Below are 66927 nucleotides of genomic sequence, written 5' to 3' on the forward strand. Positions count from 1 at the left end.
CGCGAACAATTATTGAAATGGTGTAGGATTGGTCGAATCTGGTTGGTCGTGTGCCGGTAAGGCCGTTTCATGGCTAAAGATGTGATCGTGAAGCGACCATAGATCGGGCCATGAGTAAGCCAGATCTTTGGCCATGATCTTGCTGTTTCGGCTAGATTGAAGGCAAGAAACAGCCAAATCGACGCACGGCTAGCCAGATCCTACCGGTCGTGTGTCGATATGGCGATTGCTGTCGACGGCTAGTGGTGGTCTTAGGTGGTTGGGGGTATTTTGTTAACTTTTAAAATTTTTGTGGGTGGGGGTGTTTTAGCTAAATTCTCAAATGTAAGGGGTTTGGGTAATGGTTATTTGGTAGACATTTGAGGGCAATTGTCTGTGAGATTGTATTTAATTAAGGGCAAAATTTATATAAAAATTAGATTATCTTGGTAATCTTTTAATAACACCTCGTGGCAAGGTAATTTGATTAGCCCTTATATTATCAACAGTAAATACTATTTACAACAAAAGATTACCGCAATATTTTATTACTTGTAAACCAAACAAGGGAATCTTGAAAATTAAACGAAGATTATCAGAGTAATCTTATATGACCCCAAACCGCATTCCCAATAATATAACATCGCCTTAACCAAACACCCCCTAAAACTAAGGAATTTAAGGTATATATATGTTGATACAGAAATCCACAGCAACCAGCGAGATCCGATCAACCTTGCTGGGATCGAAACTGATGTGTGCGTGATTAAGAATAATCAGCAATGTAAGTAAAAAGAATGCAATAAAGTAAAGACAATGAGAGTTTTAAAGTGGTTCAGCGAGGTTAGCTCTAAAGCCTACGTCCACTGTTTTTGTATTTACTGTGAGAGCTTATAATATAGTTCCTATGTGAAATTTGTAACCCCTTCTTGCCTGTTTGAGGGGGTTTATATACAAGATTTGTACAAAAAAGAGAGCGAAATTAAGGGGATTACAATTGATCTGAATCGTAATTATGATATTCTCGCGATTGGGAGCTGTGATTGCACAGTGATCGTGGTTGATCTAGCCATTCCCGTAATATCTGGGATTTAAAATAATCTGGAGGTTGATTGAATGATTTCTTGAACTGTCCATGACTAACTTATGCTAGGTCGAGCTTCAGCTCGATGAGCTTATGCTGGGTTGATTAATCGTTGTTGTCCAGCTCATTCTTGGTCGAGCTATATCCTCGCGTTGGCCTAAGCTTGGCGGAAAAGCCACACACAACATTTGCCCCCTAGCGTTCGATGCTCGCTTCAGGCTTCGAAGACTATTGCTCGATTTGATGCCAAGTTTGGCTTCTATAGTGAATCTCTGAGTGCATGTCCAAACGGGCTCTTATGGTCGACCTTACATTTGGCCGACCTACCTCACGCTTGGATCTCCCATGGTACCTGTCAAAATTTAGAATATGAAAAGTCAGGTTATAAAGATAATTTCCGCTTGGTTGTGTTGCATTAAATGTGGCAGCCTTTGTCAGTTACGTTTCATCAAGTGTGGGCGACGACAGCTGTTCATGCGCGAAGTTGAGGCGACATGCGACGACGGTTGTCATTACTGCAATCTGACAATTCATCGCTCCTCGTGGATGGTCGACATGTGGCCACACCCAAGGGCTAAGATTGCTTGACAAAGGAAGGGTGAGGATCGACTTTAAGTCGACAGCCACGATTAAACCTCGCCCTTTTGTCTCTCATGCAAACCACTGTAAAAGGTGGCAAAAAACCTCCGAATAGTCACTCTAAAAGTTATTTTGACTCTTTCTTGTTGTTGTTCTTGCGTCATTATGATGGTCTTTCTCACGAGTTCTCGGCACTTTGCCTATTCTGATAAGGCTTCTCTCCCTTATTCTCTTTTGTTTCTCTGATTTTTTGCGTCCAAGGGTGGCTACTGTAGTGGCAATATTGGATGTGCTAAGGTTTTAGTAAGGTTTTTTGGGTGCGTCTCCGGCGATCTCAGATTGGTTGCGTATTTTCGTCGCATTGCGCAAGCTATCTCGAGTGCCTGAAATAGAAGCGAGTGTAAAATGGTCGTCGATTTGTTTGAGCTCTAACATATGTTCGCTTCTTTTTTTAGGTACCTAGAGTTGAGTTACAACCATGTCGTCGTCTAGCAGTCGTACAAAAGATCGAATGTTCAATTCGTCGATAGGCTGGTAGCCCTTGGGGATGTGTTCCCTGAGGTTTCTGAGGAATTCGTCGCTCGAAGCTCGGACCCCGATATTGTGGGCTTGTCCGATCGTGCTTCGATTCAACTATCCTAATCTCCGCCGTCTCTAGTCCATAAGCTACGAAGAGAACCACAATCCTCAATTACCTCTCGAACGCATAAGGGCGGTCTACGCGCTACCACTTAACTTGATGGTTCCAAGGGAATAGTCTCGGGAGAATCCCTCACTTGGATGGGTAGCTACCTTTGAGACTTTCCTTAAGTGCGGGGTATCCAATCCCCCGCATTACTTCATCAATAATGTACTGAGGCGATTCGACATTGTTCCTCTTTAATTGACAATCAACTCTTACGTGATCATTATCACGATGTATATCGTGTACATGATCGCTAAATTGGACGAGCCATTAGTTGAAGAGCTCGTCCACTTGTACAAACTCAAAAAAGGGCAAGACCAAACATACTACCTTTCCAAAGTGAGGAGAGTATGTTTTAACGGACTAATCGATGTTCCGAAAAAAGTTCTATAATGGGATTCCCAGTTCTTTTTTTACGAAGCCCAAGATACTGGCGTCTTCGCTGTGGAAGCGAGTAAGGGTCGGGCTTCCCGTGTATGTGCGAGGTTTATTCTCAAGCTATACATTCTAACTGATTGTCCTGTTTTATTTTTGTAGTTAATGTCGAGCAGAGTTATCTTCCATCCGTGAGCTTATAAAGGCTGGAACATTTTAGCTATCTTCCGAACAATCAATGCAACATTAATGAGCTTCTTACATTTCCTCACCTGAAAGCGTACGGCTTTTATCAGGACAAAGCCAATTTCTTAGCACTTCTAGAGAAAGCTAAGTTGTTGCTTGCTCGCACCTGCTTTTCCGCGCAAAATAGATTGCTAATTCTCTTGCCTTTTTTCCTTACAGCAATATGGGCGAAAAAAGAAGAAAGCGGCTGCCAGCAGTTGCTACAAAGACTCTGATTGCTTTGGGGATGAAACAGCTCGTGAAAATTGCTAGTTCGAAGTGCACTGGTGGCGAGCTTGGAGGAGACCCAAGTGCGAAGAAGCCTGCGACTGCCATTAAGGCAGTTGGTAGGAAAAACATCACGGAGCCCTTAAAGGGGCCAGTGAAGAAGGCATCCGAACCAACTGGAGGTTTGGGAAAAAATAAAGCACTTGAGCAACAAATTGGCATGGGCAAAGAGATCGCCACGCAAGCTGATGATCTTCGAAAGGAAACAGCCAAAGGCTTGGCCAAGAAGAAAATCGCTCCTGCTGGCGAGACAGGTGCTTTTAAGACGAACAAACCTGGCTCGACCCAACCAAAGAATAAGGAAGCAAATGAAGCGGCCCAAGCCGCGGTCGATGGGCTGATCGACTAACTTCCCGACCATATTAGTGTTGTGTCCACGGTGGCTAGGGAATGTGTCACCCTAAGAATATTCGCGGTAGCTAGGGACTCATCTCCCTCCCAAATGTTAGCTTTAACCTGCAGCTACACGGCGAATGTACCGATAGTTCGTGTCCCCCCTTCCCCCTCCCCCCTTTTGCAGGTTATTCTCGTTTCTTGCTGATTTCTCGTCTCCTCTTTTTAGGTTGCCATTGCGAGCAAACTTATGTACGAGGAATGCACTGACACTTTAGAGGTGAACCACCAGAAGTGGCAAGCTGCAAAGACGATAAAGGAAGATGTTATGGCTAGGGCCGAGCTTGTAGAGAAAGAGAAAGAAGTCAGACTTGCTGAGCTCGAGCGGTTCAGGGGGGAAGTCGCGACCTTCCAGGTCAAGGAAAGGGAATTCCTTAACAAACTTGAAGCGAGTGAGGTTGCTTAGGCCAAGGTGATGTTAGAGTAGATGCCCTAGAGCCAATCAATTATTGTGGAATTGACTCTTTGTAATAATGTTCATTAATCAATAAAAGGCATTTTATTCTATATCGCGTAAATCATTATTATTGCAATATGTATTGATATATGTCCTTAGAATGGTAGAGCCGTGACGAGGGTATCTTTATCATTACTCTAATAAAATAGGTGTATGTTGTTTATTTATTTTATTTATAAATGGGGTTTTATGGTTTGGGAAATAACAAAAGATACCCAGCGTTAAATGGTCTTTATAATGTTTAGCTCCTGACCATGACATGCCATTGAAATATTAAAGAAGGTATAACTCAATATATTTATGCTATTTATGAATTTTTTTCCTCACTTATCTATATTTAAAATTAACGTTATTGATTCTGATTAAATTGATAAATTATGTAATATACTAATATGTATATATTAATTGGTGATATAACCGATGTAGCATCTTTATCATATTATAAATTTATTGTAATGGAATTATCATTCACTCTATTATGTGTTACGTAGGAACCAATCACATCATGAATTTAAAAAAAGTAGTAATATATATTTTGCAACGTTATATATATATATATATAGAAAATGACAAAATTAATGAGGTAGATAATTAATTACATAATGGAACAAGCATTAGGGTTTTCGTCACTGAACAAGGCAGAAGCGCGGTCATCAATGATACGAGAATAAGGTGCAGGTTGATAATAACCATAACCGTTGGCAGTGTAGCCATGCTCCTTGTAATTGTATGATGAAGTAGAAGGTAGGTGTTGAGATGAACGGTATTGGTAGCCGTAGGAGACAGTTGCAGCAGCTTCAACTTCAACTTGGTTTTGATAGTTGTAGTTTTGGTGTTGGTGGTGTTGTTGATAGTAGTAGTTATGGTATTCTGGGTTATAAGGATATGGCCACAGCTCCGCTCTCCTTCCAGTCTTTCTCACCGTCTTCAGAACCTTCTTTTGCTCTGCCCATCCCATTACTGTTACCTTCTGCGTCGCTATGTCTATATCTATGTCGTCTACTCCTACATATATCCATCAAACATAACCATAATCATGAAAAACACTGTATTACACATGAATTATATATATTTATATATACAAGATTAAGAGAAATACCATCTAGTTTTTGAAGAGCTTTCTTGATCTTACTCTCGCACCCTGCACAGTCCATATGCACCCTCATCTCTACTATCTGCAAGACAAAAACGAAAACAACGATATATAGTGGCACGTTTTTATATTTATACACACCATTATTAAGCGTTATTGATAAATATGACATGAAATCATTCGAATAATAACATGAAATGAATCATAGAAATACGTATAGAAAATGTTTTTCATTTTCTTTAAAAGAAATAGTAATAATCAAACACACCTTCAAATTTAAAAACTATATATGAAATCTTGAGCAGAACCCAAAATGTGAGAATATATATAATAGTTAGATAATAAACGAAGCGCCGCAGCTTATAAATAGAAACAGAGGCAAAGAGTTATATATTTATAAAGAGAAGAGGTCTCACCGTCATGTTGAGATCAAGTTTTAGAGATTTTAAACTTTGGCTTCTAACTTCTCCAACAGTTCTGTTATGAAGAAAGAATGCAAACACGATGTATATATATATAGGGTGAACCCTCCCTTACCCTTATGAGAGAAGGCAATAGGGATAAGATAGAATATTTTAGAACTAAAATGTTATAGTCGCCTACAGGGCTTTTATTTCAACTTGCTTACAAGAAACAAAACTACGAGTAAGATTCCAGGGAAAGTGCATGGCAGCTACTAAGAGATGTTTATGTATTGCAAGCTGCGCAAACCCACCTTTACAAGTAAGACTTCGTCCCCGTTTAAGAATAGTTATATGTGAATGTGAGTAAAACGTATATATAATTACATATGCAACCTCTTAATTAAGTGTTAAGGTAAGAGTATCAAGTTTCTTGGGCAGTAAGACTAAGAAACTTGTAAGCTATATATTAAACTTCTACGTTTTGGTAATTGGGTCAAATCAATAATATATGGCTTAAAGTTTGGATTGTTAGATGATACTATTCAAGAGAAGAATATGTCATGATCAACTGATTAATTATTGATTTATATAATCATTGATGTATAGTAAATTATATGCTTGATAACGACATCGATACCTTCTTTGAAATCGTCTTGTGTGCACAATTTCGTTGTTTTTAATAATAGTGACCGATTAGTTTTATAATTAAGTTGACAAAAACTTTTCTAATGTATTTTCAGTAGGGAATGAGAAAATTACAGATTTCAAACAAAATGGCAACTTGCAGGGTAGGGAAATTTATAAAAAAAAAAAAAAAAAAAAAATTTGGTTACGCTCTCCTAATTTGAAGAGCATTTAGTTATAGCATCAGATGGCGTAATATGATTACATAATCAACGATTATAGTCTATAGAGTGACTACATTGATTTGTTAAGTGGAAAGAACCTTGAAATTACTTGGAATATTCAATTTGCAGTCGTTATATATGTTATCAGATGATTCAACAGAGTAAATAATCTATTTCGATTTGGTGGCTAAGCTACGTCATCTGTAAATTTAATAGCTGTGGCAGATTTAGCATAGTGCCTGTATGGATGCACTAGATTATGGTTGTTATTTGTTATAATTGATATACTATTATTATATTGATCGATATGGCATTACTGAAAAGAATTTCATAATATAATCATTAAATATACAAAATTTAGTTGGGTTAAAACTTTTCTCAGAACATTTTTTTTTGTAATTAGAATTTTAAAGCTTAAGAAATATATGGGCATTTTTATTAGTCATTAGTCCACTAAATATTATCATTTCACTAAAATATTCTTTGAAATAGTGTATAATGTAATATTTAAGATACTAATCTAGTGGTAAGGTAATTATGATTTGATACCATCACCAAATGGGAAATGGCAGTCAACCACAAGTTTTATCTTGTTTACCAAAAAAAGTGTTAAGTAATTGCACGTTGCTAATATTGTTATTTGATTGGAAGGTCAATGAGCTCACAACTATAAATGGTAACTGCTAAGTTTACAGAAGGACATACAAGACAAACTGAAATCATGTGTTAGTCTAGTGACCCCAAAAGTAAAAAGGTTCTTTTTATTACCGAAAAGAGATTCAATGCAACGGAGATATGTATCGAAGAATATTGTTGCTTTTCCCAGTTTTGGAAAAAAGTCTTTCATTTTTTTCAACACAAAATATCAATGTTCTGAAAACCAGACCGGACTGGCTGGGAACGGGTAGCCTCTATGATCCGATTCAGGTTCTAGGGGTTTTTTGTTATATTTTAAACCTATAGGGGCTAACTTGTAATTTTTTAGGGGTGCTTTTGCAGTATTTCAAAACCTTAAGGACACATCAATTTTTACGGGCACTTTTTGAAATATATTAATTTTTTATGGACTCATTTGCAATTTTTAGGGATATTTTCAATATACTAAAATTTAAGGGACTAATTTATAATTTAAAAAAAAATTGGGTGCTGATATTACGGGTCAGACCGAGCAAACCATGAACCAGGCCCTTAACCAAGTCAAGGCTTGCAAAATATTATGATCTTAAATGGCAATGTTCTGATGGGCTCCGTTTGGTTCATTATTGGGTAGTTTTTAAAATAATCTTTTGAAGAAAGTTAAATTGGATGGGTATAGAATTTTAAAAATTAACATAAATACCCCTATGTTTATTTATTTACTAAACACCCCTATAATAAAATATTCAAAGTTAACAAAAACACCCCCAATCCACTCATAAATACGGACAACCGACCACCACTGTTGGAGGGTGGCCGGAGTTGCCTTATCAACGTATGACCGGCTTGATCTTGGCGATCGTGTGCTAATATGGCCTTTTCCGGCCAGATCCACCGTGGATCTAGCCGAAAAAGGCCATATCTGGCCGCATTTGGTAGTCAACGACGGCTAAAGATCTAGCCGTTGACGGCCAGATCTTTGGCCATAGATCTGGCTTTTTCCTGCTAGATCCAATATGGATTTGGCCGGAAAAGGCTAGATCGGCGTACTACCGGCCAGATTCAGCAAGTAGTACGTCATTACACCAGATTCTGGCCAGCTTCCGACAGTGGTTGCCGGAATCTGGTAAATTTGGGTTACTGGGGTGTTTTTGTCAATTTAAAAAAAAAAATTGGGGGTTGTTTAGTTAAATTAATAAATTTAGGGGGATTAAGGAAATTGAATAATTTAGAAAACTATTATGAAAATAGGTGAAATAAAGTTAACTTTTTTGGGAAAACTAGAATAGTTTTCCCAATATGTGAACCAAACGGAGCCATGATGTTTGATGATTTTAATAATAAATATAAGTACACAACATATTTTATTTTGTAACAGTGTTAATAGTAACAACCTTGTAAGCGAAAATATTCTAAAAAATTTGACTGGAAATGGTCAGATCGATGCACAGCTAACGAGATCTGATTAGTCGTACGCCGTTTCAGCATCAGCAGTCGGCGATGGTGGCCATATTCCATATTTGGCTACCAGTCTTGGGTAATTTTTTAAGTTCAAGGGTATTTATGTTCTAAAATTTTCGTATATAATGATAAAATAGTCCATAAATATTTTTATAAATTGTATTTAAAACAAGGGCATTATTTTCCAAAAATTTTAATAGTAAGGGATAAAATTGTAACAAAATTTATGTTACTAAGTAATCCTCAAATACCTAAGAAAATGATTGTATTTAAATTACCACCTATATAACTAACCGCAAAAACTATTGACTTTAGAAGATTACTGAAATCTTATATTACTTAACAATCAAACATGATAATATGGGGCCGCTTGGATCGGGGGTAAATAAATAACGGAGCTAATCTTCGTTTATTTTGTAAAATTCCTATGTTTGGTTTGTAAGTAACAAAATATTATGAGAATCTTTTATTGCAAATAGTGGTTACTGTTGGTAATGTAGGGGGTAATCTTATTACCTTGCTAGGGGGTGTTATTAAAATATTACTGGGGTAATATGATTTTTCTACCAATTTTGTCCTTAATTAAAAATCATTTCGGACATAATTGCTCTTAAATGTCTACCAAATAACAATTAGCTCAACCCTCTACATTTGAGAAATTAGCTAAAACAACCCAACCATGAAAAAGTTTAAGAGTTAACAAAATACCCTCAGTCACCCAAGATCATCGCCAGTCGTGACTCATCATCGCCAACCACCGGCGTTAATCGCTGTAATAGTGCACGACTAGCGGGATCTGGGCATCTGGCCAGTTGTGCGCCAGTAACGCCTTTTCCGGAGATCCATGGTCGGAAACGACTAGATTTGGTGTTTCTATGGCCGTTTCACGACTAAAGATGTGGTCGTGAAATGACATGACCACATCTTTGGCCGTGAAATAACCATAGATCTAGCCCTTTTTTTGCCATAGATTTGTGATCCATGGGCATTTCCGGCTTTGTTGGTGCACGGTCGGCCATATATGGTCAGTCGTGTGCCATTTCATCGAATGCCGGTGGTGGTGGCTGGATGTCGGCAATGGCTTGGGGTGGGTGGGGGTGATTTTACTATAAAATAAAGTTTTATATGGCTGGGGTGTTTTTGCAAAATTTCAAATGTAGGGGGTTAAAAATAATAATAAAAAATACTATTATATTAATATTTAAAACGGAAGGCAATTGAGTAATCTATATAACATACCCACCCATTTATCCTTTCAACCAAACATACTACTCACCAATTTATTTGAACCAACCAAACATATTTTTTAAAAATTCTTAGTAATCTTCAAAGTGATCTTTTTTTTCGTTAATATAATATACCTATATAATAAAACATTATATGATCCAAATGGCCCCTATAAATAATATAAGATGTCATTACCTTAATAATGTGTATAACCCAAACTAAGCAACCCCTAAGAGTAGAGGTGGACAGGGACCGGTCCCAAGTAGGCCCAGGCCTGGGCACGTTTGGGACTGGTCCCATTTAAGTAGAGGTGGACAGGGACCGGTCCCAAGTAGGCCCAGGCCTGGGCACGTTTGGGACTGGTCCCAAATGGGACCAGTCCCAGGCCCATGAGAAAAATTAGGACCTGGACCAGGCCTTAGGCCTAATAGGGACTGGTCCTATGGGCCCAGGACCGGTCCTAGGACCAGTCCCATGGGGCTTGGATAATTAATTTTTCCCCTCTCAATTTTTTTTTTTTTATATTTTGGGGGCAAAATAAAATTTTATGGGGGGATTTTAGTATTTTTTAGGGGTAAAATTTATAAATTTTATAAATTTTTTACACCTGGAAGATTTTTTTTTTTTTTTAAATTTTGTAAACTGTCATTTTAGCCCTCTTAATTTATATTTATTTTCAAATTAACAGGGGGTTTTATGTAATTTGACAAGGAACTATATTGAAAAAATACAAATTTTTTTGGGCCCAGGCCTGGGACCTTGGAGGAGGGCCCAATGGAGGGCCCGAGCCCTCTTCCTTAGGCCTGGTCCCGTTTTGGGACCAGACCTCCTAGGCCCGGTCCTCTCGAAGACCAGTCCTAGGACCAGGTTTTCGCGGCCCAAAAGCCCAGCTCTACCTAAGAGCTTGTTTGATTGAAAGTAATCTCCCATTACGGTAATGTCATCTTATATATCCAATTTACTAATAAAATCATCTATTGGTTCAAGAACTGGGCTATGTTACTTAAAAGTTACTTATTATGTTGTATATGTACAAACATGTTATAAAATAATTTTTAGCTAATAATAAGGTAGTACAGTCAGTACTCAATGTTTAATCAACACGAATAAACAAGGATATGTACTTAAAAATGCAGATAGTTGATCAAAAACTCAAAGTTCTTCATTCTACGGAAATGTTATATGGATAATAAATCAAATAAGATAAAAGAAAAATGAAAGAACACGTACGATTGATGTGATAAGACTCTGATTAATTAGTTGCTATAAGTCTAAATGAAGTGAGATTACAAACATTCACGAATAAACACTCCGCTAACAGACACCATAAATACGATTAATCACTAGGCAAATCGGTCATTCAGTGAGGCTTTAATTTAGAAAGGCAGTTGATCAGCCCCGCCAGACACAGAGCTAGAAGCAGCGACACTATTGCGCTCAGCATGACAAAGTTGACGCAGCTTCGTGGGCACGTACCAAATGGCCAGACGAGGATGCGCATTGAAAATGGCATCAATATCCCAGCCTTGCCGTGCTGCAATGCCCACAAGTGGCTTATAACAAGCCTGTCTCCAAGCCCCCACGTTCTCTCCTCTTTCCTTGAAAACCCTCCTCAGTGCATCTGATGCCTCCTCGTCCAGGCAGTGCAACGCATAGCAGTGCACATAGTGTCTCATCTTTGGCTTGTTAATGTAGCTTGCACCAGCCTTCTTTGCATACCTAAACACCTGATTTGTCACCTGCAAATTTCACATGCCCAACTTACACATTTCAATTCAAAAGAGTTGACTAAAAGATTATTATGCGTGAGCATCAGACATAATAATTGAAATGAGCTTGTTTTGTCGCTTCTTTTTATCTGGATGAGATTAAATGCTCTGTTCCTTCAGCCTAGAGGCTCTTGGCGCAAAGTGGCAAACAAGGTTTAGGGATGCTATCTTGAGGATGCATGCAAGTGTCCTCTGTACAATGAGATGAAATTTTCTTTTAACCAGAAGATACAGCATAACCCTGACTAAATCTTGCAAATATAATCATCCGATTACGTATGATCGTGATCACAACCACCAGGACATGCCACCTCACTATTTGATTTGTAAAAGGACACCAAATTATTTAAGAATCCTTCTGCAACCTGCAATTTTCTGCCCACAATTCACAGGCCCCGTACTGCGACTTGTCATATTTGCATGGAACAGCTTGTCACTAAAGTACCTCACCGGGGGGCCAAATCCCGGCCAAATTCTAATAGCTCCAGCTCATAGGCTGAGTCAAGTCACGAGTCAATGCATATGTATAATGGTCAGGATTGTGGATTCTGGACCGTCCTAGTGATGAAATGGACGGTCTAGATTATAGAGCAGTTACCTTGGTTGGGCATTTTTCGCCACGCTCCTTGGCGATGTTCTGGACTTGGATCAAGAAATCACGGCATTGCTCATAGAGATGGAACAGGTAATCAAGGCCGTTTTTTTTGCCACGTGCCACTTCACCCGGCTCCNTGGTTAGGGTTTAGGGTTGGGGGTAAGTTTTCGGGAATATTATTACCTAAATAGTTGAGCATTTGGTCTAAACTAGCCTTATATCTCAATTCACTCATGTAGACCTTTTTGTCCCCACTTTTTAAATTTTATGGACGACATTGCCCTTGTTATTGTCACTATTTACATAAATGTCATTGTACCCAAAACTAACCACCACTACCAGCCGCCATCGACTGCCGAAAGTCACCATAATGGCATAAGACTAGCCATATATGGTTGGTTGTGTACCGATGAGGCCTTTTCCGGCCATGGATCACATATCCATGGTCGTTTCACAGTGAGATCTGGCCGTGAAATGACCAGATCTATGACACTACCGCTGGTCGTCGGCAGTGGCTGGCTGTCAACAGTGGCTTGGGGTGAGTAGGGGTGTTTTTGTTAAGTTTAAAACGTCTTTGGTTGCTACGTGTTTTTGCTAAATCTGAAAAGTAGGGGGTTAAAAGAATCATTCAAAAAATAATAATAAAAAATAATATTATATTAATATTTAAAAAGGAGGACAATTTAGTAATCTATATAACATACCCACCTATTTATCCTCTCAACTAAACATATTGTTCACTAATTTATTTGAATCAACCAAACACATTTTCTAAACATTCGTGATAATCTTAAAGGTGATCTTTCTTTCCGTTAATATAATATCCCTCTATAATTAAACATTGTATGATCCAAACGCCTTCTGGACGTTAAAAAAATTACCCAAGGGTGGTGGCTAGATCTAGCCACCACCATTAGTGCCAAAACGGCGCACAATAGGCCCGGATCTGGCCGACCGTGTGTCGATTTAGTTGTTTCGGCCATATCTCTAGTCGAAAACTTCCAGATCATCATAGATCCGGTCATTTCCAGCCATATCTATTTGGCTGTTGTTGACTACCAAAACATTAGCTGTCAATGATGGCTAGATCTCTGGCCTTTGACGACAGCCAGATCTCTGGCCATCAACAACTAGAACTCTGCCCGTTAACGATAACCAAATCTCTGGCTGTTAATGACGGCCATTTCTACCCACCAAATTTATTCCTCCCAACCAAACATATTAATATAATATATCCACCAATTTATTCCAACGAACCAAACACATTTTCTTAAACATTCCCAGTAATCTTCAATGTAATCTATATTTCCATTAATATAACATTCCCAGTAATACAACATTCCTGGAACCAAACATACCTTTTAGGTCTATGCTACATAGAGTATGAATTCACTAAATTTTAAATGACACCTCAATTTAGGGTTAATTTTGTCAATTCTCCTTATTTATATGTTAATTGAAGTGTAATACTGCACAATATAGAGGTCAGGTAATACAACTGTGTAACATAACCAAAACAGCACTGATAAATTCCCAAAGTGGACATTTGAAGTGACAAAATTACCCTCTATCACAATGGTTTTATGTTATTTTGCTAGACCAATATAATATTTGAAAAATATAACACCCACAACTTTTTCTCACAAACTTCCTCTCACAACTTTTACGTGACAGCTCGCAATTGATTAGTTCATAATGAGTCTCACCTGATAAATTACGATTGACCAATTGCGAACTGTCAAGTCAGGATTGTGAAAAACTGTTGTGAGTGTATAATTACTCATAATATATTTGCACGTTTGTTTATGAAATCATTTTTCTATTTTTAATGTGTTTTTCCATCTTGTAAATTGTAAAATGTGTAACAAAGTGTTAATATATATATATATATATATGTTTTATTTTCATAAAACAGAGAATTTAGGAGAGAGGAGATAGAAAAAATCCAATAAAAAATGAATTTTTTTCCTTTCTCTCTTTTATCTTCTTCCTCCTTTGTAGTAAAACGCATACTTTTTCTTTCAAATCAATATTTTTAACATAAAATTGCAAATGGGAATAAAAAATTGATATATTTGAGAAACCCTTGGAAATGAACAAAATAAATAATAATTTGAAGGGGTTTTATTTGTTGCGTAGGTGATAAATTTAATAACTTTTTCTCTCTCTTTTTTTTTTTTTTTTTTTTTTGTTTCTGGTGTTTTCAAGCTATCATATTGATCATAGAGTAAACGGTATGTTCCCACCAAAGGTTTAACGAAATGACAAGTTCATACTATTGGTTTCATAAATTTTAAATTTACACTCTTAAAATAATGCCGTTAGTGACTATTAGGTTTTAATACAAATGCGGAGATGTTATCACCGAATTGTACTTTTGTCTTCTTCTTCTTTATCTCCTTTCCTCTGGTTTTACCAAATTACCTTCCCACCTTTTACGCGGACTCTTTGCCTCTAGCAAATGTGCGACCAATGGTAAGGTAATGTTACCGCACCCACAAGACAATTCCCTATCATTTATATATTTAAAATTAAACTAAAAAAATAAATTTTAATTTTCAATAGATAATTACATTAAACATATAAAATTTTCATTCTACGTAGTATGATAAATGGAAAAAAAAGTTAAAAAGATTTTAAAATTTTCAGTATCCCAATTTTCTTTTTAAATTAAAAAATAAAATAAATTAGACCACAGTTTTAAAATCTTTTTTAATTAAAAAAATCTATTTTTATGAGTGAACAATTTCTATAATTTATCTACATTAGCTTCAGTTCGGCTTTATTTATTATTATCAATATCATTTAGTATTGTATAAAATATTTACAAGAAAAGTCATTAATTTAAAGAAATTAATCCCTCCGTTTTATTATATTGTGTTTATACTTAGAGCATCTCTAATGTGCTCTTTATTTTGAAGAACATCTTTTATATAAATAAAAAGCATCTTCATTAATTTTTAAATATAAATAACACAATTTTTATTCAAATCCAATACTCTTTAAATTTAATAAAGATGTTCTTTATTTTTAAGAAAGAGACTTAATGAGAGAGAGAATTGATAAATAAAATGCATAAAAACTTATAGTTTTTTAATTAAAATTAGGATAGAGAGTGAAATTTGACTCTCTAAAGGTGGAGAGTCAAACTCACTCTCTAATTTATATTTTAAAGATAAAAGTCTATTGGACCCTTGTTAATTGATAGACTCTTTATAATTAAGAGTTTGGATCATATAAAGAATCCTTAAAGATACTCTTAAACAATACCATAGATCTAAGTTATATTATTATTTATTGTAAAAAAAAAAAAAGAGATTTAGCCAAATTTAATTCTATTCTAATCATTGGGAGATTTCCGTGTCGTCCCAAAAATAATATCGTTGACTTTTAGTTAACCCTTATTGTAAATAATAATAATTTGTGTAAATTAAGATGGCAATTTCTCATTTACAATTTTGTACTGGTCCATAGGACCATAGCTAGAGTTTGGAATTAGGCAGACTTTATTATCAGAGAATTAATTATGTCAAATATTAATTTTTAATTAATAATACCATTTATTTGCTACGTCTAATAATTTATATAACATTCATCTTTTCTCGTCAAGTTAAAAAGATATAAAATATTATTTACAACTTGTTATCTTCTCTACACTGAATATAAGAAGAGACGAGACCCATTGTATTGTATCATGTTGTATACAAAAAAAAAAAAAAAAAAAAAGTTTCAAACAACTTTTGAAAGGAATTTTTTTTTTTTTTTTTGCTGCAAAATTCAAATTAATATATATATAAACACCTTTAATGTTATTTTATTATATGTTTCGTAAAAAATTGACGTTCCTAATTTTTGTTTAACTTCTTTTCTCCCTAGTAAGTTTCCCCATTATTCAACGCTTTGCATGATAAGACAAATGAGGGTATTGTTGAGATTTCGTTATTCGGCTAATGGCGTAAACCTATTTTCCCTAGTGTCAGTTTTGGAATTTGATGGACAAATTTTTTTAAGTAATATTACATTCACAACTTAATCTCATAACCTTCTTTTACAACTGCAACGTGATAGTTGAGTTGGAAATATAAGATTTACATCACACAACGTAAAGTTAAAAACTGATTTTGTATTAAATTAGTATTAATGGTCCATGCTTTGCTTCAGTTTCAAACATTTTTTTTTTTTTCAGTTTTTGTAACCATTATAACAGGAGTTATGACAGTCATTAAATTTGACTATTAAAGTTTGATGGGAGCTTTGCCTATAAATTGAGATTTTGGTCTCTAGGCTCACTCACTCAACTCAAACAAAATATACAATCATATTGAGTATTCGGAGAGCTTAGAAGAGCCAAATGCAAGAGAGATAATAGTCAGTGTGTGATTGAGAGCATCAATGGCTGAAGGTAAGTTCCTTGTTTTTCCTTTAGTTATTTTTATCCCTTTAGTTTGTCAATTCTGCATCTAGGATCAAAGATTGTCCAACATTTGGTATCAGAGCTATATAATACATTTGCCTTGATGTTTTGCAAAAAAAAAATTTGAGCTCTCTATTCATGGCCGTTTGAAAAAAAAAAAAATTTCAAAATCAAAGTTTGTTCTTTAGTTGTTTTTAATGCAAATAAATGTTAGAAATCATTAGAAAATTGGATTTCTATCATTTTTGGGCTTTGAAACAATGATTCTAGCGTTTAAATGGTGGATTTCTAGTCGGGTTTGGCTACTGGGTTTGCAGGTATGAACCGAGAAGATGAAGAATTTTGTTTTTTAAGGAAATATGTCTAATTTTGCTCATTTTAATTATGCATATTAAATTCATTTTGGTTTAATCATATGCAATTTGGATAAGTTAAACTAAATTAATTATGCTCATATTTATTTTTCCATGAATTGATTTATTTATTTTTTTCTAAATTAATACATGCAATTATATATGGATAAAAGCATGAAATTAAATGTTATGCCTAATATTATAACTTTAAATTAGGCAATATTTTATGCTTTAAGTTATGAGAATATTTTGTGCATAATAATATGTTAGTTATAGTTAAAATTAGGCAATTTATTATTCTTATATTGAGATTTTCTTATGCTATATATAAATTTTCTCATGAAACTTAATTTTATAATGTCTTGTGATCCATATAATTTTAATTAATTAAAGATTAGCCACAACATCTTTAGTTAAATAAAATTATATATTATGATAGTTTATGTTGATGCAAGAATTACACCAACTAGAGTAATCTGATTGACCTTAGTGGAACCAGAACCGATGTGTGCATGATTAAAGATAACTAGCAATGTAATGAATGTGAAAACAGTAATGCAAAGAACACAAAAGGTTTTTAAAGTGGTTCAACAAGTTTGAATCTGGAGCCTACGTCCACTGTTTTTCTTACTTGCTTAGAAAGCTTACAAGAAAGTGATATAATGGCTAGAACAATTTGCTAACCCCTTTTCCGTCGTTGGAAAGGGTTTATATACAAGTTTTTTTACAAAGGAAATAGCGAAATTAAAGGAATTACAATCAAGATAAAAGTGCAATTTCGATATTCTTGCTAAGATCGCTCGAAGATCGTGCTAAGATCGCGCTATCACTGTTGTTGATCTAATCTCTTCCGAAATATCCGGGATCTGAGCTTATCTGTGATTTGCTTGAACAACTGTCAAAATTGATCGCGACTAGCTTATGTTGGGTCAACCTATGTCTCTACAAGCTTATACTAGTTCGGACAAGTGTTGAGTCGAGCTGATTATGGGTCAAACTACAACCTGGCGGAACTTCGACTTCTTTGAGCTTAATGGAAAAATCACACACAACATTTGCCCCTAGTGTTTGGTGGTCGTTTCAAGCTTCAAAGACTAATTGCTCGATTTGATATTAAGCTCAAACTTCACAAGTTGTATGTTGAATGCAGATTTGGCCGAGATTCAAGAGTCAAACTTAATCTCAGTCGACGTGAACAAGACTTAGACTTTTCTTTGCTATGACATTCACGATAGACCTAGAATTTGAAATGAGGGGCATCCGAGTAATTTCCACGAGGTCATGTTGCATTACATGTAGCTGACTTTTGTAGTTACTTTTTGTCGCGCATGGGTGACTACAACTATCCACGAACGAAGTTGAGGCGACGTGCGACGATAGTTATGATTGTAGAAGTCCGACGATTGATCGCCCCTTGTAGATGATCAACACGTGGCCACGTCGAGTGGTAAAAATTGCTCGACAAACAGAATGCTGAGATTCATCAAAGATCAACGGTCGAGGTCGAATCTCGCCTCTTCGTCTCCCATGCTCAACACTATACAAGCGGGCATCCTTCGTTAGAAATTCACACTTGCAAAATTTTAGAGTTTAGTTGTTGCTTTTGCTCTGTCGTTGCTCTCTCAACTTCACGACGATTTTCCGATGAACCCCCACCGCATTCCATACTTCGATAAGGCTCTTTTCTTCTCCCTTATGCATTTTAAATTGTCTTTGCTATTGAGGGTGGCCATTGTCGTGGCCACATTAGCTTTTTTTAAGGGATTTTTTAGTAGTTCCACTGGTTTGGGTTTTAGAAGGGTTTAGGGAGGTGGCTGCCAGAATCCTGGTAACTCGCTTGTATCTGTTGATCAATGCGAGCTACATTGGGTGCCTGAACTGAAAGCAAAGTGTGGATAGGTTGCCACATTTTTTAGCTCTAACACTTGTTCGCTTCTATTTCAGGTATGTAGAGGTGTGCTTCCACCATGTCTTTGTCTAGCAGCCACAACATAGATTGGCTTTTTGACTCCCCGATGACCTCGACTGTTCGCGGGGAAGTTGTCTCGGAGGTTTTTGAGGACCTCGTTGTAAGGAGCTCAGATAGTGATGTTGAGGGCTCCTCGAACCATGCTTTTACGGAGACTTTTCCACCAAGGAGGTCTCCAGTTCACAAGCCTTAAAAGGAACCAAGTTCCTCAATCGGGGCCGAGGATATTGAGTGCATAAAAGGCGTTTATGCGACTTAACTCCCATTGAGGGCTTCGAGAGATATCTCTTTGAAAAATCCCCCTGCAGGTTAGGCGGCGATTTCGGATACCCTCTTAAGGTGTGGGATGTCCATTCCCCCTCATTATTTCATTGCCAGCATTTTAAATAGGTTTGGCATTGCTCCTTTCCAATTGATGGGGAACTCGTATATAATTATTATAAGTATGTACATAGCGTACATGATAGCTGAGTTGGGCGAGCTATCTGTGGAAAAGTTTGTCCACCTATATAGGTTGAAGAAGTGTTAGGACCAAATGTTTAACCTCTTTGAGGTGAGGAAAATACACTTTAATGGTTTGGTAGGAGTCCTGAAGAAGATTTCGAATTAAGACTCCCAATATTTTTTTCTATGAGGTTGGGAAGACAGGTAGTTTTGCCTCAGAAGCTAGTAAGACTCTGATCTTTGTGCGAATAAAGAGGGTTTCCTAGTCCGGCAAGCGAACTAACTCTACATTCTTTTTGTTTTGCAGTAAACATCAAGCAAAACTTCCTTCTTGAAGTGAGCTTAGAGCGGCTTCAACGTTTTAGCAATCTTCCCAATAGTGAGCGTGGCGATACCGAGCTCATCACGCTCTTTGGCTTGGTGGTGTATCACTTCTGTAGTGACTCTGCAAAGTTCTGCACCATTTTTGAGAAAGTTAAGTGCTCGGTAGCCTGCTGTTTATGTTCTTGTCTCAATAGGCCGCAAACAACGTACCCTTCTTTGTAGATATGTGGGTTGAGAAGCCGAAAGGCTTGAAGAAGAAAGTACCAACCCGTGGGGCTACCAAGAAGCCGTCGATCATCCCGGAGAAGAAGCATCCCATAGATACTGTTGGGGCGGCCGTGCAAGGTGCCTCGCGGTCGACCCTCAAACACAGTGGTAGCGAACTTAGGGAGAGCCCAAGTGCAAAGAAGCTCGCAATGGCCTCTAAGGCAGTCGAGTAGAAGGGGGTGCCCCCAAGCTCCCCAAAGGTTCGGCGAAGAGAATCCCCAAGCAAGCTGGAAGCTTGGGGAAAAAAAAAGGTGTCCGAGCAACAGGAAGGCTCAAGCAAGAAGAAATCGACCAAGTGGTAAAGAGGCTTAGGAAAACAAAAAATCACCGAGCAGTAGGGAGGCTCGGGCAAAATGATTATCGGGCATCCTGGTGGCCCGAAGGATATCTTGGCCAAAAGCACAGCCAATAAGAAGTTGTTCCGGCGGCCGAGGTCGTCATCCCAGTTGAAAGCAAGTCGAGCTTGCCTCTACAATGTGGCAGAAGGAAAATGGATGAGGCAGCTTAGGCTATGCTTTATGAACTGATTAATGGGCTCGTTGAGCATATAGGCATTAGAGCCTCGGCGACCAGGGATGCCATTTCGTTGTAGACCTACAAGAAGCTCAAGGCTGCCCCTCCTCACGAACAGCTTGCTCACGACTGTAGTTATGTCACCAAGGTAATGGTAGTTTGCCTTTCTCGCATTGTTAAGAGGCTTTTTCGTTTACTTCTTGCTAATTGTTTCTTCCTTTTTAAGCGTACATGACAACCAAACTCCTCCTTGATGAGAGTTATCTCACCTTGGTGGGTAATCACATAGGATGGTAAGAAGCAAAGAAGTTGAAGGAGGACGCCTTGGTGAGGGCCGGTGTGGCGGAGAAGGAAAGGGCACAGCAGCGGGGTGCCAACAACAAGTTGAAATTTGAACTTGTTGCGACTTAAAAGGCCACATCAAAATGGGAATCCAAGTATGTGAGCACCTTGGGCCAACTCTTCCAAGACAACGAGGATCGCAAGGAGGCCAAGTCAGTGGCCGTCCGGCTCAAAATAAATGATAAGGAGATCCACTAGAACTAAGAGGTCAGTCATTCCTAGTGGTTATATAATGTACCTACAAGAATCTGACTATAATATTGGAGTTGAGAGTGATCTTGAGTTATTTTCACAGGCCATGAGTTGCAAAGAGTCAAAATTATGGTACAATGCATGAAGGAAGAGATGAGTTCCATGAAGAGTAATGAAGTTTGAAATCTTGTTGAGTTACCTGATGGTGCAAAAGCCATTGGATGTAAATGATTCTTTAAGACAAAGAAAGGCTCATTTGGAAACATAGAGAGATACAAGGCGCGACTCGTTGTTAAAGGATTTACTCAAAAGGAAGGAATTGATTACACGAAGACCTTTTCTCCTGTATCTAAGAAGATTCCTTGCACATCATTTTGGCATTAGTGGCTTATTTTGACCTTAAGTTGTGACAAAAGGATGTGAAAATGACATTTCTTAATGGAGACCTAGATGAGGAGGTTTATATGAAACAACCTAAAGGATTTCCCTCTAGTGATGGTGAGCACTTGGTCTGTAAGCTCAAGAAATCCATATACGGTCTAAAACAAGCGTCCCACTAATGGTAATTTAAATTCCATGGAGTAATTTCTTTATTCAGATTTGTTGAAAACCCTATGGATCAATGTATATACCAGAAAGTTAGTGGGAGTAAGATATGTTTTCTTGTTTTGTACGTGGATGACATTTTGCTTGCACCAATGATAAGGGTTTGCCACATGAGGTAAAACAATTCCTCTCTGAAAATTTTGATATGAAGGATATGGGTAGAGACAGATTACGAGGTATCTTGGGTCTGTCTCAAAAAACCTATATCAAAAGGTTTTAGAGAGATTTCGGATGAAAGATTGTTCACCAAATGTTCCTCCCGTTGTGAAAGGTGATAAGTTCAATTGGACCAATGCTCAAAGAACGATTTTGAAAGGGAACAAATGAAGAATATTCCATATGCTTATATTGTCAGAAGCTTGATGTGTGCTCAGGTTTGTACAAGGCCTGACATGACATTTGTTGTTGGAATGTTGTGACGATATTAGAGTAATCCAAGTATGGACCACTGGAGAGCTATAAAGAAAGTGATGAGGTACCTTTAAGGAACCAAAAACTACATGTTTATGTATAGACGGACGGACAGTCTGGAAGTAATCGACTATTCAGATTCAGACTTTGCTAGCTATGTTGATTCACGCAAATCAACATCAGGATATGTTCTCATAATGGTTGGTAGAGTTGTATCTTGGACATGTGTCAAGCAGCCCTTGACTACTACTTCCACTATCGAAGCTGAGTTCGTTTCCTGTTTTGAGGATACTTTAAATGGTGTATGGTTGAAGAGTTTCATATCTGAGCTTAAAGTTATGGATTCCATTTCTAGACCATTGAGAATGTACTGCGACAATTCAGTTGTTGTCTTTATGGCTAAGAACAACAAAATTGGGTCGAAGTAAACACATTGACTTTAAGTACTTAGCCATAAAAGAACATGTTAAAGAGAAGAAAATGGTCATTGAGCACATAAGTACTGAATTGATGATCGCTGATCCTTTGACAGAGAGCATGCCACCATTGAAATTCAAGGATCATGTATAGAAAATGAGACTTGATTCCACTATGTAGTTGTATATACAATGTTTGAATGAAACTTTTATTTATTGTGATGTTTTCTCATATTCATGTGCACCTTAATTTTATTTTAGAAAATTCAACTGTAGGACTAAGAATAAACATAAGGTTTATTCATTAAGTGAAGTCGCCATATATATAGTGAACTTGAGAAATTAAATCCATTGTAATACATGGAAGATAATACTCATTTTCAGAGGACTTGTCGCTGTGATTCATGTATTTGTTTCTTAAGAAAATAATGGTTTAGACGTGTGGACCAAGTGGGAGAATGTAAGATTTATGTTACACAACATAAAGTTAAAAATTGATTTTGTATTAAATCAATATGAATGGTCCATGTTTTGCTTCAGTTTCAAACGTTCTTTTTTTCAGTTTTTGTAACCATTATAACCAGAGTTATGGCAGTAATTAAGTTTGGCCATTAAAGCTTGATGGGAGCTTTGGCTACAAATTGAGATTTTGGTCCCTGGGCTCACTCACTGAACTCAAACAAAATACACCATCATATTGAGTGTTCTGAGAGCTTAGAAGAGCCAAAACGCGAGAGAGATAATAGCGACTGTGTGATTGAGAGCATCATTGGCTAGAGGTAAGGTTCTTGTTTTTCCTTTGAGTAATACTATACTGACAAAGAAATTTTACGAAGATCTCCATACAAAGTGATGTGTCAAAAATGAATAGAATAGTGAATTTAATAAATTTGACTTTTTGTTTCACTTTTCCATTCATTTTTTGCCACATCAATTTGTATAGAAATCTTTGTAAGATTTCTTTGTAAGTATAGTATTATTGTTTTCCTTTAGTTATTTTTATCCCTTTTATTTGTCAATTTCGCATCTAGGATCCAAGATTATCCAACAAGAAATTGTCACGTCAGCTCCCATCACACCCAAAACACTAAATGACTTTGACTAGACACGAACGATCGTTTCTTAGGAACGAACGATCGTTCCTTCATAAGGAACAACTGTTCCTTCATAAGAAATGGTTGTTCCGTATGAAGGAAAAACCATTTCTTCATGAGGAATGTTCATTCCTTAAGGAGGAACAACCATTCCTTCATAAGGAGTGGTTGTTCCTTATAAATGGAACAATCGTCCCTTCATAAAAAATGAATGTTTCTTATAAATGGAATAATCGTTCCTTATGAATGGAATAATCGTTCCTTATGAATGAATGATCGTTCATCTCTAAAGTCTTCAGTTGATGTGATAGTGTCAACTCTGCTGCCACGTTAGGTTTGTAAGAGAAGATTTTGAAATTGGGTTGTAAACGTAGTATTTTTGAAATTTTTATAAGTTTCCCATTTTTTTCTCATTCAACTCTTATTCTTCCTAATAATAGAAACGAAGGTATTATCAGGATTTAGTACTTAGGCAATGGCAAAAACTAACTTCCCTTGACAGTTGTTAACTAATAATGTCCCAAAAGATTAGGTTTCCACACCACTACTTTCAGCAATTCACCAAATTGAAACCTATTTTATAACTTCAAATAATTGTTTTGAACCTAATATAGTGCTATAAATTGAGTCCTTTTTAATAAGCTCTTTGGATTTAAGCACATTAATGATAATGTTTAAAAAGAAAAAAAGAAAAAATGGAGAAAAACTAGCCGACGGATTCGCCTGATGGCAGCTGACAGATGTACCGGAAGGCAGATGACGACGGTAGCCGAAATCCATCACCAACCGACAATTTACACAATTGTGCTTGTTGTTTGTCAAATATGGCGGCTTTCTACGGATTAATGCCACCAAATTTTGACAAACCGTCGATACCATTACGTAGATCGCCGATCGGTGATTTCAATGGTCTTGGTGGTGTAATATCACTTGATGGCCAATAATGTATTTTGGGTTTTTAATTATATTATTAATACAATTTTAAAATTTATTTATACATAATTATAATTTATATTTAATAAAATTATAATTTATGTTTATTCTTAAGATATTTTGGTAATTGATTTTCTAAAAGCTAGAAATGCCTACTTTGGAATCATTCAATAAAATTAATTATAGAAGAAATAAATTGTTCCATAATTATTTTAAAAATATATTTATAAAATAAATTTTGAATTATTATTTAAGAAAGAAGTTATTATAGAACTAGTTTATCAACCCCAGCCTCACTTGCAATAGCTCAGAAGTAATGGCATCATGTAATTAGTCGAACGTGAATTGGCTTTTATAATACAAACTTTTAAAATAAGAAACAGTCCACGTGTCTAATATAGAGGGCATGGACTGAATGGGAGAATCCCAAATCATAAAGTACGTGTTATCCACTGGTGAGTCATGGTCAAGGCTACCATGGTTGACTCCAGTAAATCGTCAATGTTTTAGTCTATACATTATTCCAAATTCGAATCAATCCTTTTGGAAACATCATCTGAATTCTGAACACTTGATATTTATCATGATATATAAGGATTTTCTTTCATTATAATATTCTATATTTGCAATTTAAAATATAAATACATTTACCCAATGAAGGTGAATATCTATGTTATATTACAACCCAGATATATTTGTCATAACCTTTCAAAACTTAAATATATAAAATAACATATTAAAGATTTTATACTTTCATATGCAAAATATAATTCATTTAAATAACATAAAATAAAATTAAAAATTATTATTAAGAATTCAGCCCAAGCAATGCGATAAAAGTTAAAGCACTTTATTTCATTAACAGATAACTACTATCAGTCATGAACCCATTATATAGAAGAAGTAAAACCCCTAATAAATTAACAGAAATATGAACTATATAAAATTTCTGATTCTAATTTTTTTTGCCAAACCTTTGATACTTAATCTGATTAATAATTCTTCTTAATTCTATGGGAATTTTTTAAGCAAGAAAAGTTTCTTCAAAATCTTCATGACCACTACGATACTAGTACTACTGCTGCTAGGCCTTCCCGAACTGGACATCTTCAAAGCTTGAGTACAACAAAGCTCAACCATCGTTTCACTTGAACGGGGTCCATGCCCGCTTGATAATTTTACCGCCTCTTTCTTCTTCTCCTGCTCCTCCTTCATCGATGAATTCGAAACGACCCTTTCGATTTCTTCGTTGAAGTCCTCCCACAACATGTCCATCTTCTCCTCGCCGCACTCTTTCTTGGATAATTTAACTTCATTTAGATAGCAAACAGAGAAGCTCCTCCTTGAAACATCTACTTCTTCTCTCGCATCGCCGGCGTTGTGAGAATCCGGATAAACTAGAGAAGAGACTCGCCACAACGATGGAGAGATTGCAAAATTAGGAAGAGGGTAGTTGATCTTTGGAAAACTGAAATCTTCTGATGACACCATTATTTTTCGAACTACTTTGTTTGAACAGGTTTTCAAAAACAAAAAGTGGTATTGAGGATCATTTATTTTGTTGAAGTGGGCAAGTAATGGAATTGTGTAAGATTTTTTTTCCTTTTGGAAACATATATATATGCGGGTGTCGAAATGTAGATACTATATACAAGTGGTGGACATTAATGAGAGGATGGTCATCCCAGCAAGCGCCGGATTATTCGGAGGGCTAAAGAGAGAGAAAGAAATTTAGCGTTTAAACACATTATGTGAAAGGGATGGTTAACCCCCAACTTAATAGATGAGTCGGCTGAGGAGAGAATCAAAGTGGTTGGCCGGTTCGTCCACATTAATAATCACACTTAAGTAAGCTGGATGAGTGTTCAAATTTTTAATTAAAATTAATAAAGTGACACACATATAATGCTGAAAATATCTTCTTCATAAAGCTCAAGATTTGGATATTTTCAGGGCTAAAATATGCATGACTAATGGTTATGTATATCAAATTGGTTGTTTTAATGTGTGCTTTTCGGATATATGTGTAGACGGTAAAATCTACGGTTACAAATACAAGGGTCAAATCTTGTGTTGCGAGCTACTAACAATCTGATGGACTTGCGGGGAAGGCAATGAAGGCTATTAGGGTTGAGGTAGCACTAGGAAGACGTCAGAATATTTCGGCTGCTTGAGAGCTAGAATGCGAGAACTGGTAGGTGATTTCTGAAAACCTGATAAGAGGGTTTGCCTCTCCTTATATAGTGAACCCATGGGGATGGTATCTTAGTTGGATTCTGAATCCTATTCAGTAGAGGAGTTCCAATTTGGGAAGAAGATCAGATTCGTTCGCTTTATTAGTTGAGGCTTTCCAATTTTGGATAGGATACGAGATCCTACAATAAGAGGAAATTGAGTGGGATTCTGATCCTTTGTGGACTGTTGTGGGCAAATGGGCTGTACCCAATTTAGCTTAACTCGTAGGGTAGTCCAACTCATAGAGTAGGCAGTTCACAAGGTGAATTTAAGCATAGGCCCAATTGGAATTGGGCTAAGGCCTTTGGGCCATGACATTGTTATTTTGTTATTGGACCTCGTAAGGTCCAATATGATTTTTGGCCTATACAGTTTGTCCCCCACTCTTTAAGTTAAAGGGTATTTAGCTTAAAGATTAGATTCATTTACTCATATTTGGGATACATATAGGTCAGTATTCCTAGGAGGAAGACCTGGCCGTCATGGGTGTCCCTGAGACACGGTCAACTCGGTTCGATCTTAATAATCAAACCGAACAGAAAAAAGATTGCGAGGATCTCGTCTGAGGTAGTTCCAATTAATCACGTTTATGTTCACTTGGTTTGGCGGTACTTTGCGAGAGAATTGCATCAATCGAGTGGAGCGGGATGAGGCTTTGGTTAAATCCCAAAAATGGGACTGTCCGGCGCTGCTTGGGCTGTGGAGAGACCATGGGTCATAAAAATGGAAAACTGTGGAACACCAATATGGCTTGGAGATTGTCACACTATGATGGTTCGGGTGAGTAATTGAAGACCCTTGTCGTTCCATCTCGGGTGTTATAGGGTAGTCAAATGGAGAATCTATGGATCGGAGCTGAGTCGATTGGAGGCGTTATGTGACCTTTGGAGTTGCGCGTCAAGTGGTTGGTGAAGCTATCAAGAATCCGTGTATGTTGCATGAAGTGGCCGAATGGGGTTAAACAAAGTAATAAAAATGTAAACTTCAAGCCTCTAAAAGATTTGACCCGCAACAGACATCTAAGTTGTGCCTTATCAAGGTGACATGAGAGTCTCAGAAGCGAAATAACGAGGATAGACACGTGTCCTATTTCGTGTCAGTCGCCCGTGTGAGGTGCAAGAGGCAGGAAATTAAAAGTTTTTCCCTCTTGAGTCCCAATGCGGGCCTACCATGTGTCCTCTAGTGATAGGACCTGCCTTTAATATGAGGTCTCTTCGTTTCTGGGTTTATTTCAAATCACAAGACTTGACTTCAAGAGAGAGAAAACAAAAAGTCATAGAGTTTTTCTTTCAAAGGTTAGGTTTTTTCCAGCCAATCTCACAGTAAATTCTCGTTTTCCTTTCGGTTTTTTACTTGTTATTTGCTCCTTTTGTGTTCGTGAGTAAGTTTTGAGTATTTAGGCGTTGTTTTGAGGTAGTTTGAGGCTAAGTTGAATCTAGAGTTTGGGTTTTTGTGAGAAGAATGGTTTTTTTCTCAAGTTTTTGGGTGGTTTTCGAGTGGAAAGTGGTTTTTGGTTTTGGTCTGAAAGAGGGAGAAGAGGGGCAAATCTATCTTTTGAGAGGAATCCAACTAGGGTTGGTTTGGTCAAGCCGACTCACAGGTGACTAGTGATTGTTTCGATTTGTAATCTTGGCAGTGCCGAGTCATGAGGAAGTTGTGGATACTGGAAGTGGTGAATTCTAGGGCTAAGCAGTGCGGTGTCTCTTGTTAAAAAATTGTGTGGCTTTACATGTGGAGAGTGCATCGGCTGACTATTTGCCTAGTCGAGTGATGAAAACATGTCCGATGGAGATGATTATGGTAACGCTCCTACGAGCATCGTGCTTTCTGAAGGTGAAAAGCAAGCCTCAATTGGGGGTGTGAACATAGCGTTTCATGTGGGGCGCGCATCAAGGAATCTAAATGCAAAACCGAGCTAGAGTGGTTCCAGCGGTGGCAATTCGGATGACGATACTAGAACCGAGAGTGACTCTGACGTTGAGTCAGTTGGAAGGGAGGAGGTTTCGTCGACTAGTGACGATCATGGGGACGAGCCAAGCCACCACAGGGGTAGTATGCTGAATGACAATCCTCTTTCCAAGCTTGTCCTAGGGGACGCGTCGAGACTTAGGTATCTCTATAAGATACCCGAGTCGATAGAGATCAGGGTCCTTGCTTGGCATGAGAGGGTTGATTGGTCAGTGCCGGGTTAGATCAGCATATATGAGCAGACTCTGATTGTGGATTTAAGATTCCCGATACTGAGACTGACGCGGGAGGTGCTGAACCATTACGTGATTGCCCCTAGTCATTTAATGCCAAATGGATGGAGATTATTGGTTACCTTGGAGTATTTATGCACGAGTTGAAGATAGGGTTTGGAGTGGTGGATTTGCTCTTTGCTTATCATATTAAGAAGCATGGCAAAGAAAGGGATCGATACCTTTTTATGCTGTAGCATGACCGCAGACATTTAGTGATAGGGCTCAAGACCTATGATAAGAAGTGGAAAGATTTATACTTCTTTGTGAAGAGAGAACTTGTTTTTGGGGAGAACAGAGCCGGGGTGATCCCCTACTTCTAGCAGGCAACGGGTGAGTAATTTTAGAATCTTTAATTTTTGTTGGAGTACTGAATCTCATTGTTCCTTTTTTTGCAAACTTGTCTTACAACCACACGTTGCTGGGGTTACTTGTTGAGGAGAGGAGCCATGGCATACTTGCTGTTGAAATGTAAAATAGGAAATAGAATTATTCTCTTTGTAATATAGGAAATAGAATTATAATAGGAATAGGAAATAGAATTATAATATGAATGTAACAATTTACTTCTTTTATTAGTTTTTTGTTTTTGCTATAAATTCATTGTACATTTCATTATGAATACACAAGAAAATATTTCTCCACATGGTATCAGAGCCAAGTGTTTGAAATTTCAAATTTTTTTTTCTTCTCTCTTTCTTAGAATTTTTTTTTCGACGACTGTTCTCTGGCAACGATCAGAATCTGGTCTAATCACACCAGACTGATCGTCTTCCCATCGTCGTCAGAACTCGAGTGATTTCGTCGCCAGCCGTCGTTGCACACGCCTTCACGCGCCGCTCGTTTTTCCGGCAGCCCCTCCTCTGATCTACTTTTCCGACGAGCGTGAGTTCTCACCGCCACCAGAATCTTGTTCCTTTCCACCTTGTCGGCAAATCCCTTCAAGGTGTTTCCGTCAGCTTCTGCTTCGATCTAGTTTTTTGGCAAGTGTTCTGTTTTTTCGACAAGTATTCTGTTTTTCTGGCGAGTATTCTGTTTTTTCGGTGCATGTAAGTTTCTGCTTTTCTTTCAGCTTCAAGACACTCTGACCTTCTCATGGATTCCTCAAAATCAACCTCTCAGTCACATACAAGTGGTTTTTCTTTTTTTATCTCTCCCTCCCATCACCACTGAGCGATTAATTGAGACTGCTAAATATTCATCATGGGCTGCCTCTGTTGAATTATGGTGTATGGGTCAAGGTCTGGAGGATCACTTGACCACCAAAGCTGCTGATATTACGTCAGATAAGTCTTCCTGGACTAAAATTGATGTTATGCTGTGTAGTATGTTATGGCAAACTATTGATCCCCCTCTTCACCCTATTTACAAATCTTATTGCTCTTGTGTTGATATTTGGAGTCAGGCTAAACTTCTCTATACAAATGACATTCAGCGTTTATATTCTGTTATGTCCAAGTTAGTTCATCTTAAACAACATGATATGAATATGTCGGACTTCCTTGGTAAGATGGCCTCCCTTAAGACAGAATTTAATCTGCTGTTACCTGCTGGTAAATCTGCGGCAGAAGATTTGGCTCAACGGGACAAGTTCTTTATGGTCTTGACACTTGCAGCTCTCGGTCCAAATCTTACACCTGTTCGAGATCAAATTCTTTCTGGATCCACCGTGCCTTCCCTTGATGAAGTGTTTGCCAGATTACTTCGGGTTTCCTCCCCTACTACGGTGCATTCCCTAGGTGACTCTTCGGTCCTTGTTTCTCAGTCCCACACTTTTCGAGAACAAGGCGATCGAAGTGGCAGAGGAAATCGGCCCAAGTGTAGTTATTGTCATCAGTAGGGGCATACCAGAGAGAAATGTTTTAAGTTACATGGTTGACCTACCCGAGCTGCTAATATTGCTTAGGTTGATCACTCTGATCTTCATTCCGAGTCCTCTACAGTGCCAGCTTAGCCCTCCTTAACTCTCATAGGTACTGATTATGATGAATACTTACAGTATCAGGCCAGTAAGCAGTCTTCTTCATCCATTGCCTTCGTCGTTCAAACGGTTAATTCAGTTGCTTGCCTTTCTCAGTCTTCCGCTTTAGGAACTTGGGTCCTAGATTCAGGTGCCTCGGATCATATTTTTGGTAACCGTCGTTTACTTACTCATATTACAAATACTATATATTTACTTCCTGTTACTTTAGCCAATGGGTCTAAAGCCGATGTTCAAGCTATTTGATGTGCAAAACCCCTCCCCTCCTTAGCATTAGACTCTGTGCTTTATATTCCCAAATGTCCATTTAATCTCGTGTCTGTTAGTAAACTTACCCGCTCCTTAAATTGCTCTATTCGTTTTGATACTAACTCTGTTGTTATACAGGATTGCGACACGGGACGGATGATTGGCATAGGACGTGAGTCACAGGGTCTCTATCATCTCCATATCCCATCTACAGCATGCATTGTCTCCGAGTCTCCGGATCTCCTTCATAATCGTTTGGGCCATCCTAGTCTTTCCAAACTTCGAAAAATGATCCCAAGTCTATCTAAATTATCATCCTTGAGTTGTGAGTCGTGTCAGCTTGGAAAGCATACTCGTAGTTCTTTTCCAAAGCGTGTCAATAAACGGGCTGCGTCTCCCTTTGAGTTAGTGCATTTAGATGTGTGGGGTCCTTGTCGTGTTAACTCTACTTTGGGATTTAAATATTTTGTTATATTTATTGATGACTATTCTCGTTGCACTTGGTTATTTCTTATGCGCTCTCATTCTGAATTATTTTCCATATTTTCATCATTTTGTGCTGAAATTAAGACTCAACACAATACTACCATTCATATATTACGAAGTGATAATGCTCGTGAATATTTCTCTGATTCCTTTACTAAATTCATGACATCTCAGGGAATTCTTAATCAGTCTTCTTGTGCTTATAGTCCCCAACAGAATGGCATTGCTGAGCGTAAAAATAGATACCTCATTGAAACTGCTCGCACTCTTCTTTTACATAGCCATGTCCCTTTCTAGTTTTGGGCTGACGCGATTCTAACCGCCTGTTACTTAATAAATTGCATGCCTTCTTCTGTCTTACATGACCAGGTTCCCCACTCCATATTATTCCCTGATACTCTATTATTTTCTCTTCCCTCGCGTGTCTTTGGGAGCACCTGTTTTGTTCACATTTTTCCTCCTAGTCAGGATAAACTGTTAGCCAAGTCTACGAAATGTATTTTCTTAGGGTATTCACATCTTTAGAAGGGCTACAAGTGTTATTCTCCTGCCACACATCGCTACTTCATCTTTACTGATGTTACGTTCTTTGAGTCTTCTCCATTTTTTCCTCATCCTCCAGTGGAGTCTGATTTAGTAGTGGATGTTCTACCAATTCCATACGTTGCTTTCCCACCTTCGTCTATTTTGATACCTCTACTAATACCACTCTTCCTATCGACAATAGTCTTGTTCCTTTTACAGGTGATCTTGACGTTCCCGCTGCCGTTCCTGAGATCCTTGTTACTATAGGTCCTGTGCCCAATTCCTCCAATGCCACGGTCCTGTGTCCAGCTGATCAGTTTCCCATTGCTATTCGTAAAGGTATGTAGTCTACACGCAACCCTCATCCCATCTACAATTTTTTGAGTTATCATCGTTTATATCCTTTATATTATGCCTTTGTCTCCACCCTTTCTTCTGTTTCTGTTCCTTACAATGTTCATGAGGCACTTTCTCACCTCGGGTGGTGTCAGGCAATGGTTGAAGAAATGTCTGCTGTGCATCATAATCATACTTGGGAGTTAGTTTCCTTACCTCTGGGCCATTCGACTGTTGGTTGTCGATGGATTTACACTGTAAAGGTTGGTCCAGATGTTAAGGTTGATCGGCTGAAAGCCCGTTTGGTGGCCAAGGGATACACTCAGATCTATGGGATAGATTATTTTGACACTTTTTCTCCTGTTGCTAAGATGTCTTCCGTCCGGTTGTTCTTTGCTATGGCTGCCATTCGGAACTGGCCTATGCATCAATTGGGTTGTTTTCTATATGGTCTAAAACAGTCTCCTCGTGCTTGGTTTGGACGATTTAGCACAGTTATCCAAGAGTTTGGTATGATTCGATGTGAGTCTAATCACTCTGTTTTCTATAGACATACATCATCAGGGCAGTGTATCTATCTGGCTGTCTATGTCGATGATATTGTTATTACAAGAATTGATCAAGATGGCATTGGACAGTTGAAGCAACACTTGTTCAAACACTTTCAGGCGAAGGACTTAGGGCTACTCAGATACTTTCTTGGCATAGAAGTCGCTCAGTCTAAATTTGGTATTGTTATTTATCAAAGGAAGTATGTACTGGATATTCTAGAGGAAACAGGGATGTCAGATTGCAGACCAATAGACTCTCCTATGGATCCTAATTTAAAACTTTCACCTGGACAGGGGGAGCCTCTTACTGATCCTGGAAGGTATCGAAGACTTGTTGGAAAACTTAACTATCTTACTATCACACAACCGGATATTTCCTTTTCTGTCAGTGTTGTGAGTCAGTTCCTTCAAACTCCGTGTGATAGTCATTGGGATGCAGTTGTCCGGATTTTGAGGTATATCAAGGGAGCACCAGGTAGAGGCTTACTGTATGAAAATAAGGGTCATTCGCATATTGTCGGATATTTAGATGCTGATTGGGCAGGTTCTCCATCTGATAGACGTTCTACCTCAGGATTTTGTGTTCTTGTTGGAGGAAACCTAGTTTCATGGAAAAGTAAGAAACAAGCGGTTGTTACAAGGTCAAGTGCTGAAGCAGAGTATCGTGCAATGGCCTTAGCCACTTGTGAGCTGGTTTGGTTAAAACAACTAATTCAAGAGTTGAGATTTGTCGAAGTATCACAAATGAAGTTACTCTGTGATAATCAGGCTGCCCTTCATATTGCTTCAAATCTAGTGTTTCATGAGAGGACTAAACACATAGAAATTGATTGTCACTTTGTTCAAGAGAAAGTTCTATCAGGGTGTATTGCAACTAGTTATGTCAGTTCCAACGACCAGTTAGCAAACATCCTCACTAAGTCTCTCAAAGGCTCTCGTGTTGACTTTATTTGTAACAAGCTTGGTGCATATGACTTATATGCTCCAGCTTGAGAGGGAGTGTTGAAATGTAAAATAGGAAATAGAATTATTCTCTTTGTAATATAGGAAATAGAATTATTCTCTTTGTAATATAGGAAATAGAATTATAATAGGAATAGGAAATAGAATTATAATAGGAATGTAACAATTTACTTCCTAGATTAGTTTTTTGTTTTTGCTATAAATTCATTGTACATTTCATTATGAATACACAAGAAAATATTTCTCCACACTTGGGATTCCAGACGAGGATAGGAATTACAGCTTTGTACTGGTGGAGTCAAACCTTAGGTAAAGTCATTTGTGGAGACACATTTTGGAAATAATTCAAGGTATCTCGTTTCTACCCTGGAGGTTGCTGTTGTACGTTTTGTTGGTTCGGTAATGCAACTTCCTTATCTTTGGTAAGTCAAATCTACACCCTCTAACCCCACAAGAACTCTCCGTTGTAGAAGAAAGAATGAAAAGACATTTCCAAGTCCCCAGTGTCAAAGACCTTCGCGAGAAAAGCCGAACCGAGTCGGCCAAAAAGAATAGGAGAACTGAAACAAGTGATACCTCCATTCCTGTTGGGCTTGTTCCACCTAATCCCATCTAGAAGACTGTGCAGCCTACTGATCCGGCTCTGCAGGTGGAGGTTCCTAACAATGAGGTCGTGAAAATTTCCATCCCTTTCTTTGCTTTGACGTATTACGACACTACATTTGTCAAGACCGTGGTGGAATCTCACTCGCTCCTTGAAGATGAACAGCTTTTGGCACGGATAGACGCTATTTCGCTGGCCGAGTGGACGACCACCCAAATGTTTTAAGTAACTATTTTCGTAGAGTTACGTTCTAAGTTTTTGGTTTATTGTCACTAATGCTTTGTTTCGTTGTTTGTAGGCTTTGTCTAGAGGAAATCATCTTCAGAAGTTGGTATCCACTCAAGAAAAGCGGAACAAAGACTTGGCGGAGACTAACTCTTAGTTGAGGAGCCAATTGGTGGCTGTGGAGGGGAGGGAGAAGGAGTTGCGGGTCAGCCAGAAGGATCTTCATTCCCAACTCTTAAAGGCTCAGTTGGAGTTGGACTCTGACCGAGCCGAATGAGAAGCAGAGAAGGTCGAGCTCGTGAAGAGGCTCGAGTCGGTGGCCATGAAGGCGGTTATCAAAACTCGCTCAGAGCTGATGGAAGAATTTAAGGCTAGCAAGCAGGGTGGACGGGAGTCGGATGAGAATATTGACATGTATAGATTTTTCCTTGTCGAACTGGAAGGAGGAGCTGAGCTAGTTGTTGATGACCCCGAGCTAGCAGAGCCAAAGAAGGACTTGGTTGTCCCAGAAAATGGCAGTGTCAAGCAGAGAAAGGTTGATGGTCTTGATATTGAGGGGAAGAGAACCTTGGCCCTTACTGAGGAGATTGCGCTAATTGAAGAAGCAGTCGTGCTGGATGAACATGGAAGAACTGAGGAGTAGGCCCAGCCTTAGCTTTGTTTTCTTTTTTGTTATCTTTTTGTAAAGTGTCTTGTGCACTGAATGTTGATTTTAGCCCTTAGAGCTTATTTTTAATGATGAGGGTTAGACCTTTTTTTTTTTTTTGTTTACAAAGTTCTTTTAACTTTAAATGTTTGCATGTCTCTTCGATTTATGTGATTTAACCATATGTGGCATCAATCATGTGTGAAAGGCATAGCCCTTATAGCCCATGGGGCGTATTTCATAAACAAAAACTAAACATTTAACTTGCTAAATAATACCTCACTTTTATTAATGAATAAAAGAACATAGATCCGCCCTAGAGCGGAATTTACTTGGAATGATTTCGGGGGGAGTGGACAGGCCTACCCTATCCACCATTGCATAATAGAGTGGAGTCGAACGTCGTCAGAAGTGATAGGCCTTTAGGTGGATCATGTTCCAGCTGTTAGTGCTATTCTTCCCCTCCGGTGTTTGTAGTTGGTAGGCTAGCGCTCATTTTCCCACAACCTTGGTGATCTTGTAGGGCCCTTCCCATGTTAAGCCAAGTTTGTTGGCTCCTAGTTCCCTAGTGTTTTGGAACACTTGGCATATAACTCAGTCTCCTACTTTGAAGACTCCAGCTCGGACGTTCTTGTTGTAATGTCGAGCCATTTTTTGCTAGTAAATAGCATTGCGGATGAGCGCCTGATCACTCAGCTTATCGACAGTGTCAAGGTTGTAGTACAATTGTCGCCCATTAGAGTCTTTGTCCGTCTATTGGAGCCAAGTCAAGGAAATTGACACTTCTGCTAGAATTACTGCTTCTGAACCATAGGCCAAGGAAAAAGGTGTTTCTCCCATAAAAGACCTAGCCATGGTGCGGTAAGACCATAGTACCCTCGGGAGTTCATCAGCCCAAGCTTTCTTCGCTTTCTGGAGCCTCTTTTTCATGGTTTAGAGGATAGTCTTATTAGATGATTCGATAGCCCGTTCGCTTGGGGGTAGCGTGACTTGGAGAAGTTGAGCTTGATCCCCCACATTTTGTAGAAGTCTTGGAAGCCGATGCTTATAAACTAAAAGCGTTGTTGGTGACTATTTCCTTTGGTAATTCGAACTAGCAGATGATGTTCTTCCATATAAAGCTTTTCATTTCACGGTCCTTGACTTGGGCGAAAGCTTCTGTTTTTATCCATTTGGAAAAGTAGTCAGTGAGCACCAGCATATAGACTCGTTGCCCTGGTGCTGTTAGGAGCTTCCCTACGATGTTCATCCTCCACTTCATGAATGGCCAAGGGGTGAGGATGAAGCTGAGCCGTTCCGAGGGGGAATGTGATATCTTCGCAAAACACTGGCAACTTTCGCAACTTTTGAATTACTTGGTTGAATTGGATCGCATGGTGGGCTAGTAGTAACCTGCCGTAAGTGCCCTATTGGCGAGGTTGCGTCCCCTGGAGTGGTTACCACACTCGCCTTTGTGGAGTTCTGCAAGCACATGATTTGCTTCCTCAAGGGTAATGCATTTGAGGTATGGTCCTAAAAATGACCTTCTTAGCACGTGGCCCTCATGGATGATGAGTCATGTCGCTTTAGCTTTCAACCTCCTTGTCTCATTCTTGTCATTTGTTAGTTTGTCGTTTTTCATTTAATGGAGGATGGGAGTCATCCATGATTTATTTGGGCCAACTGGTGCGACTTCGGTCGAGTTGGTTGTAATTGTCGATGCTTGTAGGTGTACTAGGGGGATCGTTATTGGGTACTAGGTCTCCAGAGTCGAACCAAGATTTGTGAGAGCGTCTGCATGGGATTTTTCGGTCCTTGGGACCTAGGCAATCATGATCTCTTCCAATGATGATTAGAGCTCTTTGGCCAGTTTTAGATACAAAGTCATCTTAGTGTCCCGTGCTTGATAGGAGCCTTGGAGTTGGTTCACCACTAGTTGTGAGTCGAATTTGACTTTTAATTTTTTTATCCCCATTTTCTTGGCAAGTAAGAGTCCAGCGATCAGCGCCTCGTATTTGACCTTATTATTGATTGCTGTGAAGCTGCACCGTATGCCTTGTTGGAAATTATCTCCTTTTGGGGAGATGGGGACTAGTCCCGCTGCCGTTGATGTTGCTTAAGCCATCCACTGATAGAATCCACTTGGACGGTGCATGATCTGTCAAACATAGGAGTTCCTTCTCCGCCTAAATAGAAGTGCTAGGTGTTAAGTCGGCAATAAAGTCAGCTAGCACTTGAGACTTGATTATCGTACGGGGTTGAAAGGAGACATCAAACTCGCTTAATTCTACTGCCCATTGAATGAGCCGACCCGAGTGGAGTATCTTCATCAAGGGATAGGAAGTCAAGACTATGATTGGGTGGCATTGAAAGTATGGCCGCAACTTCCGTGTGATTGTGATTAGGGTGAGTGCTAGTTTTTCAAGTTGGCTATACCGTGTCTCTGCGTTGAGCAAGGACTTGCTGGTGTAGTAGACTAGCAACTATTTTCCTTCTTCCTCTCGGATCAACACGACAGATATGGCGAATTTAGACACCGCCAGATAAGTGAAGAGTTGTTCCCCTGTCTTTGGCATGGAAAGTAGTGGAGGTGAGTTAAGTACCGTTTCAGATGAATCAATGCCTTTTCACATGCTGGAGTCCATTCAAACTTCTTTGATTTCCTGAAGGAGGCGAAGAAGAGGGGGCATTTCTACGCCAACTTGGAGATAAACTGGCTCAATGAGACTATTCTCCATGTGAGGCGCTCCACGTCTTTTATGCAAGTGGGGGATGAGATGCCCAGGATTGCCTGATCTGATCTGGATTGGCCTCAATGTCGTGCTGTGTTACCATGTACCTTAGAAATTTTTCGAATGAGACATCGAATGAGCATTTGGCTAGATTTAGGTTCATATTGTATTTTTCGTAGCACCTCGAAAGCCTGTTGAAGGTGGTCGAGGTGTTGCTCAGCGATTAGGGACTTTACCAGCATGTTGTCGATGTATACTTTCATGGAGTCTCTTGGTAGATTGGCGAACATCTTGTTCACTAGGCACCGATAAGTGGCACCAGCTTTCTTTAAGCTGAACGGCAACACTTTGTAACAATAGATGCCTTGTTCGGTGATAAAAGTAGTCTTTTCTTGGTCATCTGGGTGCATCAGTATTTGGTTATATCCCGAGAAGGCGTCCATGAAGCTCAGTAGTTGATGTCTGGCTGTAGCGTCCACTAGCATATCTATATAGGGTAGAGGGAAGGAGTCTTTGGGGCAAGCTTTGTTTAAATCGATGAAGTAAATGAAAACTCTCCACTTCCAATTCTTTTTCTTCGCTACCACCACGTTTGCTAGCCAATCTAGGTAATGAACTTCTCAGATAGAGCCGTTGCTCATGAGTTTCTCTACCTCTTCGTTGATTACTTTGTTCCTTTTGGGAGCAAACTTTCTTCTCTTCTGTCTTACAGGGGGGTAGTCCAAGTCGGCATTTAGTTGGTGCGTTATAGCCTCGGGGTTGATCCCGATCATGTCGGATGGGATTGTACAAAATAGTATTGGTTCTCTTTCAAGAAGTCTACGAGTCTTGTTCGAATATTAGGTGTGAGCTAGGCTCCCACTCGTGTTTTTTGGTCTGGGTGATCCGGATGTAGTTGCACTTGGTCCAACTCCTCCATAGCTTGTTGTTTCGGCTCTACTCCTCCAGCTAGATAGGATTATAATTGCTGCATTGTGCCTCGTTTAAGTTTGAAGACGTTGTGATAGTAGTCTCTAAAAGCCTTCTAGTCCCCCTTGATCTCTTTGATTCCTCACTTGGTTGGGAAACAGATAGTCTGGTAGAAAGTGGAAGCGATAGCCCGCATGTCGTGAATCCACAATCGGCCCATGGTGTACTTTTGCTCTGAGCTGAATCCTACGAGGAGAGTTGAGCAACGGTTGATGTTGGACTCATTTAGTCTCATGACCTTGAATGCTTCAACGAACATGATGTTAGCTGAAGAGCCGAGGTCTTCAAGGATTCGCCTGACGATGATGTTGGCGATTTGGAGAGTAATCACAAGTGCGTCGTGATGGGGATTTAGTAGAGTCGCTGCTTCATTGTCAACGAACTCTATAGTCAAGTTGGTAGCTTTTTGTAGTGACGGTCTAGAATGTTGGAGTTGTGTGTTGGTTGTGGCTCGGGCGTGGCGCTTTGCTAATGAGTATCCCACCCCACTTACTTTTGATCCGCCTAAAATAACGTCATACATTCCATCTGTCGGTGGGGCTTTTGGAGGGGGAATGACTTAGCAATCCTTGTTTGCCATGATGCTTTTTCCTTTGTCAGATAAGAATTTCCGGAGGTGAACTCTTTTTAACAACTCAACTGCTTCAAGGTGTAGGACGATGCAATCTGCGGTGATGTGGCCATGGTCCCTATGGTACTCATACCATTTGGAGGTGTCTCTTTTTGCTCTGGCATGCTTCAATTTGGCCAACCATCTGACTACCTTACGTCATAAGACATTGGAATATTTTGGCGGCTTGAGAGCTAGAATGTGAGAGCTGGTAGGTGATTTTTGAATACTTGATGAGAGGGTTTGCCTCTCCTTATATAGTGAATGCATGGGGCTGGTATCCTAGTAGAATCATGAATCCTATTCAGTAGAGGAGTTCCAATTTGGGCAGAAGATCAGATTCGTTGCCTTTATCAATTGAGGCTTCCTAATTTGGATAGGATACGAGATCCTACAAGAAGAGGAAATTGAGTGGGATTCTGATCTCTTTATGGACTGTTGTGGGCGAATGGGCTGAACCTAGTTTGGCTTAACTCGTAGGGTAATCCAACTCATAGAGTGGGCAGTTCACAAAGTGAATTTAAGTGTAAGTCCAATCGGAATTGGGCTAAGGCCTTTGGGCCGTGACATTGTTATTTTATTATTGGACCTCGTCAAGTTCAATATGGTTTTTGGCCCATACAAGATGTTAAGAATATTAAAAGATAAAAAAATTTGCTTATGCATATTACGTATAAAAAGATAAAATATATATATATATTTTTTTTTTAATGCTTCAAAATATTAAATTTTTGGTCTTCAGCTGTCTTAGGACACACAACTCATTTCAAATTACAATTTGATATAGGATGATATAATATTTATGATTTACTATAAACTGTTTTTTTTTTTTTTTAATTTTTTTTAGCACTTTAGAGCACGACTAAGTATAAAGTTAAATTATTATGTGTGCGTTAATACATGAATTACAGTCCTTTCAAAAATATGTTTTTATCAAAGAGGATGGAAAGAATTACATGCTCGATTGAACATAAATGGTTATTGATGTCTTACAATAAGGTAAAATATTTATAACATACCAAATTATTATTATTATTATTATTATAAGAAAAATAATAAAAGGAAATTCAATTAAATCGCGAGTAAAACTAATTATATAATCAATCATATTGTGATTTATTTAGGCTGAATTGACATGTAATAAACATGAATTTATGTTCAGAAAAGTTTATTAATTTCACCAATAATGCTCGATCTGTGTATTAACATTGAATACTCAAGAGAAAAAACAAAAGAAAAAAACTCAAAATCTATATAGAATAGAAGAGATGCTATCCATTATTAGGGGTGTTCAAAATTTAATCTCGTCCAATCAAACCAACCAATCCAATCCAAACCAGTCCAATTTTGATCTGTTTTGGTAATTTAATTGAATCGGATCGGATCTCAATTTGAGAATCCAATTGATTTGGATCTGTTATTGGATTTGCTAAGTAAATTTATTTATACCAATCCAATTATGCCTTTTAATTTATAAACTTTATTGTGACAATAAATTTTTAGTTTTAATACTTAATAGATTTATTTTATTGGGATTATTTTCATTTTTTATTTATCTTTGTAATTGACACCTAACTTATGTTCTCTATAATATAATTATTTGTTTAAAATTTGAATATAATCATTTTTTAATGTTTAAATAATATAATAGTTCTCTAAGACTAAATTATTAATTATGAAATAATAAAACTTTGACAAAAGTTCAATAGGGTGTATAATTGAAGTAAAATCAATTAATTCAAATAGTATTTTAATTTTTAATTTTGTAATGTATCAATAAAAAAGGCTTGAATAATCATTTTGTAAATACTACGATCCATATTATAAGATCAAACTCATAAAAGATAATTATTAAGGATATAATAGGTTTTTTTTTTATATATTTTGACTAATTTTTTTAGTAAATAATATCTATACAAATAAGTGTCATTTTTTGGTCTTTTAGAACGTTTGTGTTTCATTAGTGTTCATAAACCTCCATCCTCATTTTGATTTTCTCCATATTCCACATCTTACACTTAATCTGTATATTCAAAATAGATACATTATCATTCAATAAACATTTAAAAAAAACTCACGAGTTTCATTATCTTAAAAAAATTAAACTTAAATTCAACTATTTAATTATAAAACGATATAATACTCCTAAATTAAAAAAAAAAAAAAATAAATAACAGTTGGAAAAAACTGCATTATTATAATTTTTCTTTTGTTCATATATAATCAAATCCTTATTTCCTTTTTCTATTTCTTATTTGGATACTTTAAATATAGTTTGGCCCTATAACCTGCTGATAAAGTTAACTTTTAAATCCATTCTGTAATTATGGGTCTGATTATTATTATATATTAATATATTTAATAAGTTATATATAATACCATAACTGATTATAAAAATATAATTAACATGTAATGTACAACTTGTATAAACGTGGGCTCCGTTGGTGTGCCAATTGGGAATACTCTTTTAGTATTCCCAAAAAAGTTAAACAGAAATATCCAAAAACTTTGATTTTTGGGAATACTACTCCCAATATATTCAACTTTTTAAAACCCTTAAATTGATAATTTAATTAAATAACCCTAAATATTTTTAAAAAATTACAAAAAAACCCCAGTAATTCATATTTACCATAATCCGGCGGTGGTGCGCGCTGTCCGTATTGACATTGGGTTGGGGGTGTTTTTGTTAACTTTTAAGATTTTATTTAGGGGGTGTTTTGTAAATAAACAAATATATGGGGTATTTATTAATTATAAATCTACATCGTAATATCCGCCCAATTCAATTTTTTTAACTTTTTTCAGAAAACTTTTCCCAAAAACACCCAATTATGAACCAAACGAAGCCGTGATTTTTATAAAAAGACATCAAACTTGTATCAGTACGTAAACAAATTTGCGTTTGTTTACACCCGATATTAATTTAAAACAAAAAAAATTGGTTGGAACACGAAAGATAAATTAGAATTCATATTCTTATATAAGATATCATTAATACTCAAACAAAATCATCCTTCACCACAAGAAAATGGCTTCCTCCTACGCAAATCCTTGACGCGAGAGCTGACGCTAGAGTTGCCATAATATAACGACACTATTTTCGTTGACGATTTATTTAATATCTCGACACAATGAGTATTGATATACGGTGTGTACTCGGTTCAATGCATTTTTCGCGTCAGAGTATTTGTAATAGAGAATACTATGTTACTCACGATCTTACTAACCATCTTATTATCCTTTGTGAAAATGGTTCCTCCTACGCAAATCCTTGACGCTGAGAGCTGACGCTAGAGTTGCACATATATAACGACACTATTTTCATGTTGACGATTTATTTTAATATCTCGACACAGAGTATGAATACGGTGTGTACTCGTTCAAGGCCATGTCTTGCGTCAGAGTATTTGTAATAGAGTAATACTATGCTTACTCACGATCTTACTAACCATCTTATTATCCTTTGTAAATATAACGCATAGTACGGGTATCATACTCATAGTACGGGTACCATATGTAATTTTAACAAAGATAATAAGACTGTTAATAAGCCCGTGAATAAACATAACATTATTGTTTGCAATAAATTACATTCTCGACAACATTTCTCAATGCAATTTTCTGATGTCAGCCTACTGGTTGACTACCAACACGAAGTTGCGTCATGGCATGATCACCACGTGATAACATGGTTGGCCCAACGCTAGTTCAACGTATCAAAGTAATTGTAATCATGTTCCGTCGAAATGTGGCATATGTAATCACTGTAAATAAGCTGACCATGCACATCCTAATTAATTATACCACTTCAAACACTTGTCTTAGTTATTTCCACTTGAATTTTTTTTTTTCAGAATTAATATATAATAATATTGAAGTGTATGTTTCTATATATTTTAATTATTAAAAAGAATGAATTGTTGTTGTTACTGTTTTGTACATCCTTCAAATTAAGCTAATAAAAGTGTTCATTAATTAGTAATATGAAGGTTTAGTGGTGGTGCTGGTGGTGACTGGCAGATATATTTAATTTTCAAGTGTATTAATGTTAAAGCCAATCCTCAATTAGAGCTGTCTATTTCCATTTGCAGATTACAAAGGGAATACGAATTACTAAATCAATCAATTTATTATTCCTTCTTTTTATACTTTGACTACTCTCTATAATATGACATTCGCAATCAACACCTTTGATGTTCAGTACTAACTAATCAATCAGAATTTAATATGTTCTGAAAAATTTACACATCAAATACCAATTACAAGAATATATATATATATATATATATATATATATACCAATTTGATTTTAATTAATTTATACCTATAATTTAAAGCTTCACATTGCAAGTTATAAAAATGAAATTAGCTGAAAGGCCTGTTGACACGAGGGTTTCCTTTTTTTCTATAAAAAATGAAAATTTTAAAAATTTGCAGAATCTTTACCAATCTAGTCAAGAAATTAATATGGATAGAGTGAAATACATTTCATAACCATTTTTGGGTGGTTGAGCGGTTTGATAAAGACTTTCAAGTATATTAGTCAAAGGGTCATAAATTCGAATCTCTCTTCAAGTACTAATAGAGTAATTACTGGAGCTCTTTCCTAACTAGTAGTTCCAAGGTGGTCCAGAGTGAGTAGCTGAATTAAGGCAAAAACTCTGGAATTGGCAGAATAAGGGATTTTGTTTTTATTCAACGAAGAGGAAGAACATACCCAAAGTTAGAGAGAAATGATGAATTTTTGTTTTGAATTGATCAAATATAATAGTTAATTAACAAAGAGAATTTAGTTAAAGAGGATGACAAATTTCTTATCCAAAATAAATGTAGTTGATACTGTAAACAAAGCAAAGAAAACATAATAAAATTGCAAACTGGGTAACCGAAATTGCATGTTTTTATGCACCTTTTTAACAAATAAAATAAAAATGGCTTGAAATGGGTTACTTTCTCTTTGTCCTAATTGGCAACCTTAGTTGTTATTTAACTCCCCTCTTTCTCCTTTGTTTTATTTGTACATGCATCCTCTCTTCACATTGCTTTTATTGATTAATATCAGAGGGCCTCTTTTAGGTATGTTTTTGCAATCTTTTCTTTCTCATTCTTTCATTTTAGTAGGGTCAACATTTCATTCTAGGGTTTATTTTATTTTCCCCATGAGAGATCACTTAGTATTGAAAGCATTAAAAACACTCTTTTTTTTCATAATATTCAAAAGGGATGTTTGATATTTTTTAAAGGGGATTTTAATTTTTTTTTTGAGGGGGTTTTTGATCATTATAGCGGGAAAAATGAAATAAACCCCTTTCATTCTATTGTATTTTTAATTTCAAGATTAAGAAAATTCTGAAGATGCAGTAGAAATGAACCCATTTGGCCACCTTCCATGTGTTTGCTTATTTTTTAGTTTATTTTATGGGGCAATTGAAAGGGAGTGTGGTGGGATAAAAAGGCTAAAGAGCCTAACCAAGCCTAATCTTGTTGGACTGAAAATCAAAATCTCATCTGAATCAAAGCTTAAAGGTAAAAGCAATTGACTTTTAAACTAGCTTTTTGACAGGTAGGGTCAAAAATGACTGCAACACCAGTAAATAATGAACAAAATACCTCTGTTTCCAGCTTCAATAGAGGCAAAATTAGTGCCATTTGTTATGTCACCCAATCTCTTATTTAGATACTAGAATGCATTAAATCACGAAAATAGTACAACACATGCTACACGATATGCTAGTTTCTAACTGCAAATATGGGAGACGTAATCCATTGAGAACCTTAAAGACCATGAATTCATAACTTTCATACAAGTTGCTTAGGCAGTTAGGATAAGAAATCACAGCAAACATCTCTAATTTTTTTTTTTTTCTGTGATATAGAAGATGAAACCATTAAAATACATGTTTCATCGTCTTGACTGAAATTATGATAAGTTAGAAATACGTACATTACATGTTTAGTTTCGCTAAAGATAAGAGCTCAACCATCACGATTTTATTTCCTGCAACAAAATTCTTTACTTTCACTTTTCTAACAAGACTTCTTATACCTATTTCTACCTTTTCTTTGGACTAAGTTAGTTATGGTCAAGCAAATAGCAACTTATCCAAAGCATGTTTAATTCCATAAAATTGCCAGTTTCGTGGAAAGCAAAACTCTAGAAAGTACTAAATTACCATTTCGCAGCTGAAAAGTTGTTGCAGGTTAGGGCCTATCTGATTGGTACAGAGCTTGTCTAACGAGATAATAATAATCCATGGAAACTCCAGCAAGCCAAGGTGTAGCCGGTGGCAAACCGTTAACAACATTTGTGCAAACAGACTCCAATACTTTCAGAGAAGTCGTGCAGCACTTAAAAGGTCCATCAGAGAGTGAAGCAGGTACACAAGAAGGAGCAGCTGCAAAGATAGCAGGCACAAAGCGGCAGACTTCTAAACTCCATGAGAGAAGGCACTACACAAGGCCCAAGCTCGAAATAGTCAAATCTCCAATCAATTTCAGACCTGGTTCATCTCCATCAAGATCAGGAAACTCCAGTATTCTTCCAAGTCCTGTGGGTACCCCATCTACAATTTTTTCAAAGCTGTCCATAGGAGAAGAGGAAAACAAAGAAGAACAAGCAAAGAGTGAATTGAATAGCCACGAAGAAGAGAAAGCCATCAAAGAGAGGAGGTTTTATTTGCACCCATCACCACGGTCTAAACCAGAACATACTGAACCAGAATTGCTTACCTTGTTCCCTCTAACATCTCCCAGGACAAGTAAGACACCTTGAATTTGATAGAGCATCGCCTCCAATTACAACTTCGTTTATTTCCAATAAAATACATATATAGAGTACATAGGCAAAGCAACTTGATTTTGTAACAAACCTCATCTGCTTTTCAGCAATTGAGTGTCTTGTACCAGATTATAATGCAATTTAGCAGCAGGTTGTGATGATGTATATTTTTTCCTCACCACTGACATTATAGATGATGTATGTGAATAAAAGAAAAGGAAGGACAGAGCAAGGTTGCTGAAAACGAACAAAGGAGAAAAAGTCTAGTGCTAAAATGGAAAATTTTGAGGCATCTATCTAACTATAGATCAATTCATCAAGGTATGCTCAATTGTACATATTACGGAATTTATACTCCTTGAATATTCTTGTCCAATAGCCTTTCTAGGAGCTAAATTTATTTGTTTACAAAAGCTGTCCACATCAACAAAGTCAGAAGGGACTTGTGTGATATAAAAGCCAAAAATTTCATCCAATAGGAGGACTAGTCTCCAAATCTTTAGCATATATCCTTCTTCTAAGTAGGTCTTAAGTCTTTGTTTTTCTCAGAAATCTACACTCATATGTTATATGACCAAAGTTTACCATAATATGCATAAATTGTGTTTTTATCTCGCTGTTCCTCTAGAGCACGAATTGGTAATGGTTAACAGAATATACCTTTGGTTTTATCATAAAACAAATTATTTCTAGCTAATTAGATTACGTATATTATTGAGTCATATTTTTTCTTTCTCATTAATTGATTTAGCGTTTTGCTCACTTGCATATAATGGAGCACTGGAGCTTTTGATCTAAATTAATTATACATGTCACCAAAGGCTGTAAAGTTTGTTGATATTACAGTGAATGAATTAAAGAGAAAGTGAGGAAAAGTGAGAAAATTTAGCCAAACACCCAAAATTTAGACAATTCATTCAACCCTATTCATCCAACCCTGAATCCCTCTCTAAACTGCCATATCTTCAAGGAGCAGTGCTTATAAGAAGATTCAGTCACTGAACCACAACTAATACATAAAAGTATGAGAATTGTCATACCCTAGTTTAAATTGTTGAATAACATTGCCAAGATAAAAATGATAGCAAATAGATAAAATATTAGACAAACAGTGAAACTTCTAGACTGTTATAATAGTAAAGGGAAAAAAATAAGTTTCCCCAATTCTCATTGCATAAGATTATAAGCATAACATGAAATAGACAACCAAAGAGAGAAGCAGCATAAAACAAAATCATTGAAAAACAAGTCATGCAGAATCTCTTGGCAAGAATGAAGTGATACAGAAGAGTGTTACCTCTGCTGGAAAATTGATTTCCAACCATAGGTAAATATATGGTGCAAACTTGAAAAATCAGGCTCTGCACCCCAGTGCACAACTTTTAAAAGCATTCCATGTTGCTTCAAGAGATAGAAGAAGGGGTAATCCCTGTCCATCTGAGGCAAGAAGACAATGAATATTCTAAGTTGACAATGCTTAATCAGCTGGCAAACAATTATTACACACTAATAGTACCACATAAGAACAAAATATCACATGTGAGCCTTCAAATCAGTGGTTAATTCAACTTTCTCAAGTTCTTAATATTGACGTGTCTAGCACTTCTTTTTTCTCCTGAATAATGTTTGAAATAGAAATTTTAAATAAATGCCAAAGAAAAATGAAAAATAGAAACAAAATTACAGATATGAAATGCTCAACTGAGACAAACAAAAAATCCATCTCAATCCATGTGCCTTATTAAGTTATACCAGCAATGGGATAAAGCCAAGAAACTTTGGCAGATTGGCATGAAATCATCCATTTCACTCACTCAATCATTACAGCAGATGGCATCACATCAATTTCGGGCATATTCGATGAATGGTCCAATCAAAACCAATTTTGACCTCGACCCTTTGAACTAGAAAAGCATACCATGACTTTTGAAATTTACCTACAAAAGGAAATAGAGGACAAAAGTTAAGTATCATTAATTGAAACTCTAATTATTCATCTTAAGCTAACATTTTCTATACCATAAGCAACAAGGCATCCAATGCATTAAACTGAAAAGTCAGTCAACATTTTAAAGAAGACCAGGATTGACTGTTGAGAAAGTGGCTAGACTAAATGTCAACAAAATAAATTCGTTCAAGTAGAATGTCTAACCTGAAGGCCATTGGGCAGAAAGGATTCCATTTTTCAAGATTAAGTGCAATCAAGATTAAGTGCAATATAATCCAAAATTATCTGCACTGCCATTGGACTTCGCTTGTGCCACACCATATATCATATGTCTAAGAGGTGATGTAGGAAAACTGAAATGGATATTTAATTTGACGATTCAACAATCTTAATATACAGTAAATCATGTCCCGTTGAGGGTGGGAACAGTCACCAGCTATAAACACATTCTTCCTTCTCTCCACTTCAATCCAGCTACATCCTGCTGGCTTTTTCAAATCTCTCGTTTTCATCAGTTTTCTTATCTCCATGACTCCATCCCATCTAGCATTTGCTGCATATAGGTTTGACATCACCACATAGTTACCAATATTGTTCGCTTCAATTTCAAACAAGCGATTTGCCACAACACCACCCAATTCCACCTCATGATGGGTCCTGCAGGCACCCAACAATGTACCCCATATGTTTGCATTTGCTTCTATAGGCATACTAGTTACAAAAGAATATGCTTCATTTATCCGTCCTACTCGAGCAAGGAGATCCACCACACAAGCATACTGTTCTGTGGTCGGTTTGATCCCATAAACCTTCTCTATTGAGTGAAATATCTTGAGTCCTTCATCTACAAGGCCAGTATGACTGCAAGCAAATAATACAGCAGTAATGACAACATGGTCCGGCTTTACACCCAATTCAAGAATTTGAGAAAAAACTTTAAGTGCTTCCTCTCCCATCCCATGCATCGCATAGCCACCAACCATAGCAGTAAACATAACCAGATCTTTTTGTATGCTTGACTGGAAAATCTTATAGGCACTGCCTATGCTGCCACATTTCGCATATAAATCTACAAGAGATCCTTCCAAACGGACATCATTGAAACAAGCTCTTATTACATACCCATGGCACTGCCTCAATAAGTGGACTGAGGCCATCTGAGAACATACCGGAAGAAGGCTCATAATAGTCATGGCATCAGGCTTCAATCCTTGAACTTGTAACTGAAGGAATAGGCTAAGAGCTTGATCAGGACAATTACTGTCAGCATAAGCTCGAATCATTAGATTCCAAGTGGTGATATCCATTGTAGACATCCGCTTAAATATCATATATGCTTCATCATACGATCCACAATTCACATAACCTGAGATCATTGAATTTAATGTGACCAAATTTTGCTTCTCCGCCAAACTGTGAAAAATACTGAGCGCATAATCCATGTTACCACATTTTGCATATGCATCAAGTATTGCATTTCCCACATTAGGCTCAATATCACCTGATAAAAGACCTGCCTTAATTGAATAGCCATGTGTTTCCTTAACCATATTTACACTCAAAACAATAGCACAAAAATGAACTATGGTTAAGATAGTAATGGAGTCGGGTCTAATTCCTTCCCAATGCATACTGTGTAAAAGGTTAAGAAACTGAATATCATATCCACTCTCTGAAAAGGCATCGAGTATAGAATTCCACGATATCAAGTCTTTCCTAGAAATCAACAAAAATGTCTGATATGCTGCTTCTATTTCATTACATTTTGCATAGAAATTAACTAAAGCATTCCCCACAGTTGCATCCTCATCTAGGTAAGGATGACGGAGATAGTACCCATGAATCTCTTTTCCAACCTTCAAGTTCAGTAAGTATGCACAGGCAGGAAGAATGTTGACAAAAGTCACAGAATCTGGCCTTATCATCTCTACAGAGATTAATTCACAAAAAAAATTCAATGCTTTTAACCACTCACCATTTGATGCATATCCAGCAATAATGGCATTCCACGAAACCAGATCTCTTGATTTCATCCTCCGAAACAACAATTCCGCTTCTTCCATCTGTCCAACTCTCAAGTAAAAGCTCAACAAAGCATTGCAGACTGAAACATTTGATATTAGTTCAGCCCGGCGCAACACATAACAATGAGTCTCTCTCCCAATGCAGTAGCCCATACTCTTATCCAAGGAAGCACATATAGGTAGAATATTCACAATTGTTGCATAATTCGGTTCTACTGATCCTCTCAGCATCCAGCTGAACAATCTCAATGCATTAGTAATCAATTTATTTTCAGAAAAACCTGAAATGATTGCATTCCAAGAAACCACATCTTTGTCCTTAATGCTGCCAAATACAGAGTACGCATCCTTGTGGACTAACCCACATTTTGCATACATAGATACAAGAGCATTTCCTACTAATGTTTGTGCTTCAAGTCCAGATTTAATCACAAACGCATGAACACTCTTCCCTCCACGTATATTTCCTAACCGTGCACACACGGGAAGGACAATAGCAACAGTCACAGAGTTAGGCTTAGGTTGGTTACTAAAATGCATATTATAGAACAACCTCATCACTTGATCATCATAACCACGAGAACTTGCAAACCCAGATAATACAATGTTCCAAACAACAGGATCAAGGGTACCCATCTGTCCAAACAGTTTCTTGCAATCATCAACAAGTGCACATTTTGCATACATATTAAGTAAGGCTTTGGACACAACCTGGCAAGAAATATGGCCCAGTTTTATGGCATAACTGTGAAGAGCTTTGCCTAGTTTGGTGTTAAAACCAGCAGCACAAGATTTGAAAATGTCTGCGAATAGTTGGTAATTGTGCCTTGGTGAAGACTGTATCTTATGAGCCAAAAGAAAAGGAGTTTCTTTTGTGAATTCCATCGCCAAGAAAATTACTGATTATATGTTGCATGATCTGGCATTTGGTTTAAACATATCTGCAAACACTAGTTGCCCATTTTATATCGTTAAAGCAGCCAAAACACAAAAGAGAATATACAAGAATTAATATATTGCTCAAAATGGAAGATTCTAACACTATAAGGATAAATTCCCACGCGGCTTAAAAGAACAAGGGTATAAAAAGAGAACACAAGCGTACCTATCTTGAGATATGTAAGCAAAAATTTCCAACCTTGGATTTTGTAGCAAACCATGACCTGCGCACAAAAAAAAAAAAAGTGTAAATCTATAGATAGAAAACTTACACAGAAGACGGCGAAAGCAAGCTACAGAAATATGATATGGAAGCAATTTTCACTGTGAAGGGCAAAGATGATGGTCCATGCTCTGCCTTCTCAGTAAGACAGAGAGTGTGAAAGAAAGAAGAAGGAATATTATATAGATAAGGGTATTTTCCATAATAGCCGAAAATAATTAACTCATATACCACCATATTTACAAGAAACTTGAATCAACACAAAGGTTTGGGTTCTACCTTACGAAAATTTTCCCTCCATTTTTCTCTCAATAGTGAAATTTTAAAGCATCAAAAAGGATAAATTGATCACATTCCATCAAGAAGCGAGAAGATGCTGTAAAGAAATTTAAGAAACACAAAAAACAAAAATCTCATACGAGGGCCTGCCCAAGAACTTTCTTCTTTTTACCTTTAATTTATCAAACCCACCTTAAATTTTAACTGGGCAAATGAATTTGCGGTTGTTTATCATATATTGAAAATCAAATATGGCCGTTCAATATCTACAACTAAAGAAGAGGACACTACTTGTCGCAATTACTTTCTTAAGATACCATTTCTAATCGAGTAATCGAAACTCACGTGCTGATTAGGAAGCAAGAGTGGAGGCAGTTGATGACGTATTGACGTTTCTAGTTGAGGTAATAACATTTCAATCCTGAGGTAAAGGTTTGGATAAAGTATCACTTTGGCCCGTGTCAGATGACTGCCGTTAGAGATTTTGGTATCTGATAATGCTTGAGTCATGGAATACCCATAAAACCCTGCTACAGAGCATAAAATCAAGACTTTAGAAATGAAAAAAAAAAATACTAAAATTAAATTAATATGAATATAATATAAACAATTAAGGGGCGTTTGGTTAGGGGTTATATGGGATTACTGGGATAATGTCATTTTATATTACTTGATTACTATGTTTAGTTATCAAATAATATAAGATACCGGTAATTAGGGGTGTTCGGTTTCGGGTACCCTGTACTTTTTGAAGGAACCGAAACTGACGATTCCTTGAAATTTGGAACCAGAACCGGAATCGACGGTTCCGGTTCTGAGTACCCTGTAAAACTTTATGAGCCCCCAAATTTTGAAAAAAGTGGCAAAAAAACCCTTAAAAACTTACCAGTACCCCCCCCCCCCCCCCCAACCTGGCACTTATTAACAAAAATAAAATTACAAACTCCATTACTTTGTAAAGGTAGATTCTCAAAATTCAAACCAACTTACTTTAAATGTTATGAAATATAAATGTATTCACATTACTTTTTCTACAAAAAGTTTTTATTAACCCCCATAATCTTTAATTTTATTTTATGTTAGTCTCAGTTCCTGGTTCCTGGTTCCGGTTCCTAACTATAGGAATTGAAACCGCACAGCAACGGTTCCAATCGAAACCTATTCATTGACAATTGGTTCTGGGTAGGAACCGGAACCGAAACCAAACCCAGGATACCCGCCGGTTCCGGTTTCAACCGGTTCTTTTGAACACCCCTATCGGTAATATTCAAATACCAATAGTGGTTACTATTGATAATATGGGAGGTAATCTGATTACCTCAATTTTCTTAGGTATTCTGAGATTACCAGGGTTATCATTTTTTGTTACAATTTTATCCCTTAGTAATAAAATTTTTGGACAATAATACCCCTACTTTAAAACAAATTTACATTAATATCCTATTTCAATTTTACCCTTGTTTAATTAAAATTTTGGACAATAATGCCCTTATATTTAAAATAATTTACAGACCACCACTGCCACCCAACCACCACCACCACTGCCACCCAATCACCACTGCCGACAGCGAGCCAACCACCATGGGCCGCCGCTGGAAAATCACCAGAGTCCCCAAAAAAGAACGAGATTCAGTGGGAGACTCCAAGAGGCTTTGATATGGCTGTTTCCGACCAAATTGATGGCCAAAAACGGCCATATTGGGCCAGATTGATGGAACTAGCTGTTAACGGTCAGATCCCTGGCCATTAACAGCCAGGTATGGGCGAGATCTGGCCAGAATAGATCTGGCCGTTAACGGCCATGTCCGTGGCCGTTAACGGCCAGATCTTGCCCAGACCTGGCCGATAATGGCCAAGGATCTGGTATGGCCAGAAACGGCCATATCGGAGCCTCTTCGTCACGGTGAGGTACTCACGGGTACTTTCGGAGATTTCCGACGGTGGTTTGCGGTGGCGGCGACAGGAGGTGTGGGTGGTTTCGTCATAAATTAAAGTTTTATATAAGCGGGGGTGTTTTAGCTAAATCTGAAATATTGGGGGTTAAAAGAAATTATTCAAAAATTAATAATAAAAATAATTTTATATTAATATTTAAAAGGGGGACAATTTAGTAATTTAAATAACATACCCACCAATTTATTCCCCATAACCAAACATATTAATATAACATACCCGCCAACTAACCAAACACATTTTTNGTCCCACATATTATATGGAATGGACGCCCGTCCTGCTAATTTGGACGGGCGTCCATTTATGTCTGTTTTCAATCGGTCCAACGTGGCGGCTTCCACGTGTTTCGGTGCAACTTTTTGGTGGATATAGCATTTTTGTTCTAAGCAAGGCGTTTGTCCGATTTTCTTTCTGAGGTTATTTTCGTCAATATATTTATTTATTTACTGATTAATATCATATTATTTACTTTTTAAAAGAATCCATTGCAGCGGATGTTAAATATTAAGTAAAATCCTTAAGTGACTTGATGATAATCGAGCATAGAGTAAAAGAAAATTTCATAAACTTTTGAGATTAAATTTCTCAAACACTAATAAAGGTGATTATTAAAGTTTTTATCCAGCCAATAATTTTAAAATTTTAAAAAATTAGTTGAGATGTAGACAAATTGGTCCAAATACCCTTGTTATATAAAAAAAAAAAAAAAAACCAAACCACCTCCAAAATCCAAACCATCGAACAAACAAATAATGTGGTCCCTTAAATATACATGCTTCCTATATACAATCCTTAAAAATAAAACAAAAAAAAATCACAAACCAAAAAACCGCTGCCACAGAAGAAGAATGGCCACACATCTGGAGGCGTGGCAATACCGCTGTGATATGGCTTTAGGGCAAGGCCACGCCGAAAAGATCAGGGCAAGACCGGCGACGACAGGCTAAGTTGGGTTGTTCCGGGCTGGGGCGAGTTATGGCGGTAAGGGTGAGGGTTTGGAGTGACGGTTGATGAGTGTCTTCTTTTATAATTTTGTTAATTTTATTTTACATTCTTAGAATCTTTATTTATCTAAAGACAACAGTGCCCTTACAATGTCTAACACACCCTAACGGCAGTCATCTAACAAGGGCTGCAGTGACTCTTTCAAATTTCCCTGGACCACATTGTTTTCTCCAACAGTCCAACGTCACGGATATAGGTGGAAAAAATAGGCCGAGTTAGGCGGGTCAATCCTAACCCGACCCACCTCAACCCGGGAATAACCTGGCCCAGCTTAAGGGCGGGCCAGGTTGAACCCGGCTCTGGTATCCCCCGTCGGGCGGGGTGGGCCTTCATAGGCCAACGTGGCCACCCGACGAGTTATTTTATTTTATTTTTTTAAATAACCCTTCCAACCCATCGGGTTAACCGGTGGGTCAGGCGAAAAAATAAAAAAATTATTTTTTTTTGCAAAAACTCTTTTTACTCTTCAAATATAACCGTCTTATAGCAGTTGGAGGGGTCTTTTTGGTCATTTTCTTTTTCCATTTTTCTCTATTAATAGGACATAAACTTCTCATATTTCCTCACATCTCAAATTCTCTCATTTTCTCTATAAAAATCTCTTAAATCTCTTTGTTGTCAATTTATTCTCATTTTGCTCTCATTTTAATTTTTATCAGTTTTTGCAATTTTCAATCATATTTTCAAATTTCAATTCTCCTTCTTCAATTCTTTTATATCAATTTTTTTTTTTTTTTTAACTAGAATGGATAGATATTTCCATCCCACCATCAATTTCGAAAATGAAGAAAATTATCCTAATTTACTAACATAAATACAGTAGATTCAAACAGTCACGCTTTCCCATTCTCAGAATCTGATACACCTCACAATATTTCCCCTTCCTCCCCATGCTGCTACAACTCTCGGTAGTTCTAGAGGTCGTTCTCGTAATCGTCGTCCTTGTCCAACTCCATCTAAAGTAGAAGCGGGTTCATCAACTGCAGTCGGAACCGACGACAAGCACACATCAGACGTTTGGGTGCATTTCGAAAAGTTTTACTAGACAAAAAATGGCGTTCAAGTGAAGAAAACAAGATGCAAGTATTGTGGAAATATTTATAAAGCTGATACAGGTAATGATACTAGTACTTTAAAAAGTGATGCTAGTAAACATATAAATAATCATGAAATAGAGAAACCAATCAAACTCAAATAACTAGTATGAGTAATACTTGGCGTTATAATTTTGATGTATATAGGGAACAATTAGCTTTATATATTGTTGCAATTAATCAACTTATTAATATGGATGAAGATAAATATTTTCAAAGATTTATTAAAAAATCATTTTTTTCAAGAATTTAAAACTTATTTTAAAACTTCAACTAGAAATGATTTAATAAAATTGTTTGGGAAAATGAAATTAGAATTAAGAAATAAAATACATAGTTATCATGTTAGTGTGACTCTAACTGCCAATATTTGGAGTGGTAGAGCTAACCAAGATTATATTTGTGTGATTAGTCATTATTTTGATAACGAATGTAAATTTAATAAATCTTTATTGGGATTTAAATTAATGGATGTGGATCATAGTGGTCAACAAATTTATAATAAAATTGTTGAAGTTTTAGAAGATTATGATATTGTTCACAAAGTGGTAAGTTTAACTTTAGATAATGCACGTGCTAACAGTAGAGCTATAGATTTTTTTAAAATAATTTTTTCTTTTTATGACAATTTGAAGTTTTTTCACTAACATTGTGCATGTCATATTATTAATTTAATTGTAAAAAAATGGTATAAAAAGAATTAGAAATAATATTGATAAAATTAGAGATTATTTAACTTAGATTACTAGTAATAATAGAAGAAATGCTGAATTTCTAAATGCTTATAAAAAGTCAAATTTGTCTCCTAAAACTTTTGCATTGACATGTTTGTTAGGTGGAATAATATTTATTTAATGTTTAATTCATGTTTACCTTATGCAAATTTAATTAGTTATTTTATAGCAAATCATAGGGGTCCTCATTATTTGGTAGAGAGTGATTGACATAGAGCTCAAAAATTTTATGCTTTTCTTAAAATCTTTTATCTTGCCACTTTAAAACTTTCTGGTGTGTATTATCCTACTAGTTCATTGGTAATACATACAATTATAAAAATTTCTAATTTATTTGCTTGAAACAGAAACAATGAAATTTTAGTAGGACCAATAAAGGCAATGGAATTAAAATTTTAAAAAATATTGGAAACATATTCCTTTTCTTTTTTGTTTAGCTGCCAAATTTGATCCTAGGATTACATTAGTGGGTTTAGAAAATGGTTTAGACACGTTAAGTGAAAATTTACAAGAAGAAGCGTATGCCAATCAACTAGGAGAGATAAGACAGTGTCTTGAAGAGGTATATTTGCAATATAAAAGCAGGTATGGGAACCAACAAAGAGACGCAATACCCGAGGAAGTAGCATCAGAAGACACAAATGAAGACTTCGACTATTGGAGTGCACTTAATAGGCGGAAGAAGACTCGAACCTAAAACACATCCTCCTCTACAGAAGCATCAACAACGAATATAATATCCTCCATGCAACTGCAAAAGTAATGAGTTTTACCAATATTTGGGAACCCTTGACTTGCTACTAGAAAATCCATAACAAAGAGCCAACTTTGATGTCCTAGAATATTGAAAACCAGAAAATGTATTTTTTCGGTACTATCAAGACTTGCCCTAGATGTTTTCTTTGTTCTTGTCTCAACCGTCTCATCCGAACAAACATTTAGTGCAAGTGGAAGAATTTTAAATGAAATGAGGACTAAACTTTCACCAAAATTGATTGAAGTCCTAACATGTCTTCGAGATTGGGAACGGTCGTGCCATTAGGATCAATACGAGGTTGTCAACAATACTTTAATAGAATCATTTCAATTTTGTGATTTAGATGATACAAATGAGGGAGGTCCTAGTCAACCCTTAAATTAGTTGTTTTGTAAATTATAACTTTGTAATTTGTAAATTAACTGTCAATTATTGCACTCTTTTTTCCTTACAAAATTTTTGTCCCAATTGAGTTTTTCTTGATAAGATTTTTAACGAGACAATACTTGTTGTAATTTTTTTTTTTTTTTATAAATGAATAAATCTAATTTTTCTTATATTACAATTTAATTGTATTAAAATTGAATTAATATTTGAAATGTTAACTAAAAAAATTAATTTAATTGAATTGACATTTGAAAAGTTAACTAAAAAAAGTACACAAAATAAAAAAAAAAAAATTTGAGCCGACCTGCACAAAAAGCCGCCAAGTTAGGGTTGGCTGACCGGGCTGGGTTGACCCTTTTAGACAAAGAAGGCGAGCCGAGTTTGTTGGTGGGCCAGGTTAGGCCCGGCCCGTAATTTGGCCTCCATGGATTGGGTCGGGCAGGTCATTTTTCCATCTCTAGTCAGGGACGAAAATATATTAACATTGTTCCTAGTTTGGGCTTTGTCTACTTTGAAAAGTAATCATATAAATCAGCAAATTTTGTTTTTAGTGTATATGTTTTTCTATGGACTGAAATTATAGCAATAGAATTTTTAAAGCCATAAATGGTTTTCGTATTTGATAGTTTTTGGAGAATGATTGAATGTGAAAACTCGTGCGTAACACATATATGTTTATTGTTTGACTTTCAAGTATTCAAGTTTACCAATAATATACGAAGATTTACTTTACATTTTGAATTGCACAGAAAATACTATTTATCTCAGAGAGGTCTAGTGAAACTTATGAAAAAACACCAACGATTGCTATTGTATTTGTCAAAAGCAAAATAGAGTGTGTTATACAAAATTAATAAGTCAGTTGAATATTCGACAATCAGTAAATCGTTTATTTGAAATACAATTGATCTTGAAGTGAAATTTATTTCATTTAGATTTATATACTGAGTCCCAATGTATAATATTTCCATTTTGTTTGTTGCATGTTACAAGACATTGGTTTGAAAATATTTTAGCAATTTATTGTTATATTGCTAATAACTTTGAATATTCAATATATTGTTATTCTAAAGAGATAGTTTAATGAAAGAAAATTAGTTTTGGAATGAGATTTATCATATTACAAACAATATAAAATTATAGGTTTTTAGTTGCTTCTCAATTTTCATTTTAATTCAAATTATATTTTATTGTTTTTTCAATGACATATAAATTTATTGTTTTCTTTTCCTTCAAATTACTGTTAGTTATTAAAATATCAATAATCGTTTGTACTGTTTAGTTGGAAGATTCGATCTTTATTTTTAATTATTTTTTAAATTCTTATTTGAATATTTAAAATTGTGTTTTAGGAATAATAATGGTGGGCAAATCGCATAAATGAAGAATACAATGTTTACCATTTTTAAAAGAAAAATGAAATGAAGGGTGTTTATGAAATTTTTGGGGTGTCGTAAAAAAAAAAAAATTTTAAAACTTTAAACTGAAGTGTCTTAAGAAGTGATTTTTCTTAATTTCAAGGGAAGAGTCAATAGAAACACTCAAAGTTATAATTCTACTGATAATGCCCAAGTTGAACCAAAACCCAACCTTTTTTTTTTTCCTTATTTAATTAGAATTTTCTTTTTTGATTTGATTTGGTATCCAGTTTTGTACTTTTCTAATCCGATCATACAAAATCCAGAATGCAAAAAATAAAGGTGGTCTTGCTGCAAAAAACAAACCCAGTCAGGCAGTCAGCATCCAATAGTTTGAACTTAGAGAGAAAGAGATGAAATGAAAACATAGAATCTGGAGAAGAAGTGAAGAACAAACCCAGTAACATTAAAAATTTGAAGCCTAATGACGCGATAAATCAACCAATCAATTTAGAAAATAACGAAACAATGAAAGCGTAATAAACCATAAAGAAAAGTCACAAAAACAACACAAACTATGTAGCTGGTGCACAGCAATAGCCACAATAATATTTGATGGTTTTTCCACCATAGATGATTCCTTTTCAAGGACTTGTGCAGAAATAAATCCTGGTTTCGAGGAAAAAGGATCTTGTGGATCCGGAAGCGAAAATTTCAGTGGCAGTGGACTTTTAACTTAAGTAAGACCTCTAATTGCAACTTCATATATCTATGACATGTGCAGAAGTAAGTCCCAATTCAGACACGAATAGAAAATGCAAGTACCAACTTGTTAAACCCTATGTACCTTCTTTTCCAAGTTATAAACACCTTGATATCCTCTCACCTCAAATGGAACTAACAATTTCTAAATTTGATTGCATCAGAAACTCTTCATCAAAATCTTTTAGTAATTGTTGAATGGTAACTTACAACAGGGTGAAAGTACTAACCTGAGGATTTTCACAAAGCTAGCAAAAATCTGTTCGTGCTTCTAGCCTCACCTACAGTGGAAAAATTGTATCAATTAGTCAACATAGTCTGAAGATCGCAAGATGACATGAAGTTGATAAACCAGGTAACAAAATGATCAGGAAAGTGGGTAGCTCACCCTTTAGGTAACACTTCCCAGTTTGCTATTTCTTTGCACTTAACACAACCAACTACTTCAACACACCCTATATGATTTGTTGACCTCTCATATGTTTTGATATGCCAAAACTATCCAAAAAGTTGATTGAACACTAACCATAACATGCTAATGTATGACTCAAGTCATAACCAAACCAAAACAAGTCTAACAGGTGGTTCAATCATGCATAAGCAAATTTTAGCTTAGGTATGACAGTGCGCAATCAAGGCACGACCGTTCCTTAAGAGAAAGTTGTCGTGCAATATTGCACGGTATCGTTCCTTTTGGTCGTTAGTCATTCTGCCAATTTGAGTGACACTCGCACGACCAAACTACAATCGTGCGCTCAAATTAAAGGGTCAAGATAAATCAAATTCAGAATTCTTCCCGCTCTTGACTTAATCTCAAAAGTCAAAGTCAAAACTCAAAGTTCAAAATAGGAACGATCATTCCTTGGAACGCCCATTCATATCTAGAGGAGTTTTGCATGACATCGTTTCAAGAAGTGGTACATGCTTTTGGAAAATCAAGAAGATTTGGAAGAGCATCTAGATGTGATTGTTTCGTGTGGTGGAATGATCATGCAGTGGTCTTGCACGATCATACGACGTGGTGGAATGACCGTTCCAATTAACCTAGATCTGAAAAATATGACTATTGTGTCAGGAATGATTATTCGCGATTATGGAACGACTGTTCCTCTAAGTTCTGCAAACTTTTTCAGAACTGCATTAAATGCTGCAACAGCTAATTCTTTTTGGGTTATAAAAGTTCAATGTTCCTAGGTTATTTACAAGAGAAGAGATCAGAAAAACATTCTAATATAATCCCTAGAGCTCAAGATCCAAATCAAATATGTACTCTCACATGTACTCATTTTGTAAACCTTTGAGAGATCACTTGTTCTTATTGTGTGTATAAGCCTACTTTGTAGAGACAGTCAGTCACAAACAACTTTGAATCTTTCCTTATTGGAAAAATCCTATAAAATTAGGTGCAATCCTAAATCTATGTGTGTGAGGCAAAAATCCTTGTGAAAACTATTGTATTGGTGAAATCCGATTCTAGTGGAACTTCAAGGAGGTTGCCTTGAAGAAGTGGATGTAAGGGGCTTGTGATATAGCGCCGAACCACTATAAATTGTTGAGCATTTCTCTCTCTCTCTCTCAACTCTTTATTATACATTGCATTGTTGTTGGTTGAACATCATTGATTGCACTCGTTCTTGCATTTATTATTCATACTTATTGTTTACAAGTTAAGTGCCTTTATTGCTCTCTTTAAAGCATATTGTTCATAATAATATCTTTATCATTCTTGAGTTATTGACTTTAGTCATTAAACATTGTTTTAATAAACTCATCATTTGTGTTGATAAGAACTTATATAATTTCATGTAGCTAAATAGACAGTGAAGCAAAGAAGAGTAATAACCACTTTGGACTATCTCTCACTTGAAATCGAAAAGACACTAAAATAATTGGATTGGCTACCTTAATTTTACCATTCTACTCACACCACACTCAATCCAAGTCTATCTCTTTCTTATGTTTATTTTCTGCGATTTCTGCATCCATACACCTATCAGGGACTCAAACACAACACATAGAGTGATACAAAATCCAGAATGCAAAAAATAAAGAAGGTCCTGCTGCAAAAAACAAACCCAATCAAGCAATCAACATTCAACAATTTAAACTCAAATAGATACTAGTTTCAAGTAACACTTGTTAGAGTAGGTGCCTTAGAGCCAATCAATTATTGTAAAATTGATTCTATAATAAATGTTTATTTATCAATAAAAGGCATATTCTTCTATATCGTGTATGTAATGATATATGTCCTTAGGATGATATAATCGTGACGAGGGTATCAAGTGTTTCAAATCTTGATAGTGAGAACCCTATGATCACATATGGTGGCCATTCTGGAAGCGTCTGTAGCCCTAGTATTATTCTGACCAAGGACACAGATAATACGGTAAGGCTATCATAGTGTTGAACGACCATTTCGAAAGGCAGTGACTGATCTCACTTATCAAGGTTGTTTGCTGACAACCTGGTGTAACGCATGGGTGCTTGCTAGAGGCAAGTTCACTGGACAGACCCACCAGAGGATTCCATATGGATGGTAACCCCAATGTCTATGGAATAAATCCTCTAACGGATGGTGGTGAATGTGATCCTTAGACTTGAGATCACCGGAGCACCTTGTGCACCAATTGGTGTAGTTTGACACTAGCTCAACGTAGTTATATTCAGAGCTATCAATACGATAATGATTGACTACATTGAGAAATGTATCGAGACTATAGTGGATCGAAAAATGATTCGTCACTCATGGGTACGGGAGAAGTTATCTCACTGGGTAATTCAGTAAATGACAATGACACTAAATCTGTGGCCACAGTGGGATTGAGTTGACGCTCAATCCAATTTAATATTTATGTCATTAGTCAAGTAACTGAATACAAACATGTCGAGGATATTTGAGGTTGACACTATTTCTGTACCTCAGTCTTGATGAGATAACAATTGATGAAAGGATTTGGTTGCACGGTAACCAAATCTTTGATAAGCTGCGGTTTCGCTGAATCTGAATCTATCAGGTGGTCATGATGCTTTGCTAAGAGCTAATCTTGGTCTGTGTGTAGTGAGACGATTAATTGGTGTTAATCGCGATACTACTCACTGCCAATATGATAAGGAGCCTACTGGTCACACACTTTGAAAATAATTTAAGAATCAATTTGTGAGAAATGTATTTTCATCTTTTAGGACGAAAGGGTATTTTGGTAATCTCACAGTGCAATTAAATTTGTTGAGGTTGTTGCCTGTATTTAATTTTAATATTAAAATTAAATTAGTCAGATTATATTTAAATATATCTATGTATATATTTAAATGAATTATTATTATTATTAATTGGATGTTAATATATTATTATATATTAATTGATTTTAATTATAATAATAATTAATTAATTAAAATACCATAAAGGGTGTGTTTGGTTGCAAGGGTGAACTAAGGTTGGAGCCCATGTCTATTCCTAAGTGGAATAGGGTTTTAATTGTTGCACTATATAAGTGCAACTTAAAATTAAAACATGAGGAAAATTATTCATTCAATTAAAACCCTAGCCACCCAATCTCTCTCTCTCTCTCTCTCTCTCTCTCTCTTTCAAGAAGAAAACTTTTGTTGTTCTTCTTTCTTGATTCTTGAAGCCCTTGATTGTTATAGCAAAATAATCAAGGGTTCTACGGATTATCTTCGTGTGGACTTCCGTGAGTGTGATCCTACTTTGGATCGATTGACGAAAAATCAGGTGAACAATAGACTATGAATAGTAACCATGGATAGTAACCGTAATAGTAACCGTGAACAATGTTCCTGTCCAAAATCAGAGATATTCGAAGGAGCCTCCAAATGTAATTAAGTATTCTAATCCTTGAATGGATTTACTTTATACATATTTTTGTTTATAAACATGTAAATGGTATAATCTATACCCAGGTCTAGGCAAAGAAATGTAATTGATTTACCGATTGAATTTTTTTTTTCCGCTACGTATGGTAGATCAATTACTTTCAGGTAACACTTCCCAGTTTGATGCTTCTTCACACTTAACATAGCCAACTACTTCAACACACCCTATATGATTCATGAGGTCAAGCAAATAAATAAATAAAAATTAGACTTCAAAGAAAGAATAGGGTATTTGAAGTACTTATATGATTTCATGCTAGTTAAATACAAACAGTGAAGCAAAGCTTCACTTTATCATGGTCACTTTTTTCAACCAAGTTTATAGCATTGTCACTTTTATCAGCCAGGTTTATAGCATTACCGTTCACAGACTTGTAAACCATATGGTAACAGTTAGTTGAACAATTTGAGAAATAATATAGATATTCAAAAATGAGAATATAAATTCATATGAAAGTTAGAAATAGCTAAACATGTGAAATATAGATGTAGGAACCAAAGGTAAAACCTGTAGAAGATTTATGTCTTATCTTGTACTCTTGATAATTTAGAAAGGTACACACCTTTCCCCTTCAATTAATAATAATTTTTCAGTCTACTATCATTTCGACTCATAAATCAACTATAGGTAACCAAGATTTTGGAAGCTTTCTTATCCACTTCCTCTTTTCTGCATCTTGCTTCCTCCAACTAAAGCCATAAGTAATAAGTGTTAAAACCAAAACAAACCAAACAAAATTATATATAGTGTTGAGATAGTAAAACCAACCTGAACAAAACGAAGGTAATGTTTGCTAAACAACCTCAAAATTCCACATGAACATCTTCGCCAACAACAAAAACCATTTTCTATTCCAGGACATCACCAATGTTTTCGTTATACTCAAAGAAACCTAAACAAAGAAATTAAGAAAATATATCATAAAATACTTAAACAAAAACACAGTAGCATCAAAGGGATAATAGAAGAACAAATTCGTAGATAACCTCCTCAGCTCGAATTCCTAAGTAATAAGTAAAAGCATCAAAAAACATCTTTATCCATTTCAATCAATAATAAATTTTCAGTCTACTATCATTTCAACTCATAAATCAACTATAAGTAACCTAGATTTAATAAAATTAAATATAAATAAAAAAACTCAAACCAATATCAAATACAAAAAGTTAAAATTCATGCTAACCTTAGATTTTGAATTTTTGGAAGCTTTCTTTCCACTTCTTCTTTTCTACATCTTGCTTCTCCAACTAAAGCCATAAGTAATAAGTGTTAAAACCAAAACAAACAAAACCAAACAAAACAAAATTACATACAGTGTCGTGATAGTGAAACCAACCTGAACAAAACGAAGATAGTGTTCGTTAAACAACCTCAAAGTCTTCTTCACCTTAGCATGGTCACTTTTTTCAGCCAAGTTTACAACATGGTCACTTTTATCAGCTAGGTTTACAGCATTACCATTCATAGACTTGTAAACCATATGGTAATAGTTAGTTGAACAACTTGAGAAATCATATAGACATTCGAAAATGAGAATATAAATTCATATGAAAATTAGAAATAACCAAACATGTGAATTATAGATATAGGAACCCAAAGGTAAAACCTGCAGAAGATTTATGTCTTGTCTTGTACTCTTGATAATTTAGAAAGGTACACACGTTTCCCCTTCAATCAATAATAATTTTTCAGTCTACTATCATTTCAACTAATAAATCAATTGTAAGTAACCATGATTCAATAAAATTAAAAAAAAAAAAAAAACTCAAACCAATATCAAATGCAAACCGTTAAAGTTATGTTAACCTTGGATTTTGACTTTTTGGAAGTGCTTTTATCCACTTCTTCTTTTTCTGCATCTTGCTTCCTCTAACTAAAGCCATAAGTAGACCTGGCAAAATGGATCCAGACTCGCGAGTCGACCCGTACCCGGGTAAAAAATATAGGGTGCGGGTCCAATGTATTAGACCCGTTTTTCTGGACTAGTACTTGGCCCGACCCGTATATTCAATGGGTTATATGGGTACCCACTAAAAAAAAAAAAAAAAAAAAAAGGGATTTGAAAAAAGAAAAGGGATTTGCTTATTTTAATTGGTATTTGTAGTTTTGTATTTTACGTTATTGACTTATTGTGTTTGTTTATGTGTATTAGTGATTATGTATTTGTTTATTTTGGTTGGTATTTGTAGTTTTGTATTATATGTTATTGACTTGTTGTATTTGTTTGTGTATTATTATTAGTGATTATGTATTTGTTTATTTTGGTTGGTATTTGTAGTTTTGTATTATATGTTATTGACTTGATTATTGCGTTTGTTTATTTGTATTACTATTTGTGATTATGTATTTGTTTATTTTGGTTGGTATTTATAGTTTTGTATTATATGTTATTGACTTGATTGTTGTGTTTGTTTATATGTATTACTATTAGTGATTATGTATTTGTTTATTTTGGTTGGTATTTATAGTTTTGTATTATATGTTATTGACTTATTGTGTTTGTTTATATGTTATTTGTTTATTCTGATTCCTATTTGTTTATATTCTAAATTGAATTGAATTTAGAGTAGTTGATTTTGGGGTGTAAATGTAAAAAATTAAAACTGCAGGAATTTTGGGGGTGTAACTATCATAATTGAAAACTATTAGGGGTGAAAAAAATTTAAAACCTGGAGAGAGAAAACATAGGTACCCGCGGGTCCACCCGTACCCGCATAGGATAGGGTACGGGTCCAATATTTTGGACCCGTATACCTTGATCCGTATATGACTCGGACCCGTGGGACCCGGACCCGTGAAGACCCTACCCAAACCCAACCCACCTGCCCATTTTGCCAGGTCTAGCCATAAGTAATAAGTGTTAAAACCAAAATAAACCAAACCAAACAAAACAAAACAAAATTATATATAGTGTTGAGATGGTAAAACCAGCCTAAACAAAATGAAGATAATGTTTGTTAAACAACCTCAAAATTCTACATAGACATCTTCGCCAACAACAAAAACCATTTTCTATTCCAGGACATCACCAATGTTTTCGTTATACCCAAAGAAACCTAAACAAAGAAATTAAGAAAATAT

General features: G+C 36.4%; 5 protein-coding genes across 10 annotated transcripts; 1 reads left to right on the forward strand and 4 right to left on the reverse strand.

Annotated features, from left to right (window-relative positions):
- Nucleotides 1-4627: 4627 nt before the first annotated feature.
- Nucleotides 4628-5625, reverse strand: LOC116108364 (heavy metal-associated isoprenylated plant protein 28-like). Its single transcript, XM_031394611.1, has 3 exons — nucleotides 5575-5625; nucleotides 5165-5240; nucleotides 4628-5070 (listed from the first exon to the last, which is right to left on the reverse strand). Exons 1-3 carry the CDS (start codon nucleotides 5578-5580, stop codon nucleotides 4661-4663), a joined length of 492 nt encoding a protein of 163 aa, XP_031250471.1. The 5' UTR covers nucleotides 5581-5625; the 3' UTR covers nucleotides 4628-4660.
- Nucleotides 5626-10980: 5355 nt separating this feature from the next.
- Nucleotides 10981-13081, reverse strand: LOC116108408 (floricaula/leafy homolog). The gene is made up of 3 exons (XM_031394660.1): nucleotides 12980-13081; nucleotides 12102-12230; nucleotides 10981-11473 (listed from the first exon to the last, which is right to left on the reverse strand). Exons 1-3 carry the CDS (start codon nucleotides 13079-13081, stop codon nucleotides 11111-11113), a joined length of 594 nt encoding a protein of 197 aa, XP_031250520.1. The 3' UTR covers nucleotides 10981-11110.
- An 8223-nt stretch (nucleotides 13082-21304) lies between these two features.
- On the reverse strand, nucleotides 21305-26075 carry LOC116108409. The gene is made up of 2 exons (XM_031394662.1): nucleotides 25398-26075; nucleotides 21305-21374 (listed from the first exon to the last, which is right to left on the reverse strand). The coding sequence occupies exons 1-2, from the start codon at nucleotides 25865-25867 to the stop codon at nucleotides 21305-21307; spliced, it is 540 nt and encodes a 179-aa protein (XP_031250522.1). The 5' UTR covers nucleotides 25868-26075.
- A 19671-nt stretch (nucleotides 26076-45746) lies between these two features.
- LOC116108402 (VQ motif-containing protein 31-like) lies at nucleotides 45747-46547 on the forward strand. The gene is made up of 2 exons (XM_031394656.1): nucleotides 45747-45844; nucleotides 45911-46547. The coding sequence occupies exon 2, from the start codon at nucleotides 45964-45966 to the stop codon at nucleotides 46480-46482; it is 519 nt and encodes a 172-aa protein (XP_031250516.1). The 5' UTR covers nucleotides 45747-45844; nucleotides 45911-45963; the 3' UTR covers nucleotides 46483-46547.
- Nucleotides 46163-52272, reverse strand: LOC116108401 (putative pentatricopeptide repeat-containing protein At5g08490). Of its 6 annotated transcripts, none has more exons than XR_004124629.1 (5): nucleotides 52247-52272; nucleotides 51566-51623; nucleotides 48641-51401; nucleotides 46440-47925; nucleotides 46163-46290 (listed from the first exon to the last, which is right to left on the reverse strand). XR_004124629.1 is itself a non-coding variant. In XM_031394655.1 (3 exons), exon 3 carries the CDS (start codon nucleotides 51343-51345, stop codon nucleotides 48769-48771), a length of 2577 nt encoding a protein of 858 aa, XP_031250515.1. In that variant the 5' UTR covers nucleotides 51346-51401; nucleotides 51566-51623; nucleotides 52074-52159; the 3' UTR covers nucleotides 48637-48768. The 6 variants fall into 6 exon arrangements, 1 of the variants encoding a protein (XP_031250515.1); XR_004124631.1 differs by having other exon boundaries at nucleotides 48641-51410; nucleotides 51599-51623; nucleotides 52247-52267; XR_004124630.1 differs by lacking the exon at nucleotides 52247-52272 and adding an exon at nucleotides 52074-52159 and having other exon boundaries at nucleotides 48641-51410; nucleotides 51599-51623.
- Nucleotides 52273-66927: the final 14655 nt, after the last annotated feature.

Source organism: Pistacia vera, unplaced genomic scaffold, assembly GCF_008641045.1.
Source record: "Pistacia vera cultivar Batoury unplaced genomic scaffold, PisVer_v2 Contig563, whole genome shotgun sequence".
Taxonomy (NCBI): domain Eukaryota; kingdom Viridiplantae; phylum Streptophyta; class Magnoliopsida; order Sapindales; family Anacardiaceae; genus Pistacia; species Pistacia vera.

Excerpts from the sequence above, each read along its gene's own strand:
- LOC116108364 (XM_031394611.1), bottom strand. Across the intron at positions 5,071-5,164 it reads AGCTCTTCAAAAACTAGATG|GAGTAGACGACATAGATATA; the intron begins GTATTTCTCTTA and ends GGATATATGTAG.
- LOC116108408 (XM_031394660.1), bottom strand. The coding sequence starts at position 13,081 with ATGGCCGAAACAACTAAATCGACACACGGTCGGCCAGATCCGGGCCTA. Across the intron at positions 11,474-12,101 it reads GCGAAAAATGCCCAACCAAG|GTGACAAATCAGGTGTTTAG; the intron begins GTAACTGCTCTA and ends TGAAATTTGCAG.
- LOC116108409 (XM_031394662.1), bottom strand. The coding sequence starts at position 25,867 with ATGGTGTCATCAGAAGATTTCAGTTTTCCAAAGATCAACTACCCTCTT. Across the intron at positions 21,375-25,397 it reads AAACTTTTCTTGCTTAAAAA|CTCCTCATCTAGGTCTCCAT; the intron begins ATTCCCATAGAA and ends TTTCATATAAAC.
- LOC116108402 (XM_031394656.1), top strand. The coding sequence starts at position 45,964 with ATGGAAACTCCAGCAAGCCAAGGTGTAGCCGGTGGCAAACCGTTAACA.
- LOC116108401 (XM_031394655.1), bottom strand. The coding sequence starts at position 51,345 with ATGGAATTCACAAAAGAAACTCCTTTTCTTTTGGCTCATAAGATACAG.